Here is a 72,089-nt window from a genome sequence, read left to right as displayed (position 1 = left end):
TGTAACATGTGTATTTAGGGTGGAAATTGTGAATGCTGATGAATGCTGTTGCCTATGGCGCCGTACAAGCTGCAACACATCTCATTATGCAACCACCTGCTTACGACATGAGGCCCCAGGTTCTAACACTAACACACACACACACACACACGTGTCAGTGTTAATATTTTGATTTAGACTTAAGTCTTTTGAATAACACACCATTCAGTCTTAGTCCTATTTAGTCTTCTGAAAAACCTTAGTCAACTTAGTCTTTAGTCTTAGTCAACAAAATTAACAGTGTGTGTGTGTGTGTGTCTCTCTAAGACGTGGTACATTATTCATTGCAACTGTAGGAGGTAAAGCCTTGACGATCATAACAGTGTGACGAGCTCAGATCAGATGACACTGGGCAGGGCAGGGCAGGCAGGGCCATGGTTAATTGGTTATGACACAATTATGATCAATAACAGTAGAGGAAAACACCACTAGAAGTAGAAATATACACCACCATCAACCAGGGCAGTCTGGATCATACCAACTTTTGAATTATTAACACTTTTCCAGAAAATATTCACACCGTGATGATGCTCGATGATCTCCATGATTTGGAGAAGATACAATTATATGGTGGCGGTCACCTCACCACCGGAGCGTTGGTCACCTCACCACCGAAAATCCAGACTATGAATGAGCCTAGAATGTCCCTGCACTATTGGGGGATGATATTAATTCATTCATTTATTTTTACCGCCCGGCGCTGGTGGTCTCTCTAGCACCGCTCCCATTTTGTTGCGCGATTGGCTGCCGCTGCAGGCTTGCCTCTCGCCGCCATGACCATTCTGGCTATATACACAAGAACCTACACAGCCCTGTACGGGCAGTGTAGGGCTGCACGTATTTTTGAGTGGTGCAACCACTCCAAAGAAGAGAGGGGAGTTGCACCACTCAGTTCACATGGGTGTGATTTTTTTTAAATACATTTATCTCTGATTCTTTTCCCAGATTGCGTTTATGGCCAAAACAAGCTAATATTCACGCACGGCCCATAACGTTTCGGGTGAATTCAAATACAATCGCGTACAACTTTACATGAGCCGTTGTTTACGTCCAGTTCACGGCCCGGGAGGGGTATTATGTGTACAACGAGTACAATGACCTCACCTGAAGTAGGAGCTGCAGGTGGCCAGGACCATCTTGTGGCAGGGGAACTCCGAGTCCTCCACCAGCAGGACCACGTCCGTGAGCAGCTTCTGCTCGTAGAAGAACTTGAGCTGCTCCAGCAGAGAGACGGCGTAGTCCGTGTTGACCGGGCGGCGCTCACCTACATCCGACATGCTCGCGTCCCATGAATCCCGCCCCAGGTTGGAACGGAGGTCTCGCCGGCGCCGAGACCGGACTCACACCCCGAGCAGGAAAAAATATAGATTATATGAAGATGTGAGAAAAAGTTGGAAAGGAAAAAAAAGGCAGGGGGGAGGGAGGGGAGAGGGGGGGGGGGGGGAAGGGGGTGGGGGGAGGGAGAGTGACACCAACACCTCCACTGGTGCAGGTGGAGGCGTTTACAGCTTTCACCGGGGGTGGGGTGGGTGGGGAGGGGGGGCGGCGGCTAACCCCTAATGAACCAGCTTCTTTTTTTTTGTAACGATGGAGGTTAAGACAAAGAGGCAGAAAGACTAAGGCTATCTTTCTCTCTTCGTCTTATGATGTTCCTTCCTGGGCTGGGGGTTATGAGGTTGCCCCTCTGCAGCTCAGAGTCCAGGTGGCGCTCAGCACTGAGGTTTGTTGCTCGCCTTGTGCGGTGCACCCCTCACGTCTCTGAGGTTGTTTCTGGCCTTGTGCGGTGCGCCTCTCGCGTCTCTGCGGCGAACAGAGTCCAGGTGGTGCTCAGCACTGAGGTTTGTTGCTCGCCTTGTGCGGTGCGCACCTCACGTCTCTGCGGCGAACGGTTGTCTGAAGTTTCTCTGAAGCGTTGCCGGCAGGCGGCGGGGGTGCTGGAGGTAGAGGGACAGCCACTCCTACTGGTGAGACACGGCTACATCAGTGCATGTCTGGAAAGACAATGGGGACAAAGAAACGATTCAGAACTAAATTTTAACAGGAGGATTTGATTACTTATCCACTTTATTTGTTGACTTTCATTTCCTCCCTGAATTACTTATTTCTTGAAATGAATTCCAAGCACATCTCTGTCAAGCAGTATATTTAATTATATATATAGTGACTCATAGGAATAGACTATGTGACAACCGGGTATAGTCTGGTGACCACCGGAGAGACGGGTGACAGCCGGAATGTAGACGGCACCCGGGTGAGCAGTATGGGCTAGCGCCCCAGCCTGTGTCCTCCGTGAGGAGGAAGCCCAACAAACCTCGGTGAGGCCTGTAGGGGGGCCATTATAATACCACCACTCCTGAATGGAGTGCCTGGTGCAACGCACAGGTGAGAGCAGGAGTGGACCTGGTGAGATGTAGGAGGGTCCCGGACAGGAGTCAACCCACTGAGCCTAGTCCTTCCACGTGCCAGAATTTGGTTCTCTCAGAACCAGGGATGCACCGAATCTTCGGCCACCGAATAGTGGCAAAAATGCATATTCGAGATTCGGTTCGGTTGATTTTACAGCAGAAAATGAATGGTCAAAGAACAAGGGTTACTTTTCGGAACCAACTGTTTCGTTTGCGATGACGTGAACAAAATGTAATCATATCTTGCCATTATCATGTAGCTCTACAACAAAGGTACGGCCATGAGGGCAATCATTGAGCAAATGGTACAAAAACTGGTAAAATAAATAAATGACATAACACTAATCATATTCGGTTTTCACCTGCATAACAGCCCCCCCCCCCCCCCCCCCCACACACACACACACAAAGCTGAACAGAACAGTTTTATTTACCCCCAAACAAATCCTTCTTTCCACATGAGAAAAAAAGCACCGTCAACAATCTTGGTCTCCCCTGACAGGTCACCAGCCCCTCCCTCCCTCACTCCTACACCTATCGCTCCCCCTTCTCATAGCCAGACGATGTAGGGTGAAGCTGCCTTTAGGGAGCGACCTGGAGGCCCGTCAGCATGCCAGGTTGCCCAAACACCACCCTCAAGCACAACTAATCATGAGGCCGTGAGGGTGACGGCCTCATGATTAGTTGTCACCTGGTGGCCTCACCACCGCTCCGGTGGTGAGGTGACCACTGAACTACACCATGGCGTCACTGAGCCGCGGTGAAGAGCAAACCACCGCCACCGCCCTTCTCTGTTTTTACTCACCACCGCTCCACGTTATTACAGCTCCGGTGGTCACCTCGCCACTGGAGCGGTGGTCACCTCACCACCGAAAATCCAGACTATGAATGAGCCTTAATTCTCACACACACACACACAGATGGCAGAGGAAACCATGCAAGGCACCAACCTGCACATTAGGAGCAATTAGGGGTCCAGAGTCTTGCTCAAGGACACTTTGACATCAACTCTGGGGGAGCCCACAGGGATCCAACTTGGAACCTTGCGGTTGCCATCCGGCCACTCTACCGGCCACTCTACCCCTGAGCCACTGCCGCCCAAATAAAATGTATTCATTCATTCAACTTCATCATGGAGACAACCAGAGGGTGCCATGTTGTTACAGTATGTGCACTTTGGTGTCACACACACACTTTCAGCCGTTAATGGGGTACAGAGCAAACCAGAAAAATGTACCGTTTCTATTTCCTCAGACACAAAGAATGACTACAGCTCCTCCGCTCTGATCCCCAGCTCCTCCGCTCCGATCCTTAGTGACCAGCCTGTCTGGCAGGCTGCCACCACATGGAGCCCTGAGGCACTTTTACTATCCATACATCCGTAGACGTAAAGTAAAGTGCTGCGGTTTACAGCAACACCAATAAGGACAATAAAAATACTTGTTTCTACAACGTCAGCTGCATTATCTAAATTACAATTTTCGAGCAGTGTTGACCATCATGTGCTTAATCTCATGTGCTACTATCCATACATCCGTAGATGTAAAGTGCTGCGCTTTACAGCAACACCAATAAGGACAATAAAAACACTTGTTTCTACAATGTCAGCTATTAACTCAAAGCATTATCTAGTTTACAATCAGCAAAAAAACAACAACACTTTATTTTCGAGCAGTGTTGACCATGTGCTTAATCTCTTGAAATGTACTTTCGATTTATAGCATTCGTCTACTCTGCTTAGCTTTGCTCGTTAGCCAGTCAAATGGAACGTTTACCTGCCTTTAGCCAATCACCCAAATTCCCATGATCGTGACACATAGCTTATGTTAAAAATGTCAACATCATCCGTCTCCAATGCATGAATGTCTTTCCACAGACTTCCCCTTGCAAAAGATGTTTGATCTCAATGGCATTTTACCTAAATAAAATAAAATAAATTGTATTTATATAGCACATTTAAAAACAACTCTCATTGTACCAAAGTGCTTCACAAATGCAATACAATACAATATAATACAATACAATACAATACAGTGTGGAAGACGTCAATAATAAAACAACAGGCATATAGGACAGAATAATCTAAAAGGAAATGTGCAGGATCATGTTGGTGGTGGAAAGGCTTGTGAATATAAAAATGTTTTCAGGTGTGATTTAAAAGACTCAACGGAGGGCGCAGACCTAACCGCGAGGGGAATTTTGTTCCACAGAGTGGGGGCTGAGACAGCAAATGCGCGGTCGCCCCTGAGCCTCTTTTTTGAGTGCGGAACCCCTAAGAGTAAGAGACCCCTGTCTGCTGACCTGAGGGTCCTGGTAGAGGGGGGATAGGATAGGAGGTCGGTGATGTAAGAGGGGGCCAGCCCATTGAGGGCTTTGTACACAAACAGGAGGGTTTTAAACTGGATTCTGAACTGGACCGGCAGCCAGTGGAGAGAGGCCAGGACAGGGGTGATGTGGTCTCTCCTTCTCTCATCTCAAAATCATTATAAATTAACAGTAGAGTGGCTTACTGTCTGAGAATGAGGGTGTCCCTCTTCTATGTGACTGCTGAGGTACGGCAGTACAGCACAACACCAAGCATCAGCTCCCACAACTCATTAGGGTTGGGTGACGATACGAATACATCGTCAATCGCGAATATATGAATCCAATCGCCGAATATTTTTATTAGGCGATTTCTCGGGACGATTTAGCCCAATTAACCTGTAAAGTGTGAGCAACATGTGAATCAATTTGGCCCAGCAAAGTAGTATCTGCGGCCGGGTGGAAATCACCTCCTCCCGTTATAATGTATGCTCCCACAGTCTTCGCACTCAGTCGAGCTCGACTCCAATATTAGTCGAAATAAAAATAAAAATCGCTCTGAAAGAATATATATTCAAAGATTTGTGCCGCATTTTTCAAAAATAGCAAACCTACAAGTTCATAGCAATAGCTAAAGTATAACATAATGCTTAGTTGAAATACCAAAAGGGGTTCCCGTCCAGAATGGGTTAAGACCTGTCCTGCACTGTAACTTCTGTTACTGACGTCTGACTATTCCGACTCCTGTATGGAGCACTTGCACATGGACTATATAATACTTAATCATTTGTAGGCTACAATACATTATGATAAATAAGTTCAAAATAAATGCAGATGGCAAGATCAGACTTTAAGTCTGCCTATTATTACTATTATTTATTTACAAATATAAAAAGGTACATATTCAAAAATGTTTGAATCTGCCATGTAATGCAGTGGGCAGTGCAGATAACTTATTCATGTTTATGTGTTCATATTCTTGGGTTTGCGTAACTTTGTACCTCTCCTGCATTTCATTATTCACTGTTGTTGTTGGTGCTGCTAGCTAATATGACACCTCTGAGGATACCAACTGTGTGCCACTTCCCAAAACATGCAAAAGAAAACTACTTTTGCATTGCATTTGCATGTTGCCTGCTTATTTCCCTTTAAAAAATAAAAATAAAAATCACCTTTTAGATTTACGTTGTAGAAACGTACTAGAATTATATTAAATAATTGCCTTATGTGAAGTAAATACCAATCATTTATCCTGCGGTTTTATGCGACCGGCCAGGCCCTCTGCTACACTCATGGGCCATGGCTTGTTTATATACCGGAAGCTCTATGCGTTACCTACGGCTTTATTACCGTAGGTAACACATTTTCACGTGGGAAATCAAGTGTTCACATTTTGTTTATGACCCACTAGCGGATGTATCTATTTAAAAAGGTGTAAAAATGGATGGCGATGGGACGGCCGCGCTAACCGTTAGCTTTACCGTTATGTCCAGTTCCGGTGTCACAAGGAAAGTGGCGAGCTATCGAAATATGTGACTGCACAGCCCTATAGGTCACATCTTACAGAACACCCAATGAAACTAAACAACCACACGACAACCATATTTATATACTGTAGTAATACTAATTCTAAACTGATAAGCCAGACTCAAATATAAATTAAACACATAAAGATGACATCGAGCCACCTATGCCACCATAAGCCACTTTATGCCAACTTTATATATGTCAAGCATTCTGCATTGCCATTGTGTGTTTGAAATGAGTTAATAATTGATAATGATGTTGTTCCTCATACCATGAATTTAACATGAATTCAAGGGTTATCCGAAAGCGATCCCTGGCGTCACAGACTTCGACAGGTCACTAATGTCCGTGTGACACCTGTGTACAACTTCACTTTTCGCTAACGGACTAGCTTACATCTGCTAACACACCAAAATGACGCCACTTTCCTCCTGCCACAAGCCGTTAGCCGTTTAATGAATACAACACAGCATCGAGATCAACGGCGTGGTGACAGTTACACCCGTTCGGTTCAGCAGTTGAAGCGAGGAGGACACTGTTCCAGTACATAATATGTATTATTAGAAACATCATAGCTTTGTGGCTAAAACGTTAGCATTGAACACACATTAAAGGATGCCACGGTGACGTCTGGAGTAGTGTCACGAGGCCATAACATGATCATAATAAGGCATATAATGTACTGATCGTTGACTCAAGTCACTCAACATAACGGACATAGCGTTGTCTAAACTGTCTGAGAAGTGACGTATTTTCCACTACAAAAAAACATTTAAATATATTTAACAATAACAAAAATAAAAAAGGACCATTTTCAACTACTAGACGACATTTTCGATTTCGGGGAAAACACGTCACGTGACACCGACCGAAGCAGCCTCGCGCATCACTTCCCACCAACCGCATAGCCGCTCAGTCGTGACGTCGCCGACGCATCCTCGGGCCCCGTCGTCCTCCTAAACCGTTAGCTAGCTAGCTAACGAGCCCCGTCTGATCAAACACGAGCCTTACCGTCTTTCCCCGGTGAGTGTTCCACGCATGGAGTCGCTGCGGCCGGGCTCGTTGTCAGCGTCACCCACAGAGAGACGGTTCGAGTCGCTCCAGAGATGAATGGACAAGATGAAAACCGTTGGAAAAAGCGTTTGGCTACCAGAGCTGAGCAGCAGGCAACCTTACAGCGCATCGCCAAGAGGCCAAATGAGGATACTGGCTGGGCATGCGCACAACACGGTTCTTGAGAATAGGGTACCTTTCCTTTCCCCCCTCTACTTCGAGAGAGAGGTGTGTGTGTGTGTGTGTGTGTGTGTGTGTGTGTGTGTGTGTGTGTGTGTGTGTGTGTGTGTGTGTGTGTGTGTGTGTGTGTGAGAGAGAGAGAGAGAGAGAGAGAGAGAGAGAGAGAGATTTGATGAATATATTTATTTTGTATGTGTCAGTATATAGTCGAGTGTGCACACTGCAGTCACATTTCATGTGTATTTCGATCTTGGCACAATATTAGTGCCTGCCCTGCAACCAATTGCCTCCTTCCACATTTGTGATAGGAAAATTAGGCATTCAATTAAAATAAAATTAAGCTGAACATTAAAAAACAAACAAAAAGAACAATCATAATAATAAAGCTGTCATAATCTATGTAAAGGACCGTTTAAGAAATTGTAGGAGTCCTATTTTTATGTTAAAATAAAGAGCAGTCTTTGAACACCGAATGGACTGCCCTTAAGGTGTCCCCCCATCTATCCAGCTATTTAGAAAATGCATGCACCCGGCTTTGTCGAATGTCTACAATACAAACACAACTGGCGCCTGTGTTCGGGGTAGATAAGCTGGGCAGGGAGGGTGACCACACCGGCTCACCACACACACTCCTATGGGCTGGGCGGCACATGTCAGCAGGGAGTATTGGGCGGGAGGAGTAGGACAAAGTCTCTACGTCTGCCCAGTGGGGCCTCCATCCTCACTGGAAGCAGTGACAAAACAACATTGGCATAATGACTACATTGAGGAGAAAAGGGGTAAAAAGTAAATTAAAAACACACACATATATTTATATATATATATATATTAGGGGTGTGCATCTCTCCTTTATAAGACGATTCGATACATATCGATATGCATGGGCTACGATGCGATTCAGAGACGATACATTTATACACAGAACGATTCGAATTCGAGTCGATTCGGTGGAATTCGATGCGATTTCGATTTTGTGGAATTTGAGGCGATGCGATTGAATACGATACGGTGCGATCTGACACATTTAACCTTTTATAGATTTTTAATTTGAAGCTAGATCTATAAAGAATAGGGTTGGGACTTCATTAAAAAAAACTTAATTGGAGGATTTGTGATGAATTAATCTCAATTAATCACATTTTAATCGCATATCAATAGGCCTATTTGACCTGATCAGTGAGCTTTTTTTTCAAATGGATTTGGATACGAGTGAATCAATGAATGAATAGTGACTACATAAGCATAGGCAATTTAAAAAGTAGTAGGCCTAATAATAGTGATAATATTATTATTTATATAATGCTTCTTACTTAAAGACGTACTTAAAGACGCTTTTCAAGGGGAACATTAGAAAACTAATAAAAAACAACTTTATAAGAGAAAAACTAAGACTATGGAATAGAATAAATGAAAGTGGAATGAGATAGCTGGGGAAAGACATTCTAGAGGTGGGTTTGAACTTATAGGTGGTGGCATATCTCTGAGTTTTGGGAAGTGCATTGTTTTGACAGGTCTGCCTGCTGTGGAGAGTGAAACCCTGACCATTAAACATGGGCAGACGCAACGATACAGTTATACTGTCGATGCAAACAGACGTGTACAGTAGCTGCTCGGCTTGCTCCAAATTATATTCCCATTCGTCTTTGTGTCTGCCCATGTAAACGCAGCATCGAGTGTGAGGGTTGGGGAACTCCTTGGCTTCTAACAATATTGACCAGAGTTAAACTAATGTTAGCTCCCATGCTAACTAGTTGCTACCGTCAGAAACAACACCACCATCCAGATCGGGTGGAAGCTGCTGATCACTTTGCTTGTGCCCGTGGATGGGAAAGGCAGATTTAAAAGGCTATAGAAGCGTGGATGAAAGGCAAAGCACAGATGTGCAATAAAGTTGTGTCGTGACTCGTATCTGCGTTTGTATTCCGTCTGACGACGAGTGGTTTATGCTGCTAGTGCTCGTCTGTTGTCGCTGGCTGCTGATGCATATAGAGCGTCATCATAAGTGTAACCTGGGCACTAAGGCCCGGAAACAGAACCAGACTACGCCATAATGGGAATTTCACCCAGAGAATATATGTACAAGTACAATACAACTATACAAGTTGCAAGCCCACTGGGCAAAGATAAGAAGGGGAGCAGAGACGTGCAGTTCCAGTTGAAATATATATTGTTTTATTGAATTATGTTTAATACAATAATGCTACTTAAAAGTGACTTTAATCACAGGTCAATATCAAAAGGATCTAAAAAGGCAATAGCCTAATATCTTAAAACTACAAATACCAGTAGCCAAGGGGTGCCAAGGTGTCCTTACTGACAGGAGGAAGGCAGGGAGTGAGGGAGTGAGGGGAAAGAATCACCGCCACCAAGGACGCACACACTTCACATCAAACACTGCAAGAAAAGAGAATACAATTATACACACAGCACTGGTCTCACATTAAACAAATAGCATGCACTATAGCTAAACCCCAAGACAGCCTACACTGCAGGACCACGTGACCCACCACCTGTCGGGACTACAACTACAGCACCCTTAGCTACTGGCACTAATATAAACTGAGGCAGAGCCCAATATTACATTACACGTTGTGTTCAAGCATTATCAAAGGGGCATCAAGTCTGAGATACTATAGGTTTGCACCAAAACAAAGTAAACTTAAACAAAACAAAACGAAATCATAAACAAACTAGAAAAAGTGCCCTTCTGGGCACAGGTCTCCACCAGGATAGGAATGTAGGACATTGCAGCTTGCCTTCATCTGGTGTTTGGATAAAAGGGCAACAAAAGTAAATTATCCACAGATCCGTGCAGTTAGAGGTAAAAACACTTTTCGGCCAGTTATAGCGCCACCTTGAGGCTGAGTTGAAATTGTTCATGTGGCATTTCGTCCTCGGCCTAGTGGGAATGTGGGTGCACAATTTCACGGAAATCACGCGATGTGTTCATGATTTGCAGCATTTTGTTTGAAACTGAGCACTCCTGTGAACTTTGGAAGATATTGGGATATGTTAGTAGACACCCTTCCAAACACATTGGTGAAGAAAATTCTTGATAAGAAATTTATTACCAGATTGTACTTCTTGATTCTGGTGACTAATCGTACATTTTCAAGGATGTGGGATACATTGGTACTATTTAGATTTGTCCTGTGACCATGGTAGACATTTTTCAAAATGGCCGCCAACTTTCTGTTATTTCCCAATAACTCAAGTTCTACACCACCTAGGATCTTGATTCTGGTGACTAATCCTACATTTTCAAGGAGGAGGAATACAGTTGTACTATTTAGATTTATCCTGTGACAATGGCAGCCATTTTCAAAAATGGTGGACCTGCTATTATTTTACCAATTTAGTCAGGGAATATTATCAGAATAATGTCAAATCTGTGAATACATTTCTTACCAAGAATGTTTTCACCAATGTGTTTGTAAAGGTGTCTACTATACATATCCCACGTTTCTATTGAACCACCCTAGGGGCATTTTTGACAGCTGCTGAAAGTTGGGTACCATACCAAGTGGCTATGGCCAAACTAGGGAGTCTATGGCCAAACTAGGGGTCAAACCCCTTGGGCTAAATTCGGCCATATATCCACTTGCCCAAATGTGCTGACCTCATTTTGTGATGACGGCTATGGCCGTTTTCAGCCCAAGGAGTGTTCTTCGTGCATAGCTAATGCTTGGAATGCATTCAGAATCATGAAAACTCCCTAGTTTTGACATGTCACATGCTACTTAAAGCATAATGAACATTTTGCCTTATATAGGTTGTTGATGGTATCCCAACTTTCAGCAGCTGTCAAAAGTTCCCCTAGGGTGGTTGAATATAAAGCAATGTGGGATATGTTAGTAGACACCCTTCCAAACACATTGGTGAAGAAAATTCTTGATAAGGAATTTATTACCAGATTGTATTAATATCCCCTGACTAACTCATCATCTAGACCACCTAGACCCGACTTCACCAACAGAGACCTGATTGACACCTAAACAACAAGTTTGGACAGCCCCACCAATTAGTGTTACGGAAAATAGCAAGTGTCTACCCTAGGCCCAGAGGGAGACACAGAACTTAGATGCGGCTCACATGTTGCACGACTCCTCAACAAGCTGCCACCAGAGATGAGAGCTGAATTCTGCCGCACAATGCTCTGCGGCCCAGGAGCAACCAACATCATGTTGGAGTTCTCTGAGTGGTTGAAGCACGAGTCCTAGCCATATAGCCTGTGCAAAGGCAAACACCTTGAATACCTGCTTGAGGTGAACAGTGAGCAGTGAACAGTGAGCGAAAGACTGAAGACAGAAGATCTGCCTTCAGGACTATCAGGCAGGAAGTGCAGACACTGAAGGCATCAGTGTCGTTCTGTGTCCCCAGCATGTCAACCAAAGCAATGTTACCAAATCAAAGGAGCCTTCACCTCAAGTCACCTGGGGCTGGGTGAGCAATCGTATCCTGTATCTAGCCTTCTATAGCCTAGATACAGACACTTGGCCAGACTGCCGTTTGAAAGGGTCAAACCCTTCATCCTGATTGGGGAAGACCACCCCACCTAATCACACCATCCGAACAAGTGAGGTTGGGGCCTCCAGGTGCATGGGCCAGCAGCCATCTGCACAAGACTGGGCTGGACCCTGCAGGAAAGCAATCTCTAGCCAAGACAATGTAAGTTGACTATAACAGAGCCCCAGAATACAGAGCTCATGAGAAGGATGGAGAAACACTGGCAGGAGGCCACACTGCAGTGGCCAGTGAAGTCAAACTGTGCGACTGTACCTGAAAGGGTGAAAGTAAAAGGCCAAAAAGCCCACCTCCTTTTAATGTCCTGTCAGTAGCATCTCAACCTGCACCTGAAATAATCCCTGACCCCTCCCAGAGAAAGTTCATCCTTGAAAATGTAATGATTAGTCACCAGAATCAAGATCCTTGGTGGTCTAAAACTTGAGTTATTGGTAAAATAAGAGCAGGTTGGTGGTCATTTTGAAAAACAATGGCTGCCATGGTCACAGGACAAATCTAAATAGTACCACTGTATTCCTCATCTTTTAAAATTTATTATTAGTCGCCATAATCAAGATCCTAGGTGGTCTAAAACTTGAGTTATTGTAAAATAACAGCAGGTGGCGGCCATTTTGAAAAACAATGGCTGCCATGGTCACAGGACAAATCTAAATAGTACCAATGTATCCCACATCCTTGAAAATGTATGATTAGTCACCAGAATCAAGATCCTAGATGGTGTAGAACTTGAGTTATTGTAAAATAACAGCAGGTGGCGGCCATTTTGAAAAATGGCTGTCATGGTCACAGGGAAAATCTAAATTGTACCACTGTATCCCTCATCCTTGAAAATGTAGTCTTAGTCACCAGAATCAAGATCCTAGGTGGTGTAGAACTTGAGTTATTGTAAAATAACATCAGGTGGTGGCAATTTTGGAAAATGGCTGCCATGGTCACCACGAGACAAATCTGTGATGGCCCTATAGCCAAAAATGTTCCTTAAGGCATGCTGTAACTGTGTGCCAAATTAGAATACGTCCCATTATTCAAAAACTATCATTTTATTGTTTTATGATCACTTTTGTCAACTCCGTCAGATACAAGTCAACTCCGTCAGACACAAAACCTGACGGAGTTGATGTCTGACGGAGTTGACAAAATGTCATTTGTTTTCATCTTAACCCTCTGTAGTACAATGTAGCCATTTTGTTTTTGCTTCATTTGTTAGCTAAACCTAACCCTAAACTAAAATAATAAACATTATTTTGGAATTCTTAACAAAACGGAGTTGACATGTAAAAGCTGTGACCTCATTGATCTCAATGTTTGTTTAAAATATCAAACAATTGAATGCTTGTCAGACCAGGTGCTCCACTGTTGCAACAAATATAAACGGGACTTGGAAAAGGAGTCTTCAGGCTAAATCTGTCGACAATATTTTCTGATTAATTTAAGACTTTTAAAAAACCTGACGGAGTTGACGGGAGACGTGGGACACACATTTGATATGAGATAGCTAATGGAAAATATAAATAAAAATTAACTGTGTTGTTTGCTATGTTGTTGACAATCTACTTTAATTTAGTATGTATATTTATGTGATTGTGACAGTATTAGACACTTTTTTAGCAGTTTGAAATTGTGACCACTTTCTGGGGACAGGCTAAATACAGGCGTTTTTGGGTACAGTGCCTGCTTTTAACTAATTCAGATGGCATATGAAAACAATTATAATGAAATTAATGGCATAATAATACAAACTGTATTATTCCTTGGCCCCTCTAATCGCTGCTTGATACATTTCTTCACGTGCAAAGTGACAGATGTGTTCCGCATGATCCAAGGCACATGTGTAAACAAGTTCCATGGCTTTTGGCCAAACGATGCATGAGTTATGCCTGTTGCCTGTTGCACTTTGGCCAATTGGAGTAAGACTGGTTTCAGTGCTATTTGGCATGACCCTCTACCATACTGTAAGGTTTCATAACTATGTGACATAAATGATGTTGGTCCAAAGTGTGTGTGTAGAAAGTTTCATTCAAATTGCGCAAAAATCCCAGGAGTAGATTTGATGTAACTGTTTTTCATATAATTCAAAATGGTGGGAGATCTAAAGGTCACAGGTCATATGTGTATTTAAAATGTATTGCTGTTGTATTGCAAATGGTTCATGAGCTATGGCTGTTCAAAGTTTGCATCTTTGACCAATGGTTGTGGGCTTCATGTCTAAGCAGGTTGACAGCCTTCTACCATATTGCCACCTTTCAAAAAAAACGGCCTGGAGCGCCGACAGAATAAATGATTTATAATTGAAAATAGTGGATGTTCTAAAGGTCAGAGTTCAAAAGTCAGAACACAAAAGTTGTTCGGCATGAGGAAACGCATATGTGTATCAAAGTTTTATTGCTGACGGTCAAACAGTTCATGAGCTATGGCTGTTCAAAGTCTGCATTTTCAATTGAGTGATATAGCGCCACCCTTTGGCCAATACTTGTGGGCTTCGCGTCCTCACCATTTTCGGCATTTTGCATAGCCCTCTACTATATAGTTTTTTTTTAAAGCCTGAAAAAAGCCTGTAAAGCCTGAACTGCAATGTTTGGCGGAAGAAGAAGAAAAAAACAATACAATAAGGGACCAAAGTCCCTTATTGTATTGTCAATAGCATGACTGAATTAAAATGAGACACAAGTAGCATGTGCTTATTTGCTTAAATTCATATTTAGAACATGTTTCAGATGTCAAAAATGTCTGAGACATGCAATAGCACATCTACAACCCACAACGCGTTGCATCGTGCCTATAGGGATCCTGGTTCCAGGAAAAGTAAGTCTCGGAGCTCTACAAACTGGTGTGGATGTTCTTCCTCTTCCTTGATGTTTGCCTTGTTGCCTAACATCCAGCACCTGACCTGAATATATAGGCATTGAGATGTGCACACAACCTTCTCTGTGAACGGTTTCAGGATCCCTTCCCTACAGGTTTGCAGACTTAAGGCTCATACATAGTCTGGATTTACGGTGGTGGGGTGACCACCGAACTACAACATGACGTCACGAGCCGCGGTGAAGAGCAAACCACCGCCACCGCTCCAGCCCTTCTCTCTGTTTTTACTCGCCGCTCAACGTTATTTCAGCTCCGGTGGTCAGCTCACCACCGGAGCGGTGGTCACCTCACAACCGAAATTCCAGACTATGAATAGGCCTTTACTACAGGGGGGGCTGCCAGTGCCAAGTCTTTGTGTCAAAGTAACTTTTTGGGCAGTGCCAACCGATCCTTTAAATTAATAAGTGTGTAGGTCTATATGTATGTCCCTATGTCTGAGCATAGACATATAAAGGTAGACGCCTCTTCCGGCTCTGGGGCGTTTGTATCTCAACGGAAGGAACATGGAGGCGATATTATCGGCAATCTTTCCCGAGATTCCTTGCGAAGCATATAGCGGAAGAACGGAAGGGGAAGTTCAGCAGGCCAATCAACGGGTGTGACTCCTTCTTTCCCAGCGGCACTTGCTTTGGCAATGTAAACGGAAGATTCCGGAAAAGACATGATTTGATTGGCCAGTAGTCACTTGAGTAGCAGCGACCGGCAGCGATGCAGCTTTACTTCACAGCTTTACGCTCCAATGAACTGCAGCGACCAATGAGGCATCTACTGTATATATATTTTAAATATCTATGTGTCTGAGTACGATCAAGTTTGCTCTGCATACAGTATACAGTACAGTACAATCAATGTAGTGGGCTGAAAAATGTTGAAGACCCCTGGTTTTACCTATTTTGGGCGGGAACCCCTTTTGGTGTTACCATTATGTTATGCTTTAGCTATTGAAAAATAGCAGATCTACAAGCTCATAGCGCGGCACCGAGTGCCGCCCTACGAGCTTGTAGGTCTGCTGTTTTTTTTTAAATCGAAGAACGACTGACATATAAACATAGCTTTTTCAGAAAACTGTCGCGATGTAGAAGACATTTTTAGAATCTGATCTCAGGTCAAAATGGGTTAATTGGTTACGAGTCCGACATTCCGTCAGACGCCAACACAGTAGGTGTAAGAAACTGCATGGAGACCACCGTACTCCATCCACCCACTCCACCACTCCATCCATCCACCCACCCACTCCACCACTCCAGGGGGATGTGGGCCCAGGGGGGAGTGGGGGCTACTAACAAAAAGTCTGAAAGTCATTTCAGAGGTCTCTCGGTTCATGTGTCCCAATGATGCTTCAGCATTGTGTGTGTGTGTGTGTGTGTGTGTTGAGCAGCACGTGGGTGTGTTTTTGTCTGGCCATGTGCTACCACCAACCACAGTCCCTCCCCAGCCCTTTGTTGGACTGACCTACATTTTAAACACACATCCTCCTCAGTGTTGCCTTGTCTGCTTATTATAAGCAACATAGATAAGTTTGGGCTTCTTTTTCTGTAAAGTTGCTTGTAAATATTGGTAGTTAATATTGCGGGTTGCATTTTTTTGGGGCTTGTTTCTAAAGTGTAGTTGCGTATTTGGGCTCGTTTCCTAATGTTTAAACCATGATTCTCATACATTTTCATGTCAAGATTAATTAATGTATTTGTCCAAAGACCGTACTTCTAAAAATATTTTGTGTCCAGGACCCCGACCCCTCCAAATAATGGTGTTGTTAAAATGTTCAAAATATATTCCACTTTGTCACTTTTTTCAGAGATATTTTTTTAAATAGCAGATCTACAAATTCACAACACATCGCACTGCGACACATTGTGAGCTTGTAGATCAGCTATTTTCAAATTGCCGATGGGTTGTTCATGCCGATGGGCCTATAGTTACTTCTTTTGGGCTTGTTTTCATAGACCTGGCTGCTTATCTCTCTCACACAATCTGGCTGATCCTCCTGACAACAACAAGCTCCCAGTGACACCAATGTGGATGAATACAGAGTCTCAGCACGTTGTTATATAGTTTTTAAATGCATTTTATTTTCTGCAGCAATATTGTGTGATCACTTTCCTCTCAAACGCTTTAAAAGAATCTGTCAAGAAAATATTTATTTTGTGAATTTAAATTCACAATTTTACAAAACATTGTACTGTCTTTTTTTCTTTTTTAAATACACATTTAAAACATTATAATGTCAGTTGACAAAAAAACAAAAAGAAAACATTTTGGAGAAGAAAAAAAAAAAGGAGAAAACTAGCTTGGAACAATCAAAATCCTCATCGTACTTAATGAACCTTTACTTGAGCAACATACAGTCAGTGAGTCAGAAATAGCTGCAGGTCAGCTATTTCTGGTGCGGGACACCGTCATACAACAGAGTATAGATTAGGCCGAAGAAGACAAAGCATGACAATTTAAAGAAAAACGATCACACATGTAAAAAAGAATAATCAAATACAGAATATTGAATATATTTAGAATACCACCAATAATTGGTGACATATAGTATAGGTGGGAACATATTGTTAATGGCGTATTATGTGGTCTGATATGTGCCGATATCATTTATTACATTTTACATAATGCAGAAAAAGATGCTTGGGGTAAAATTGAGAAATTGTTTGTGTTGTATTTTCCTATTAAAAGTTGTTTAATATCATTACATTCCCAGTGTAGTTACAGAGCACTGATGTTAAAGTTTAGTTTTACACTGTGTAAAAATATCCAGCCTCCTGCATTACATATATTTGTGTTTAATAACCAAATTGGATGGATCAGAGCAAAAAAACATTTGTTTATACAGTGTTTTTGATCGGATATATATCAATGATATCTAAGTGTGTTATTAATAATTGTCATCAGGCCCAACAAATAGTAACGTCCGGATTCTAGCTCAAAAGCAAAACAAGAAAGAAAGCCACTGCACCACAGCTGCGGTAACCGTGGTTTAGAGTAGACGGAGCATGCTTTTAGCCTAATTTATGTTCCATCGCACGACGGTGTCGCACGAGGAAAATAACAGACGCACACGCTCAGAAAACATGCCGTGGATGTAACACGTGAGCTTGTCGGGTCTGCCATTTTCCACACGAGACAGACACCGCCAACGTGGCAACGTATGACGGTGACTTTATTCAAAACTTCAAATAGAACTGTAAAAATATTTAAAAAAGGAAGTTGGGGGAAGGAAAGAGTTTCCAGTAAAGCACCTCGACGTGAGAAATTACACGAGATGAGTACAAAGAAATGATACAGCATAATGTAGGTATACGGAGAAAGAGAACGGTGGCTGGTTGGGTTGCTATCTGTGAACACACAAGTGGTCCAACAGAGGACTTGTTCCAGTGTTCCAAGGACTATATATATATATACGAGTTAAAACTATACACAACAAAATAAATAAGTTACCTGATACATAAGCTACCTTCAGCATTTTTCTTTCCTTGTCATTAAATATCTCCCAAAAGGCAATCGTATACAGTAGTATTCTGAGGGATGACTGAGCACCTCGTCCGATATCCATCCATGCTGGAAAAACAGATTGTTCATTTGAAAGAGTGGTCCTCGACAGTGACCAACGAGAAATCCTGTCTATTCCTGCAGTTAAAGTAATCTTTGTCCGCAACTCTGCCAGAACACCTTGCACTGCACTTTTGACTGCCGATCCGATCCATCAATAATTGAGAAAACTTGTATATTATTTATAGCTATAGACATTATGTAGTAATAATTCCTTTCATCAATAATAATTCCTTACCGTTATAAAAGCAGTACATATCAGCATTCAAATGTGTTTTGCAATCCTAACATTTAGTTGTAGGAACACTTAACTTTTGTACTGTGGAACTTGAGTGTGTGCCATAATTTGAGCTTAGACCAGATCTGCCATAAATATTAACTTCTGACGATGATATGGAGCCAAACTCTACCAAACTGGGCACATTCTTTAGGGTACATTTGAAAGGAAAATGTATGCAAAACCATTGCACTTATTTTTGACTTGGTGAAAAATGTAAATCGCAATGCACCTGTCGGTTAAAACTCAAGGGGAAAAAAAATCCCTTTACCTGAAATTTGATCAAACCAAAGACTGCTTAGCTGTTACTAATATGTAATTAATGCAGACTGAAGACGGAAGTATTTAAGCTGATTTAAACTGTCGTACAGCGGTGTCGTGTAAACCTACAATCTCACAACGCGTCATGATTGTGAGTCGCTAAGACTCGCTATGCGTTGCAAGCTTGTAGCTATTTATCGGCGAACAACACTGTTGTATTGGGGGAGAATATGTTTGAGAATTAAAACATTACGGCTGTCGGAATTAATATGACTATATGAACCAAAATGACGTGAGAGCCCCAATGTTACTGCTGACATTTGAGCTAAGTAGGGTGGGGGGGCACACAGTATGATGTCATAATTAGACGGTCTGCCCCATTACAGAGAGGTCACAAGTTCAAGTCCCAGAACACAGCCACACCATGTCTCATCAAAAGTGCCCTTGAACAAGACAATGTTCCTCCTCGCCATCGGCTCTCTCAGGGTGAATCACAGTTGGTCGGAATGGCTAGATGCCTAGTAGAGCTGTGAATGTAGATTGTGAACATAATCCCAGTTCAGTTCAAGTACTCCTAATATCCATCTATAGTACTCCAAGGGCTCAACACCAACACATAGAAAATGCTGGAATTTACAGAATGTTTTGAACACAGCGAGCAGTGCACTACCGAAGTACACAAAAACGAGTCGCGAACTGAGAAGAGAACGACCCCATGGGCAGTACTGATCGTGAGTGATGATCGGAGCACGTCATCCGGCGATATCGCGTTTGAACTGTGAACCAGTGACTGACAGACAGCTGCTCCAGAAGCCTTTCTATGCAGGTCAAAACATCACGGCCGCTTCTCTCTCTCTCTCCACACAGATCTGTGATCAGTGGTGTGACGCGACCATGTGACGACGCATCAGCACTGACCTCCCCAATACAAGGACGGAGGGTTAGGAGGAATCCACTAAAGGTCTTTGATGGAAAACCTTCACCACAGAAGGACCACAGTGGGGTTTGTTTGTTATGTCAACCAGAAGATGTCGCTGATGGTTTTCAACATTTCAAGGGCGGCAGGATATGGAAGTGTTGTTCCTTTTCCGATTTGCGAGAGAATACCGCTTTCAGCCCACGCGTTGTTTGGTTTGGGCCTTTGGGGGGGGGGGGGGGGGGGTCGAGAAGGGGGGATGTGGGGGTCAATCCTTCATATGAACCGTGTTTGGGGTCACCCAACACCAGAACCATCCCAGCATCGTGTCAGGAGCGAAAGGCAGGGGACCGGAGGAGGAAGGGTGGATAATAACACCGGAGGAGGAGAGGGGCCGGTTTGGACGGGTTTCTCAGGGTGGTGGTGGTGGGGGGGGGGGGGGGGGGTGGTCAAGGCTGCGTTTCGGTGTCCAGTTGTTCAGCGGAGGTGGAGCCGGTGACGGCTGGCGGCTGGGCCAGCGTGGTAAACCAGGAGGACATGGCAGACTTGGCGCTGGTCAGAGCCCCGCCCACCGACTGACCTGTGAGCGGTAAGGAGGGAGACGAGACAACGTCTAAAAGAGGTAATGGGAGCACTGAGAAAACATCAGGATTTAAACAGTTCTTCCATTTTGTGAAAGAAAAACTACTAAATAACATCATGTCTATAAACCAAATTACTGGCGAGATCTACAAATAAAGAGGGATTGAGGCCAGTGAAAAAATATCTATAAAGTCACCACATGTCGCATTGCAACGTGTTGTGAGCTTGTAAATCAGCTATTTTCACCATTTCGGTGTGCAAAACCTGCCCGAAACTATGTGCTTAAGACCTCTCATCCACACGCACGGGCCGGGTTTACGGCCAGACAAAAAAAAAAACATTTTCTCTGAAAATGATTGATCACGATGCATGTGCTGGGCTAATTTCTGACTTCGGGATGCATCGCAGTTACAGAGAGATCAGACTTACTAGCGCGATGTAGAAATGAAGATTTTGCTTCCCGGTTTTTGGGGGGGAAAGGAACAGCGGGCGTTTTCAGAATTAAATCTCCCTGATCTGCTTGGCACACTAGCACACAGAAGTGTTAAATTCAGCGATTTCACTTAATTATTTTTTTGTAATCCTCCCTACTATAGTGTGCTGACCATATAAGGAATTCCTCCCTGTCCCCAGTTAACCCCTGGGGGTTTTTGGCTAGGTAGCCCAGCCTTCATCCAACCAGGATAGAGAGGGGCATTCTGCCAATCATGATCGAGCGGGGGCGGGCCTTGGTGTGTGTGCTGTTGGCCTGTCGCGTGTCTCCCCACTGTAGTGCGTGCATGTGCACATCTTGTTACCGGGGCGGACCGGGGGGTTTCCCAAATCACCCAAATCACAGAATACTCCTTTAAACGATGCCTAAGACAGACGCTGTTCGATGCTTACCGACCGCCTTCCCGGTCTGAACCATGCTACGACTGGTGGTCATCATGGCGTTGCCCAGCTTCTTTCCTCGCTCGCTGTTCTGCACAGAGCTTTAAAAAACAAACAAACAAACAAAACAGAATGACGTCACTGCTTCGAGGGACATTATCGCGATTTACAACATTATACTTCCAGGCATTAGCAGTCGTAACCAAAGACTGAAAAATGCCTCCCTGCTTGGCACTCAGCATCAAGGGTTGGATTGGGAGTAATTACTCCCTGTGACATACTAGCGTCATGTCCAGGGGGTGTACTTGTACATCACGCTACAGAAACAGGAGATAGGCTGACTGCCCCTATGGGCCTCATAGCTCGGCAAGGCTACTTACTTTTCTAGATGTCTCTAAGACCACTAGCAGATGTTTGAACAAACCTCAAGGACCACCCCACCACCACCCCACAACAAATACACTCCATTTAGTATAAAAGAAGGTATAGCACAGTCATTCCTTTTTTATGTACTTATTTTTTTATTGTTATTAATGATCTTAAAGTGCATAAAAGTCAATCTTACAACAGTTGAGAGCTTGTTCAACTACTGTAAGTATAAATCAGGACCACACAAACTCTGGCTGCTGGACTGCTGGGACCTTTTATATCCATCCTAGGAAATAGACAATACGTATACTTTTGCTGAAAGGAGCTGCAACAAGTTCTTGTATTTACAGATCAGCTTACAGAACGGAAAGGGTAGCCGCTATAGGGGATTACATTACAGCTTCATACAGCCGAGCTGAGGAGATAATTTATGAGAGTGACAGTAGAGATTATTTACGAGGGACAGTTTGTTCCTCGTAAAGAGCAGGAGGGGAGACACGGAGACGATGCTGATCCTGACTTGATCTCACGCATTAAATCAACTACATCAGCGGACATCAATGTCCTTGTTTATTATCGGGGCTGGATGTGTCAACCCCACCTTCAGTGTCTAAAACATCCTGTCTGTCTAGTGTCTAACGGACGGACGGATATGAGACAGCCAGATGGCACGCACAGAGAGACCTGTCAGTCAGAGCTGCTCTGTTGTTGTTGTTGTGCCCCTGCTGTTGGCAGCGCCGCCACCCTATTTCCACTGACCGCTGCCAACCTGCTCTGGCTTATAATAATGGACCCATGATTGTTCATCTGAAAATAACATTGGATAAAATTGGCCGTAGCCCGGCAGCGCTGAATGGGATTCCTTTATGACTGCGGATCGGAATGTGTTGTTCTGGGTGGGAGGTCGGGTCGGGGCTCTGGGCAATCTGGGCCTCTGTGCAAATGTGTAGGTGGCCATACCTATTTCCAGTGTTCCAGTTCATACATACTTTTTCATGTCAAGGACCCCCAAATTGACACTAATTAGCCACCCGCGGACCCATATGCCAGGGACCCCATAAGAGAAGATTTATTTTTATATCTCGATTTTCAACCAGTTTAATTTCAACAATCCTCAGTTTGACATGCATTCGTCTACGGACCCCTATTTAATAGCATTTCTATCTCTGGGACCACCAATTTATATTGTAAAATCAATGCTAATTTAACTCAATTACAAATGGAACCAAATGGACCCGTTATGGTTCCATTTGTACACTCTGAGTTACAGACCCATAAGGGTCCATTTGTTTCCAAACTATCATTTAGCTGGGTCCCCCCTGGAACCCCCTCAAGTACCCCTGGGGGTACCCGGACCCCACTTTGGGAACCACTGCTATAGACCCTGTACTGCAGGGTTCCCCAATTAGCAGCCCGCGGGGGGGAGTCCCAGATAATGGCATTAAATTGGGGTCAGTAGCCTCTGCATGTCAAACTAGGGGTCCTTTTCAAATGGGGTCTTGCCCTGAACATTAATTTCAGTGCCAACTCGGCCCCCAGCCTGGTACCGTAGTCAAAATATGGCCCTTGAGGAAAATTAATTGGGGAACCCTGCTGTACTGTGTGCTGTTGTTGTGCAAGGGGTTGCATGCATGGCAACCCTCCGGTGTGGTTAGGGCCTTAGAATGCATTTTATGAGAGAACAAAAAAACAACATATTAAATAAAAGAAACCTATGAATTCTTCTTCAACTGCTCCTCAAGGTGCTTTACAACCACGCTTAACCAAACCTCTTAGCTCGAGCCTCTTTAATGTCTCCCCGAGACCCAAAACAGTGAAAATGGCCGATCTACAAGATCACGTGCAACTGTAGATCGCAACTGGGGACAGTCAACAATTCGAAGAACAACATTCAGACCATTCTGTTAACAACACTGTTTTTTGCATCGCTACGCTCCATGTCAATCAACACCAAGACCCGCCCACTCGCCCTCAACAACAACAAGCCCAGTTGGCTGCTCAACTGGTGAAAGTGTTACTCTCCTGCCCTGCTTGCATCTCTCTGATAAACACTATTCACTTGGAATAGAGGTCATATTCAGCCTCATATAAAACAGCCTTCCCATGTATGTGTGTGTGTGTGTGTGTGTGTGTGTGTGTGTGTGTGCGCTGTGTGTGTGTGCATGCATGCGAGAATGGGAGGGAGGATCTTTAACAACGCTCAGTCTGTTTGTTTGTTTACGAAGGTGTTACGATACAGTTCACCAAGGCCGTGTTACAAAATAGCGGAGAGGAAACATGAGATGCTGCAAGTGTCTCCGCGAAGCTTGTCCTACCGCGCGCACGCACGCACGCACACACACACACACACACACACACACACACACACAAACACACACACACACACACATACACACACATAATACATCCATAATACATCCATCCATATATAACACTGTCGTGTTATATATGGATGTGCGAGGATGTATTATTCAGAATTGGTGTAAAAAATATAGTGGGTCAAAATAATTGATCAACAGTTCCACACTGATAACTGAAAAGGGACTGAAATGGGTCTCTCTGGCACATTCCATGGATGCAGCCACTCTAGGAGGGGGTTGCTTATCTGATCCGGCTGTGAGAATGGGGTTTATAACTTCCACAGGCAGGCCGGGTCTCAACTTAATAACAGGACGTTGTAGGAATAGGAATAGTAGGTAGGAAGAAGGAGCCATAATCTGGTTCTTTAATTCCTTTCAATGATAAATGTGTTCTAAGTAACCAATATTATACTGGGTTAGTAAAGCCTAGATAATAAATATAAACAGTAAATCTAGACAGTTTGATCTAGATAAGCAGCAGTTCACATGACAGGAAGTGATGGGAGCTGTTGCAAAGGCTGTCTCAAGTGAGGCAAGCAGGATGGCCATTGGCTAAAGACAGGGGCAGAAATACTGTCCCTGTCGATCTGATTGGTTGCAGAAGCAACCCACTGCTTTAGATAGACTGTTTGGTCCAGAGTTGAATTAGATTCACCAGACCACTGTGACAGAAGCAGCAGATGGCCAGTGGTAATTATAATGATATGATTTGTGCATTATATCATAACTATGTTTTAATGTGTAATATGATAATTAGATTGTAACCAAGTGCTATTGTGTTTCTTTTCTCCAATCAATAATCTTGAATGGTAGATTTAAAACCACATACTTGCCACATACCTGGTTAGTGGGTGGAACACCACACAAACGTGGAACCACACACACACACACACACATTACAAAGTGAGCATAGTGGAACCACACAAAGTGGAATAACATAAATATGTTTCAATATAACTACACTTCTCCAAATGAAAGCAGGGTTAGGTGATAGACTTTAAGGGCGTGCTAAGTCACAAATCCAGGGTAGTATTATCAGTCTGTGTGGGGAAGTTTGAACAAACGTGTGAATGTTGTTATTATGTGTTTTATGTTTAATAATGAATTAATAAAAACCCTATAAAAAGCATGTAATTCGTAAAATAAGGAAATTATTGAAGCAAGAAACAAACCAATGTGCGTGTTAAACCTAGCTAGATCTGCTTGCATTCTGGGGAATTCGGATCCCGGCAAATCTCACCGAAAACCGAACACACACACACACACACACACACACACACACACACACACACACACACACACACTGCCTGAGAGCCAGGCAGGCACCACTGTTAAGAACACAAGCGATGTCCTACCGCGTGCATGCACACACACACACACACACACACACACACACACACACACACACACACACACACACACACACACACACACACACACACACACACACACACACACACACACACACACAGCCGTCTTGAGTGACAGGCTGAGCCTGAGAGCCAGGCAGGCACCACTGTTAAGAACACAAGCGATGCGTTTCTTTTTTATTATATATATTTTTGATCCCACAATTTTGTAACCCATTTTTCACCCCTGTGTCAATTATCTAATGTAATCCTGGGCTCTACACACCCTCCACCAACCGAGTCCCCATACTGTATATGGGGGACATGGGGAGAGCAACGGACTTGAACTCATGCTTCCTTCATGCCTGAGTGTCCAAGTTGCTCCTTTACACCTGACAGGGGGACTTTCCCTGGTTGGACGTAGCGTGTGGAAGGAACACGTTATTCCAACGAGTTCCTTTCCCCTCCATCAGGCGCCCCGGCTGGCCAGGGGGAGGCAGTATAGAGACCAGTTCCTTTCCCCTCCATCAGGCACCCCGGCTGGCCAGGGGGAAGGGAGTTTAGAGACCAGGATTACGGCAACCCCGCCTCGGGTATGGGCACTGATGACGCGGAGGAGGAAACACGCCGCCAGCACCCACTTCGTATTTTAACGTGAGGCCCTCGTATGAATGACATTACACAAACGATCCGTTTTTAACATAACAGTAGAGTTGTTCAGGCATTAATAATGCGAAATAATGGAAACGCCAAAGTGATTTCCTGGTATGAGAAGAAGCATTGGAACTTGGGAAGTGCCATTATTTATTACACAAGCTCGTTCGTATTTTAATGCCATTTAACTCTTGCATTGATTGGACCCCAATGGAACTCTTACACAAACGTTGATCAATAATAACACTCTTGAGAGAGTAAAATGAAACCAAATGATATAATTTATATATAATATTTAATTTATTTAATTTATATAATTTAATTATATTTATAATTTGGTTTCATTTCACGCTCTCAAGAGTTATAGATCTATATAAAGGGTCCATTTGGTTACAAACTCTCCAAACCCTATGAAGTAACATCTCTATTCTGTTGGCTCTCAGCCTGTCACTCAAGACGGCCGTGGGCCTGGCTTTAAGTACAAAGGCCACGCCTCCTTGTTCTTTCGCCGTCAAGCGGGACGGACGGGATCCCCTTTCAGCTGTACTTCCTGGAATGAAACCAGAGGCACCCCCCCCCCCCCCCCCCCACACACACACACACACACACACACACACACACACACACACACACACACACAACACCGAAGAAGACAGCTCTGCTTTTGAGAATGAAGCTCCAAAATTAATGGCTTCCACTGATATGAGACACCTGCCTAGTGCGTACTACACCCCATGCATGCACACTCAAGCGTTTTTTAAATTGCTGTATATACATCGTCAGAACAAAACATTCTGTGGGTCTTGTGAGATTAATAGAAACGCTCCAAAACGCTGGCAAGAGCTGCAATAAACAGGCTGTGTAGAAACTCTGTCTGTGATACTCGGGTGGGAGGATCACTGCCCAGATATCAATAAACAGGCTGTGTAGAAACTCTGACTGTGATACTCGGGAGGATCACTGCCCATATATCAATAAACAGGCTGTGTAGAAATTCTGTCTGTGATACTCGGAGGAGGATCACTGCCCAGATATCAATAAACAGGCTGTGTAGAAACTCTGTCTGTGATACTCGGAGGAGGATCACTGCCCAGATATCAATAAACAGGCTGTGTAGAAACTCTGTCTGTGATACTCGGAGGAGGATCACTGCCCAGATATCAATAAACAGGCTGTGTAGAAACTCTGTCTGTGATACTCGGAGGAGGATCACTGCCCAGATATCAATAAACAGGCTGTGTAGAAACTCTGTCTGTGATACTCGGAGGAGGATCACTGCCCAGATATCAATAAACAGGCTGTGTAGAAACTCTGTCTGTGATACTCGGAGGAGGATCACTGCCCAGATATCAATAAACAGGCTGTGTAGAAACTCTGTCTGTGATACTCGGGTGGGAGGATCACTGCCCAGATATCAATAAACAGGCTGTGTAGAAACTCTGTCTGTGATACTCGGAGGAGGATCACTGCCCAGATATCCGTCAAAACACTTTTCTAATATTGCAATAGGATTTAATTGAATGTATTTTGTAATATGAAAAATGCAGCCTTGTCTTTTTGCTTTTTGTCTTCTTTTTTTTCAGTATAGTCTTTCTTGTCTGTTTTTTCTTCAATAGAAATTAAGTGAAAAAGAAATGTCCACGGGCATGACACCAGGCAAATTCTGATTTAGTTTAGTCATGGTCTATTGAATAAAATGTAATTTCGTTTTTAGTCACATGATTTTAGTAACCTAATACTGTACCCGTTTTGTTGAATTATTACTACGGGTCTGGTCTGTCTGTCAATCTGTCTAAGTAATGTTTTAAATCACCACCAGAGGGCAGCATTGGACTTGTTTTGGTGGGTAACTTCTTTGTCTTTGGGTCATGAGAAGAGATAGTTCTGTAAAGCATTGGTTCCCAACCTTTTTATACTGTAGTACCACCTCAGAAACTATTTGGTTCTCCAAGTACCACCATAATAACTGATGTTAAAATACCCTTTGTTCCATTCCTAGAAGCCAATAATGCTGCTGCTCTGACAAAACTCTGTCTAATCACTAATCAGCACAACTGATATTTCTAATGTGACGGCTAGGTGTGCTGTCGTTCTCATTTCAGCACAGCTGGAGAGCCTATTTGAACAAATTGCTTGGTCAGAAGAACTACCTAATGGGACTTATCGAGGGTAGCTACTGGGACGTAAGTCGGGACTTGATCACTCCCGGCTGGGTCACCTGAGTGAGGGGTATGATGTTGCGAGACCCGAAACCCAGATGACCTTGGGATACATCACTGAGGATACGTCCCAGGTGCATCCATTTATGTATGTATTTTGTTATAGTTCTTCTATTTATAGTGACTCATAGGAATAGACTAAGTGACAACCAGGAATAGTCTGGTGACCACCGGAGAGACGGGTGGCAGCCGGAAATTAGACGGCACCCGGGAGCAGTATGGGTTAGCGCCCCAGCCTGTGTCTTCCGTGAGGAAGGAGCCCAACAAACCCACGGTGAAGCCTTTAGGAGGGCCATGCAAGCCTCAAGCGGAGCCGGCGGCACCACCAAGGGCAAGGTGGAGCCTGCGGAACCGTTGCGGCTTGAGAACCCACCATTCCTGAATAAAGTGCCTGGTGCTGGGAGTCTGGTGCAACGCACAGGGCCTGACCTGGTGAGAGCAGGAGTGGACCTGGTGAGACGTAGGAGGGGCCCAGACAGGTGTCAACCCACAGAGCCTAGTCCTTCCATGTGCCAGAATGGTACCTCCCAGTCCCGGCAGAGTAGTTCAGGAGCAATGGATTGTGTGGCCCTGGTTTTTCCCTAATGGGACTTATCGAGGGTAGCTACTGGGACGTAAGTCGGGACTTGATCACTCCCGGCTGGGTCACCTGAGTGAGGGGTATGATGTTGCGAGACCCTAAACCCCGATGACCTTGGGATACATCACTGAGGATACGTCCCAGGTGCATCCATTTATGTATGTATTTTGTTATATACCTGTAGTAAATATTTCATTCCACTTTTGTCTTCCCCCCCCCCCTTTTTTAGGTGACTCCTCTGAGTACCAAGAGAGGGGGCTCAAGTACCACCAGTGGTTGGGAACCTCTGTGTTAAAGCAGTGGTTCTAAAATGGTTTCATTTCAAGGACCCCCAGATTCGTATCAAACCCTCATAATAACTCTGGGAGTTATTGGGGTCGTACAGACCTCTAAGATTCCATTTGTTTCCTGATTCCTATGAATCCTTTAGCTCGGGAGCTCCTGGAGCCCTCTCAAGGACCCCTGGGGGTCCCCACTTTGTGAAGCACTGCCCTAAAGCAGTGGTTCCATTTGTACACTCTCAGAGTTAAATTAGCAATGATTTTACGATATAAATTGGGGGTCCCAGAGATAGAAATGCTATTAAATGGGGGACCGTAGCCTAATGCATGTCAAACTGTGGGTCCTTGAAATTAAACAGGTTGAAAATCGAGACATACAGATCTTCTCTTATTGGGGGTCCCCAGGCATGTCTTTTCAAATGGGGGTCCGTGGGCTAATTATTGTAAATTTGGGGGTCCTTGACATGAAAAAGTTTGGGAACCACTGCCCTAAAGAACCCATTTTGACTTCTTACCCACTACATTTTGTGTACATGACGTGCATTTCTGTACTCCCAGTGAAGAACATTGAGAATTATATTCTTTGCTTCCGAACCCGAAGAACAAAATCAACAAATAGTTTGAGTTGACTGTTGAAAAATGATACTCACTGTGAGAGTCTTAATTTCACATCAGCAACTCCATACTGGCCCTGGAACGGATGTCTGCAAGAGACCAGATCAAACAATTAATCTATCAAACAGATTCAGCAAATAGTAAAAGGACAAAAAGCTAAAATTGTGAAAATAGCTGACCTACAAGCTCACAAAGTGTCACAATGTGACGTATAGTGAGCTTGAGATCAGCTATCTTTCCACTATACTTGAAATAGGGCTTATTCATATTTCATCAATGCACTTTTTCCCTTCCTGGAAATATAGAGGATTCAAAAGTTCAATATTTGTCTTTGAAATGTAGTGGAGAAGGAAAATATATATATTATTCTGTTTCTATCGGTGGAGCACAATTTACAATTTAGGCATTTAGCAGACGCTCTTAATCCAGAGCGACGTACAATAAGCAACAAAACAAAAAGCATGGCAATACATCACATACATAAAAAGTATCATGAAACATGCGTAAACTAGGGCGTAACAGTGGAATATCTATATAATGAAACTATACATATAAACTATACATGATACTATACATATATACTATAAAGTGCTATGACTACGAAAATTGCAAGTCTGTATAAAATGCTACATAAAGTTCTATCTAAGGGGCTATGGTAAGTGCTACGGGCCATGATGGAGTCTGAAGAGGTGGGTTTTCAGACTACGGCGGAACATTGGGAGTGAGGCACCTACCCTGGTGTGATTGATCTGAACCTACCCTGGTGTGATTGATCTGAACCTACCCTGGTGTGATTGATCTGAACCTACCCTGGGGCCTGTTTCAACTTTCACGAAACTTGGATTAGAGATTAAGCCGAGATTTAACACATATCCTGGCTTAATATATCCTGGATCAGCGATTAACCGGTTTCATGAAAGCTGGTTAATCTTGCCAGATTAATTTAACCAGTTAACCTGGATATGTTGAGGCTTGATTCGGTTTCATGAAAGTGATGCTACATTAGTTACCATGGAAACTAATGCTTTGGACTTAGCCTGCTCCGGACCAGGCTAACAGCCAGGTTTAACCTAATCCTGATGTCTTTACTGTTCATTAAACGCCCAATGCATTCTCAATGGCAATAGCACAAACTTTGGCATGCTACTAGTCCTACTAGTGGAGGGCCAAAAGCCCCAAAAGTTGACTATACCCCTCCCCGAGGTATAACAAAACGGGACATAGTTTTTTCATATCTTTAGGATGTCCCCTTCATGAAATGGATTGTCCCGAGATTTACTTTTACTGCAAAAGGTTTGAAATTGATCCATGAAGTTACTCAGCACATAGGCAATAAAAAACGCCTATCTGAAAGAGATAGTTCCAAGAAAATTCTCTGTCATTTTTTACCTGCTGTTTGTTTTTACATCATACTTGCACAAATTGTCTACAGGTAGTGTGCCTACATCCCAGAACAATCAGAATGCCAATATTTTGTTCTATTGTGAATCAGCAGCCTTTTATATAAGGCCTTAAATAGGCGGAAAAAGCTAAAAGTTAACTTTACTGAGCAACATTCACTTGGAATTTTGGTCCTACTATTTATCAACAAAATGTGACTTTGTTTTTTCATATCTTTAAGATGTCCTCTTCATGAAATGGATGGTCAGACGTTTTACGTTTACCGGTACTGCAAAAGTCATTAAATCCATACATGAAGTGATCCCCACTGCAAAAAACACCTACCCTGAAAGTGGGTCAATTCCAATGACACAGGCCAAGTTATTGTGAAACATACTAGTTGGATATTTCTGAATTGAAATGGCACAAGGGACCCCCACAAAAAGACCACCCCAAAATGGTGCCCTTTTATGGGGTTTGGGCACCTTCCCCCTCAGTGCTCTCTGCCCCTAAAGCAACCAGGATGCCAATATTTGGTTCTATTGTGAATAAGCAACCTTTTATATACTGCCACCCTTAGATCTATATGGAGCTGACCTGTTCTGACATTCTATATGTTGATCTGACCTCATCAGTACATAATTCATTCCATATGTTGATCTTACCCCCCATGCCAAAGCGCCAGCGCTCACCCAGCAGTCACCCAGGTGGATGTGTGCATGCCACCTCGCCCTTTATGACGCGGTCGCTTCTCACCCTCAGGCGTGGAAATAGCTATAGTCTCATGTAATACTGCTCCTACTCTTCTATCAGGGGTACCTCAAAAGTCATGAAATGTATCCAAGAGATTTGCAAATACAAATGCAGAAAAGTCAAGTTAATACTTTGGATTTACATATTTGCACATATTGTCTACAGGTAGGACCCCAAGATATGTAAAAATAGGCTCCAAGGCCCCTTTTACAGTTTTCTTTTCAAGACTTCTAAATGTTCTAATCCTGATCTATTACTGTAAAATGCCTATACAAACTTAATAACAGGAAATATATTTTGATGCCATGTTTTTAGTTTACCCACTTCATGTAGAATCTAAGGATGTTTCTCAGGTAGACCTATGCCTCAAAACAGCTGGAATTACAAAATATTGTTCTATAACTCTTCTATGGTAGCATTGTATAGGGAACTGACTGACTGCGGCCAAATTGGTTTCCATAAACTGCTGATGGATGATTATTCATTAAGAATGGCACAAAGCTGTGAATTCTACAGCATTAAACCATACTGCATTTAGGCTATATGGACATATAGCTATAGAATACAATATCAATAATGTATCATTCTGATGCTTTGAGGTGTAGAGATATTAGGCCTACCTGAGAATAATAGATTCTATCACTGAGGATATGTCCCAGGTGCATCCATGCGATGTATTTTTTGTTATAGTTTTCTATTTACAGTGACTCAGCCATAGGAATAGACTATGTGACAACCAGGTATAGTCTGGTGACCACCGGAGAGACGGGTGACAGCTGGAATGTAGACGGCACCCGGGTGAGCAGTATGGGTTAGCGCCCCAGCCTGTGTCCTCCGTGAGGAGGAAGCCCAACAACCCTCTGTGAGGCCTTTAGGAGGGCCATGCAAGCAGCAAGCGGAGCCGCAGCACCATTTCCCTGCGGAACCATTGCCCACCACTACTGAATGAACTGTCTGGTGCTGGGACTCTGGTGCAACGCACAGGTCCTGGGCCTGGTGAGAGCAGGAGTGGACCTGGTGAGACGTAGGAGGGGCCCGGACAGGAGACAACCCACAGAGCCTAGTCCTTCCATGCACCAGCCCAGCCCTGGCAGAGTAGTTCTGGAGTAGTTCCAACGGATTGAGGGTAGCTACTGGGACGTAAGTCGGGACTTGATCACCCCGGCTGGGTCGCCTGAGTGAGGGGTCAGGGGTATGATGTTGGAAGACCCGAAACCCCGTTGACCTCAGGATACATCACTGAGGATACATCCCAGGTGCATCCATGTGATGTAATTTTAGTTATATGAATATGAAGTGGCTGGGTAAAAAGTAAAAACATATTGTCTCCACCAGGCCGAAAGGCATGGCAGAGACTATGATTTGCACCCTGTCTGTCCGTCCGCTGAGATTGACTTCCAGCCCACAATAACCTGTAATTGGTCTGGTGGAGACATGTACTCTGAGCCTATGATTCTAACCCAGAGAGCCTATGAATCCCTGCTGATTCACAATTCAAGCCTATTTTAACATAATGTTCTGGTTGCTTTGGGGTGTAGGGTAGACGCTACAGTCTACAGACACCTGTAGACACTGGGGACACTGTATGCACTTTTTTTTGGTGCAGAAAGTTAATTGAAGAATTGCATGACTTTTGCAGTCAAATTAAATAGTTGATGGTTGATACTGTATAGTTAGATGCTTTTGGCTATTTCTGCCTCTAATAAGGCCTTATATTAAAGCCCACTGATTCACTATAGAACCAAATATTGGCATTTAGGTTGCTTTAGGATGTACCTGACTAGACCATTGCAAGCATGACATAAAAACAACCATGCAGCAGGTAGAAAATGACAGAGGACTTTCTTGGATCTCCCTCTTTCAGGATAGGCGTTTTTTCATTATGTGGTGAGTCACTTCATGGATTAATTTCATGACTTTTGCAGTAAAAGTAAAACTTGGGACAATCCATTTAATGAAGGGGACATCCTAAAGAAATGAAAAAAATCACACACGTGTGACCTGAGTGGTGCAATTCCCCCCCCCCCCCCCCCCCCTCTCTCTCTCTCACTCTCTCTCATTAGAGACACTACCCCTCTCACTGTTTCTGGCGCCCCCTACTGCTATTATTAGTCAGCTGGTTGTAGGAGTGGTTGCACCACTAAAAAAACGATGTCCCATTTAGTTCTACCCCTGATAAAGAGTAGGACAAGTGAATGTTGCTCAGAAAAGCTATTTCCGCCTATTTAATATCTTATATAAAAGGCTGCTGATTCGCAATAGAACCAAATATTGGCATTCTGATTGTTCTGGGATGTAGGCACACTACCTGTAGATCATCTGTGCAAGTATGATGTAAAATCAATCAGCAGGTAGAAAATGACAGAGGATTAACTTGGAACTCACTCTTTTAGGATAGGCATTTTTTTGTGGTGAGTCACTTCATGGATTAATTTCATGACTTTTGCAGTAAAAGTAAAATCACTGACCATCCATTTCATGAAGAGGACAAGTCAAAATTATGAAAAACACTGTCAGGCTTTGTACTACCCCTTATAGAAGATATCACCAGGATTACAAGGGAGCATTCCTCAGAAATGTAAAAAAAGGATTTTCTTGGAAGTCCATCTTTCAGAGTGTGGTGAGTAACTTCATGGATCAATTTCATGACCTTTGCAGTAAAAGTAAATCTCGGGACAATTCATTTCATGAAGGGGACATCCTAAAGATATGAAAAAACTATGTCCCGTTTTGTTCTACCTCGGGGAGGGGTACCTCGAAAACTAAGCCTCTTTTTGAGGGTTTGGCCCTCCACTGTACATACTTACACCTAGAAACCCCATTCAAAACCTATTGAGGTTCATTTTATGGTGGACATGTTTGCCTGAAAAGGAATCTTTGAAATGTTTCATAGTTTTAGAAATATAGTGCTTTCAAATTTAAGACATTTATAGGCAGATAGTGGCATGTCAAAAAATCACTTTCACCTAGAAACTCCATTCACACTTTGTAAAATTCAGTTTACTGTGGAGACAGATGCTGGAACTTTTTACTTTGAAATGTTTTGTAGTTTCTGAGTTATTTAACTTAAGCAGTCAAACTGATCACAAACCAATGATGTTTTCCAGACTTATTCAATTATTATGGGTTTATGTTGCATTAAAGGACTAATTTAAGCACTATATAAAATCAAATAACCAAAATATATAGGCTGCACAACATCATGACAGCTTGTGAGCTTGTAGATCAGCTGCTTTTGGTGAATGTTCCCCAGAATAGGTTTGATGTCGTGCAAGTGCACGGTTAAGAAGAATTATTATATTATATTATATTATATATATTTTTTGTAAAAGTGAAAACCACTAAATATTACCATTACTCATTGTTTTACAACATATTATTATTACCATTGTAACGTTTCACCCACTATTGAACCCATGACCCACAGTTCACCAGTCTGGCCCCTGTCTGGACAACAACCCCCTTCCCCAAAGGTAACTCCCTCAGAGGAGGGAGTTATGGCCAAATATCACAATGCGACAATATCATTATGCTTACAATATTAAGAATTCTGTTTTAAGTTAATAGTAGTGGTAAAATGTAAACTATATTTTTGGGGTAGTTAATCATTCAGTCTATCCACTATTGAGAGTATGTTCTCTCTTTAATTACAGCAGCAGTATTTATTTTAGAAGCTTAAGTCCTTGTATCAGTAGGTCTTGAATAGATTAGTAAAGATACTGAGATATACAAAAGGGGGCAGTAATGCAACTATTAAGGATGCAAACTGCCATAATACCGCATGAAGAAGAAGAATCAGTAAATCTGTGTTCTACAGAATGGGTCTAGAGACAAAAAGTCAGGCTATCTATTCAGCCAGGCTTGCTGATCCCGGCTCGCCAAATCCGCCAATTCTGAGCCTCGCTTGGCTTTAGTGGAACGGAATAAACCAGGCTGTAAAGACCAGGATTGAAAAAGCCTGGTTTTGGCCTAAATCCTGGATTAGTTAATCCAAGTTTCGTGAAACAGGCCCCTGGTGTGATTGATCTGAACCTACCCTGGTGTGATTGATCTGAACCTACCCTGGTGTGATTTCCGCCAGCGCGGGGTGCTTGTTGCTGAACCACACGCGGTAGTTGTGAGAAATCTTCCACGCGGTGACAAACGGAACGCCGTAATCAGCCAGCAGCCTCTCGTTATCTGGAACAGGAGATGCATGGAAGGAAGCAGAGGGTCAAGCCACGGTTATTGATTACCACGCAGTGGAACTCACTACGATCTTAGTTGATCACGTGTGTGTCTGTGTGTGTGTATGTGTGTGTGTGTGTGTGTGTGTGTGTGTGTGTGTGTGCGTGTGTGTGCGTGTGTGTAACGTGTCGTTTGTAGCTTTTTAGTTTTAGTTTTAGTTTATTCGCACAATAAAAACAGTACAAAAAGGTAACATCAATAAAAGAGAAGTGTGTGCAGGTGAGAAAAGAAACCCAGGGAGGGCTTATATGTGGTTCTCACCAAAGTTAATATACAATTTAACAAATAGTAATATACAAATAGTAAGACAAAGTAATCAAACATAGGTATGGAAAATAACAAAAACAACAAGAAATACATTATTTACACTTGTGGAGTGTGTGTGTTTGTGTGTGTGTGTGTGTGTGCATCTGTATGTGAGTCCGAGTACCGGTATATTCAAAGATTTGGGCCACATTTTCACGATTATTCAAAAATAGCAGACCTACAAGCTCGTAGCTATGAGCTTGTAGGTCTGCTATTTTTCAACAGCTAAAGTACAACATAATGCTTAAAACACCAAAAGGGGTTCCCGCCCAGAATGGGTTAAAGCAAGTAATGCATACAGTACCTTCTTGCAGGGCAGAGGACAGCAGCGTCTGCAGGTAGAGCGTGAACTGCGCTCTGATCCACTCGTCTCCGCCCTCCCAGCCCGTGCCGTCTAGAAACACGTCCTCACGGTTCTCTGTGACGTGCTTGACCAGGTAGTCGGCGAAGCGCAGGTCAGCCGTGGTCAGAGCGAGGAGCCTGCGCAGCTCAGGGTCCTGGATCTGGATGCGACCTTCCTCCACCTGCAGGGGAGAAAAAGGTAAATGGTGCATTTATATAGCGCCTTTATCCAAGGCGCTTTACATAGATTGTGCATTACATTCACCCATTCACACACACATTCACACACCGATGGCGGTGGAAACCATGCAAGGCACCAACCAGCACATCAGGAGCAATTAGGGGTTCAGTGTCTTGCTCAAGGACACTTCGACACTAACTCTGGGTGAGCCCAGGTTCGAACTGGCAACCTTGCGGTTACCATCCAGCCACACTACCTGAGCCACCGCCGCCCACACAGGAAAACGCATGCACACACACACACACACACACACACACACACACACAAGTTTGAGAACCACTCATATAGAAACATAAGCTTTTCTGACAACTGTTAGAAGATATGTGTAGAATCGGCCTCAGGTCTTAATGGGCTAAGAGACAATCTAATCATCTACAAACACACTTTGCACTTAATTTACACATACTGTACGTACAGTACAACACAATCTCATATTGTTTGCATGAATGTGTTGAGGAGACACAGATGCATTTACAAGCAATTTGCGACCAAATTCGTAGGGCTCATATTTGATACAGCAAATCAGGCCCATTGTATGAAGAGCATATAGTCAGTGTGCTCGCTGCGGTGCACACACACACACACACACAGACACACACACACACACACACACAGGAGTCTTACGTCAACAATGGCGTCGCTCAGATGCCTCTGTTGCCGGAAGAGGATATTGGTGGCCCCAGCGACAAAGCCGCGCACCGCCACATCGGACAGCAGGTGGTGCTGTTGCAGCGCCATGTAGGGTAGGCACAGATAACCCTGGAGGAACAAGAGGGCAAAGGTCACCTTCCTTCCATCAGAAGTGTATTTACTAAAGACGTGCTGCACTTGAGCTTTAGGCACTTTTACTTTACTTGAGCATTTCTAGTTTTAAATATACCCCTACTTTACTACATGTTGAATCAAATGTAGTACTTTTACTTTGGTACATTTTCATGTAAATGTGTATTCAAATTTTGAATACAGGACTTTTACTAAATAAACAGAGTATGTTTATATTATGGAATAAGAATAATATCTAAAATGTATATAGAGCTTTTCTAAGTACCCAAAGAAGCAAGTACAATTTTGAGGTAATTGTACTTTACTTGAGGAAACCATGCAAGGCACCAACCAGCACATCAGGAGCAATTAGGGGTTCAGTGTCTTGCTCAAGGACACTTCGACACTAGCTCTGGGGGAGCCCGGGTTCAAACTGGCAACCTTGCAGTTACCATCCAGCCACTCTACCCCTGAGCCACCGCCGCCCCAAACTGTAAAACATCATTGGCTTTTTTTTATTATCAACGCGAATGTAGAATAAACGAAAACACGTCGTACACCAGATTTAGACTTTGTTGCGCACGGTCGGGAATACAGCCGACCTACAAGCTCACACAACACGCTGCAGAGTGACACGTTGTGAGCTTGTAGATCAGCGCCGTAGATAACTCTGGCTGGTAAAGGAGAGAACGGACAGATTACAGTTACTGTTTGCTTTGGAGATGTTTGCCTTGTCATATTAGCTATGTGTACATTATTATAAAGTCTTAACAATATCCAAAACAAATGTGTCAATAATGGAAGAGGATGAGGATCTAGAGGGAAATGAAAGCAGAGGATTATATTAATCTGAGGGAGGTTTGGGTTATTGTTGTTGTAGTTGCCTTGACTGTGTGCAATGTACTGTACAGATTGTGAACATATATTAAAACTGGCATCCCTATTTTGGTCATGAACTTTCCAAAATTGTTCAATTTCAGAATTAAAATAAAATACTGGCTCAAACAAGATCTAGTATAAAATGTGGCGCATTGCAATGCCCTTTGAGCTTGTTGTAGATCACATCACCCTGACGGGTACAGGCTGGAGGTTAGACATACTATTGGTCCGACTGTCATTAGACAAGACGACCTACCTCAAACCCTAACCGCAAGGTAAATGGTAAATGATGCATTTATATAGTGCCTTTATCCAAGGCGCTTTACATAGATTGTGCATTACATTCACACATTCACACACACATTCATACACTGATGGTGGTGGAAACCATGCAAGGCACCAACCAGCACATCAGGAGCAATTAGGGGTTCAGTGTCTTGCTCAAGGACACTTCGACACCAACTCTGGGGAGCCCGGGTTCAAACTGGCGACCTTGCGGTTACTATCCAGCCCCTGAGCCACCGCCGCCCCAAGCACGGGAGCAGCGCATGTTCGACTGCATGTACGGCCGTTGTTTCCGCTTGTCGGTCCGTTGGTGCGTCTAATCTGCGTGTGCATCCCACCACCCTGAGCTGCTCTCCCCTGGGGAGCATTACCTTGGTGAAGATGGCGAGGGGCAGGCCATACTTGTCCTCCTCCAACCCTGACACCAGACCCTGGGCGAGCCCGCCCGCCGACTGGGGCTGCACCGTGATGGGGACGCTCTGCTCGCCGCCGTCAAACGGGTCCGGGTGCTCGACACCCTCCTCCCTCCTCTCGGGCGACTCTTTGGCCCCGGGGGCCTCCGAGTCCAGGACGCTGGGGTCCAGCGTCTCCCAGTCGCTCTCCGAGGACTCCGGGGAGCCACGGGACGGGGGCTTGAGGTGGTGGCTGTTGTTCTCCCCCATGGTGGGTGCTGTGAGTGAGGCAGAGGTTATTGGAGTTAACTAAAACAAACTAACTACAATTGAGAAATGTTTTAGGTGACTAATGAGTGGTATTGTGTAGAGAAAATGTATTCCTTTTTGACATAATACCCTTTTCTGACATTTGAATCTCGCCTTTGACAAATACCACTCAAAACTCATACTAAAACCAATATAAACTACCGTAAACTAAAGTATCAAACCGAATTCAAAAGCCAACTAAAACTTCTAAACTATAGAGCAGATCAGAATGTTTGTAAACTGTGTAATATTTGTGGTATTTGTGGTTAAAACGTCTATGGATGCTCAATATAAAACCCTCAACCTAGGCGGTATATTCAGAACAAAGCAAAATATTTTCAATATCCTGTTCAATACCCTTCCAGAAATAATGTCTAATAGTGCCCCAACCTTGCTTTGTGGTGGTCCCGGATGAGGTGGAGGTCGTCTCCTCCACGCCCTCTGCTGGCGATCCTCGGAGAGTCTCCTCCCCCACCAGCTCCACCAGGGCGCCGTCGATGTCTGTGACGGAGACGGAGATGAACTCCTCGGCCCCCGTGGTGCTGTCGGCCCCCGTGGTGCTGTCGGCCAGGCTCACGCTCACCTAGGATTGTTCACAATTATTACATATTCGTCTAAATCGTCTAAATTATTTGAGATAATCGCAATTGTTTCGTCATAATCGTCATAAGTTTTAAAACGGGTGGGTTGCGCACACACATCCAGTCCCTGGCTGGTGCTGGACAACAAGTAGATACAATGTAAAAGAGAGAAAGGCACACAGCTCTGCACCACAGAACAGAGCTTCATTTATTTTAAAAACACTGGCATTCATTGCGTTTTTTAAATAATTAAGCACTGTGGAGCAGAGCTGTGTACGGACTTCTCTCTTTTGTCCATGTCCATGTTGAAAGAAATTCATACATAAAAAAGCTGATCTACAATGCTTGTAGATCAGCTATTTCCACTATTTTTTAAAGTATACATTTTCAATTCATAAAAATACTGGTAATTTCTTGGTATATTTCAGTTATTTGTCATATCTGCCCTGTGCACTTTTTTTTAAAAGGCGAGCAGAAATGTAATTTCTATTCATATTAAATATTCCAATTTCCGACGCCAAAAACCAGCGCCGTGACAGTCCTGTGCTCACCTCCTCTGACACGCTGCCCCGCGGCCGGTAGTGGGAGGAGTCTGACACTCACCTCCTCTGACACGCTGCCCCGCGGCCGGTAGTGGGAGGAGTCTGAGACACTCACCTCCTCTGACACGCTGCCCCGCGGCCGGTAGTGGGAGGAGTCTGAGACACTCACCTCCTCTGACACGCTGCCCCGCGGCCGGTAGTGGGAGGAGCCTGAGACACTCACCTCCTCTGACACGCTGCCCCGCGGCCGGTAGTGGGAGGAGCCTGACACACTCACCTCCTCTGACACGCTGCCCCGCGGCCGGTAGTGGGAGGAGTCTGAGACACTCACCTCCTCTGACACGCTGCCCCGCGGCCGGTAGTGGGAGGAGTCTGAGACACTCACCTCCTCTGACACGCTGCCCCGCGGCCGGTAGTGGGAGGAGTCTGAGACACTCACCTCCTCTGACACGCTGCCCCGCGGCCGGTAGTGGGAGGAGTCTGAGACACTCACCTCCTCTGACACGCTGCCCCGCGGCCGGTAGTGGGAGGAGTCTGACACACTCACCTCCTCTGATACGCTGCCCCGCGGCCGGTAGTGGGAGGAGTCTGACACACTCACCTCCTCTGACACGCTGCCCCGCGGCCGGTAGTGGGAGGAGTCTGACACACTCACCTCCTCTGATACGCTGCCCCGCGGCCTGTAGTGGGAGGAGTCTGAGACACTCACCTCCTCTGACACGCTGCCCCGCGGCCGGTAGTGGGAGGAGTCTGAGACACTCACCTCCTCTGACACGCTGCCCCGCGGCCGGTAGTGGGAGGAGTCTGAGACACTCACCTCCTCTGACACGCTGCCCCGCGGCCGGTAGTGGGAGGAGTCTGAGACACTCACCTCCTCTGACACGCTGCCCCGCGGCCGGTAGTGGGAGGAGTCTGACACACTCACCTCCTCTGACACGCTGCCCCGCGGCCGGTAGTGGGAGGAGTCTGACACTCACCTCCTCTGACACGCTGCCCCGCGGCCGGTAGTGGGAGGAGTCTGACACACTCACCTCCTCTGACACGCTGCCCCGCGGCCGGTAGTGGGAGGAGTCTGACACTCACCTCCTCTGACACGCTGCCCCGCGGCCGGTAGTGGGAGGAGTCTGACACACTCACCTCCTCTGACACGCTGCCCCGCGGCCGGTAGTGGGAGGAGTCTGAGACACTCACCTCCTCTGACACGCTGCCCCGCGGCCGGTAGTGGGAGGAGTCTGACACACTCACCTCCTCTGACACGCTGCCCCGCGGCCGGTAGTGGGAGGAGTCTGACACACTCACCTCCTCTGACACGCTGCCCCGCGGCCGGTAGTGGGAGGAGTCTGACACTCACCTCCTCTGACACGCTGCCCCGCGGCCGGTAGTGGGAGGAGTCTGACACACTCACCTCCTCTGACACGCTGCCCCGCGGCCGGTAGTGGGAGGAGTCTGAGACACTCACCTCCTCTGACACGCTGCCCCGCGGCCGGTAGTGGGAGGAGTCTGACACACTCACCTCCTCTGACACGCTGCCCCGCGGCCGGTAGTGGGAGGAGTCTGACACACTCACCTCCTCTGACACGCTGCCCCGCGGCCGGTAGTGGGAGGAGTCTGCCAGGCCGTGTTCGATCATACCTGGAGGGAGAAAGACACAGAGAACCACGCTGTGTGTGTAACTTACAGGGTTGTTGTTTTTGTCACTTATGGAAACTAAAGAGAAACGAAATAAAAACTAAGATATGATGACTAAAACTATAAGACTAAACTAGATAAAGTGCCCCTTGGGGGCACAGGTCTCCACCAGGGCAGGGCAGGTTGTGGCCTCCTGGTGGCGCTATAATAGGCAAATGTGAAAGGGGTGGCATTTCTTCTTGCCTTGGATGGTAATTGGAGGCATTTTGATCCAAAAATGTGTTTTTCAAAAATCCACCTGTTGGTGGCGCTATAACAGGCAAATGTGAAAAGTGTGGGATATATTCCTCAGCCTAGTAGGAAAGTCTGTGAAAGATTTCACGTAAGATCCGTCTTGAACACATGACTATAGAGATACTGTGTAACGATTTGTGGGATTTCTGTACAGAATCTGGAGGAGTAATATAAAAAATGGATGGATGGATGGATGGATGCTATAATAATTATATAATAATTACTATTGCTGCAATAGTAAACTGTCTTACTATATTACAACTTACTGTATTATACTGCAGTAATACTACACCGCAAAGGTCTGTGAGTGAATTCCTTTTGACAATGTTGAGACGGAAAGTCAAAGAAGATCTTTGCCAGCAGGACTGCGATCGATTGATACACAGATCATATTGGATGGATGGTTGCACTTGTATTTGCACTTTGCATTAGCAAAGACATTATCTGTGTCTCAGTACAGACAGACAGACACATCACCAGAGAGGAATGGATTTTTGTGAAGGCTCTACTGACCTGGGAACAGTGATAAGACGGTCATGAGAGCTCCCACTAGTCTGTTGACTGGAGACACATAAAACAAGACCTGGGGGGGATGCAAATGAAACACACTTCAGCTCAGTTCTCACTTTTCCCCCGCACAAACAATCAATCAATAAATCACACACACACACACACACACACACACACACACACACACACACACACACACACACACACACACACACACACACACACACACACACACACACACACACACACACACACACACACACACACACACACACACACACACACACACACACACACACACACACACACACACACACACACACACACACACACCTTCTTCTCCAGCAGGATGAGTTTGAAGAGGATGAGGATCTAGAGGGAAATGAAAGCAGAGGATTATATTAATCTGACAAGACTTGACAAATACGGACGGACACTGCTACTTATCCTAAAAACATAACTCATTGCTCTCGTTACTGTAACTGCATAATAGCATTTTGATGTATTTGCACTTTTGTGTTCCTTAATTAAAGTTGAATTTCTACTAGTCAACATACAACTGGAATGCTTTCAACATAATAAAACGGATGATGAGAAATTTCTACCTTGTGTCGAAATTGCAGTATTAAATCTCTGGGTGACAGTCCTGGGGAGAGACATGGGACAGATAAATGGTAAATGGTGCATTTATATAGCAAGGCGCTGTACATAGATTGTGCATTACATTCACCCATTCACACACACATTCACACACCGATTGCGGCGGAAGCCATGCAAGGTACCAACCAGCACATCGGGAGCAATTTGGGGTTCAGTGTCTTGCCCAAAGACACTTCGACATGTAGACAGGAGGAGCCGGGATTCGAACCGCCGACCCATGGATCATTGGACGACCTGCTCTACCTCTTGAGCCACAGTCGCCCCAGATCAAACATACAGGCCAGGGCAACAACAACAGTCACACTCAGTGTGGTGTAGACCAGGGGTTCTCAACCTTTTTGTCTGGGGAACCCCAGAAGTGCTTTGGCCGTGTTTCGATCATTAAAATAAGCAACACGAACGTTTTCAGGGGACCAATCGACCATTAGGGTCGATGGAGAAAAGGTCATAAACCGCCTTCGCCTTGGGTGTGTAGAATAGAAAGACAGATCAAAATGGCCTCCATGTTCACATACCTAGGTACAGCTGTGATCCCTCCAGGGTCAGGCCCCGCAGGGAGCCGTTCATGTGGTCGTACAGTTCCTACGGAGACAGAGGACGAAGTCAGACCAGAGAGGAGGAAAAAGATAAATAAGAAACATGCCGTTATCTGGGCCAACGACGTGAGAGAGAGGTTCAGTCTTCTGTTCTCACCTTTAAAATGGAGATCTGAGAGAAGTCTTTCTCCTCAAAGTAGGCGTGTGTGATGAGCTGGAGTTTAGCTTGAAGGAGGCCGTATAGAGGCTGCAAATGAACACCAACACAGTCATTACGTGTGTGTGTGTGTGTGTGTGTGTGTGTGTGTGTGTGTGTGTGTGTGTGTGTGTGTGTGTGTATGTGTGTGTGTGTGTGTGTGTGTGTGTGTGTGTGTGTGTGTGCATTTTTATGTTTGCTTCATGGCTTAAACTTTGCCATCCTGGGTTGTTCAGTGTGTGTCACAAGATTCAGAATCCCACATGCCAGTGATGCCACCAGCCTGACTGTCAACAGACTGACTCTTTATTTCACCGGTTGCACAATAAACGCAACCACGTGGATGAAGTAGTAACAAGACAAAATACTGGAATACTGAATACTGGACAACTCACCCCGGTGATAATAATTTAGTATTATTTAGTTTATGTAAGGTTTTGCCCACTCAAATGGTACCTCGTCAGATAATCCCCACATATCCTACAACAACTTCTGTGAACAGACTTCATTGTAGTAGCTTTTCATAAATTATATTTGTATTTAGGCTGTCTGCTGTCATGAAAGTTTATAGTTCCCACCCCTCACTGGGGAAAATTCTGGGAGGAAAACAGAAACGGGGTGAGTTGTCTTGTTACGGTAGACACAAAGCAGCAAGCTAGTAGTGTGCAGAGAAATGTTTTAAGTGTTGCTTGGCCAGTCCGACAACTATTTGTGTTGGCTGGCAGGCAGAACCAAACGCTCAAATAAACAAACAAATCATAATTCCCCGCCCGGCAGGCAATGTCATTATGTGTTAAATAGGCGGTGCTTGTTACAGAACTGTCGTACAGTATACAAGCAATATCACACTGGAGGAGGTCGTGCAGTGGCTGAGCATAACCACAGCCATCATGATATATATATTCAGTACAACACACACCCCACCGTGTGTGTTGACACTACTGTCGTTGCTTAATCTTCAAAATCTCTCGCAACTGTTGTGAAATTCTCCACTTGGACGTGAGCTTGAACTAATAGCACTGGTGGAAGGAAGAAGTATTGAGATGTTTTACTTTGTTATTTAAGTAAAAGTTTAAATTACACAATGTGGAAATACTACTCTGTTACGACTTACAAGTAAATGCCTGGTAATGAAATGCACTTGAGTAAAAGTACAAAAGTATTGGCATCAAAACATACTTGAAGTACAAAAGGTAAAAGCACTCATTATGCAGCATGTCCCATTACAGCACTTCTACAGTAGATCTACTAGTAGTAGATCTACAAGCTCACAACGTTGTGAGCTTGTAGATCGGCTATTCTCATATAGCCGAAGTAGATATAGCTTTTAAGTGGTGAATGCATGCATTATAATACTCTCAATCTACAAAGTAACTAATTAGTTATAACTCAAGTTTTCAAATAATTAAAAAAACTAAAATATTTGCCTCTAATGTAGTGGAATGAATGAATGCATTTTAATTTTTGTGTCCCATACGGGATTATAATACACGAAAATGGTATGGTATGGTAGTATTGAAATTTGGAAATACTCAAAATTGTACTTAACCCATTCTGGACGGGAACCCCATGTTTTTTTGCGGCTTTCGCCTTTATTTTATATTATTCATGGAGGGACAGACAGTAGGCTGACAGGAAATGGGGAGAGAGATGGGGGGGGGGAAGACATGCAGTAAAGGCCGTCAGGATCGGGAGTCGAACCTGCGGCACACTGCCAGACTGGATTACCAGCCAAGGTGCCTGGACCGCTGAGCCACGGCCTATAGGCCCCCTTTTGGTGTTTTAACTAAGCATTATGTTATACTTTAGCTATTGAAAAATAGCAGATCTACAAGCTCATAGCGCGCCACCGAGTGGCGCGCTACGAGCTTGTAGGTCTGCTATTTTTGAAAAATCGTAAAAATGCGGCACAAATCTTTGAATATATATTCTTTCAGAGCGAACGTTTTTCTTATTTCGACGTCAGGCCTAAATGGATTAAATACACATTATTTTTCCACCAGTGACTAATAGTCAGTGTAAAACACGCCAACATGGTCATCTTCTCCTTGACCCCTCCCCCTCGCCATGACTCACCAATCGACTGAGGACCTTGACCCCTCCCCCTCGCCATGACTCACCAATCGACTGAGGACGCACTCCTTGACCCCTCCCCCTCGCCATGACTCACCAATCGACTGAGGACACACACGCTCTTCTGCACCGTCTCCCGGGTAACGTCGGCCAGCCGCACCTTCAGGCTCTGAGGAAGAAGAGAGACGATAAAAAGACCATCACGACAAGGACCACGTGTGACTCACGCAGTATTTGAACATTCAAGGCAAGGTCATTTTGTGACAAAATGCACATTATAATATTATTATCTGCTTTTTCCAATGTGTGTGATTGTATACGTGTGATATGAATACATGCGAAACCCTGTGATATATGCACTTCCAATTCATGTGGGAGGTAATGGGCCTGATTAGCATGACAGTGATTGCTGCCACACGCCACTTGACAAATAGAGGGTGTGATGCAGGAAGAAGGGGGACCTGTGTACTAGTGTGAACGGGTGTGAGGAGGAGATCTCAGAGGCGCCAGGGTCTGTGTTTAGTGTTGAAGTTAAAGGGACACTTCACCCTTTTTGCAAACATATATATGTTAATGACGCTTAGAAGCTTTAGAACACTTTCCTGGGGGTCTTTATGTGTGTAATATGTGGTTTTAGATATTTTAGATTGTAGCAGTGAGCACAGTGTCTCTGATGTCATGGACACTGGTCTCACTACATTCCTAGACTACAATTCCCATAAGTCTTTGGTGCATTGCTCCTCCTTGTCTTACTGAGACAACATGTAGTCCAGGAAGGAAGTGAGCCCAGTGTCCATGACATCAGAGACACTGTGCTCCCTGCTACAATCTAAAATATCTAAAACCACATTTACACACATAAAGACACCTAGGAAAGTGTTCTAAAGCTTGTAAACGTCATTAACATATATTTTCTTGCAAAAAGGGTGAAGTGTCCCTTTAAAGTAACTAACTACTAGCAACCTGCAGCCTAAACAAACAAACTGTCGAGCTCAGCCGAGCACGGAGTAAGCGGCCGTGTTGGGACGCTGGGGAGACTGCGTCATCGGAGCTGGATCCATGCATGAACTGCCGGTCAACGAGGAGCATCGCGGGTGAGAGAAATCCGTGTTCTGCTGGATATCAATGGATTAACGTGCGCTTCATGTGGATCTGTGGAACTATACTGTGGGAGCGTACGGAGAGGAGGACGGTCGCGGGACCGTTCGTGATTCAGAGCGCCTGCCTCGCGTGACAAACTTGTTGTGTTTGTTGTTTACAACTGACGTTGGGACTTTGTTGGGTTGAAAGGGGATTGGGGAATTGAGTGTTGATTTGTTCTGTGTGTTTATTATTTTGGTATAGGGTCAGAAGCAAGTGTGTTGTATTGCCCGATTGATTGATTTAGTTAATAAATACGTGAGTTTCATTGAGCTAAAAACCTGCCAATCCCGTCTTTTTCCTTTAGTTAATGGTTTTCCTTTCTAAACAAAAGGCCGATTGTTACAATTTTGTTCGTAAAAGCGCACGCTTGAACAACAACAACAACAACAACGCAATTCAATGTACGTTACACAAAACATCAAGCAAGGGAAACACATTTATAAAATGACATTAGGATGCAATAAACACAATAATCCTGGTCACTAAACTGCCTCCCCCTGGCCAGCCGGGGCGCCTGATGGAGGGTAAAGGAACTGGTTGGAATAACGTGTTCCTTTCCACGTGCTACGTCCAACCAGGGAAACTCCCCCCTGTCAGGTGTAAAGGAGCAACTTGGACACTCAGGCATGAAGGAAGCATGAGTTCAAGTCCGTTGCTCTCCCCTTGTCCCCCATATATGGGGTCTAGGTTGGCGGAGGGTGTGTAGAGCCCAGGATCACATTAGATGATTGACACAGGGGTGAAAAATGGGTTACAAAATCGTGGGATAAAAAATATATATATATAAAAAATAAAAGGATGCAATAAACAAAAGTAAAAAACAACAACACATACAATTACAGATCAGAAGAGAAAGAAAAAGAAAAATAGTGGTAGCAGTCCAGCAATTTTCTGGGAGTTTGTTCCAGATAATGTGGTGCATTAAAAACTAAATGCTGCTTCCCCGCGTTCATTTATGTTTATTGTGATGGTTCAACAATATCGCACAAGATCAGAAATGCATTTTGATCCTAAACAATTCAAAGCTTTATAGACAGTAGTATTTTGTAATCAATGATTTGGCCCACCCACAGGGAGCGAGTGGAAGGATTTTAAGGACTGGAGTGATATGATATGCTCCAATGTGGTACGTATGATATTAAAAAGCAATAACGTGACACGCAAGACGAGGAGAACATGGGTTTGGGTTTGTGTACCGACCTTGGCTTCTATCTGTCTGTAGCAGGACACTCCATACACACACTTCATGTCTTCAATCAGAGGAGGCAGGTGGAAATACACAGTGTCTGCAGAACAAACATTAACACGTTGAACAAGCCATTATGGTCTGATGCTCCTCAAACAGAAACACAATCTTTAATATGAAAGATGCATCCGAGATCATCCTCAGATCTCCTATCGTCTGTCTCTCGTCTCCTACACTGTCTCCCTCACAGCTTTCCTACTGTCTGTCTCTCCTACACTGTCTCCCTCACAGCTTTGCTACTGTCTGTCTCTCCTACACTGTCTCCCTCACAGCTTTGCTACTGTCTGTCTCTCCTACACTGTCTCCCTCACAGCTTTCCTACTGTCTGTCTCTCCTACACTGTCTCCCTCACAGCTTTCCTACTGTCTGTCTCTACTACACTGTCGCCCTCTCAGATTTTGCAGTCACTCCTACAGTGTTTCCCTCCTTAGTGTCCTACTGCCTCTCCTACACAGTCTCCCTCACAGCTTTCCTACTGTCTGTCTGTCTCTCCTACACAGTCTCCCTCACAGTTTTCCTACTGTCTGTCTCCCCCACAGCTTTCCTACTGTCTGTCTGTCTCTCCTACACTGTCTCCCCCACAGCTTTCCTACTGTCTGTCTCCCCCACACTGTCTCCCTCTCAGATGTCCTACTCAATCAATGAATTACAATGCAATTATTGCAAACAGGATAATGCAAACATCTAATCAGACACTCTCATAATGCCGAAAGAGCTGCTGTGAATTTGAGCATGGTTAAACACAGAGCCACAACAAACTATACTTGGACTGTTATTGGATTATTGAATGTGGAAAAGAAGGAGGACTATTAAAGACCGGAATATGCACGCACGCAGCCACGCAGCCCCGCGCACACACACACGCACGCACGCCAAGGCCCATTAAAGACAGGAACGGGCCGACAGACACAGACTCATTACTACCAGCCTGTAGAACGGAAATGGTACAGACAGACCCATCGGGTTGAGGCTGGCATTGGCAAGAAGAGTGGTTTTTAACGTGGTTGCAGTCTATTATGGATGATCTCCAGTGATCCACATGCAGCTACACACATTTTGCAATACAGCAAATGTGTTCATTTAAAGCCAAGATCTACGCGGCAGATGAAGTCAGATGTACACAAGCTTGTAGATCTGCTATTTTGCCATACGACAAATGATATGTTAGAATTATACCATCATTATAATAATATATTAATTATATGGGGCTTAAATAGTTAAGAGTTAACTGAATCTGTGTGACTACTACTAGTAGTAAAAACCAGTAAGCAGTGCCTTTGTTGCAAATACTGCTAATTAAAGATCAAAACAGGCTATACTGCCGTCTCTCTCTCTCTCTCGTGTAATTAGTTGAAGCACTTTATACCATCCTGTAGCTCAAACAGACACACACGCTGGCTGCACACAGAGTCAGATGCAGAAGTGGCTAGCCTATAGCAGCGCTTAACCCATTTTGGACTGTCTTCTAAATCCTAACCTTTTTCTGAAAAACCCATGTTTCTATGACAGTGGTGCTCAACCTTTTTCATGTCAAGGACCCCCAGAATTATCTCTATTGGGCCACGGACCCCCATCTCAGAATATGTAGTTCCAGGGACCCCCCAGAAGCCAATATTTTAGTTGGCTTCTGTTCTGGCTCTGAAATATATATTCAAAGATTTGTGCCACATTTTCATGATTTTTCAAAAATAGCAGATCTACAAACTCGTAGCGCGCCACTCGGTGGCACGCTATGAGCTTGTAGATCTGCTATTTTTCAATAGCTAAAGCATTACATAATGCGACACCAAAAGGGGTTCCCGCCCAGAATGGGTTAATAAATACAGCAAGAAGTACAGTGTCTCGTACAGCTCCCTGCAGCTCTCTCTAGCAGACATGCTACTTGTTCCTGTCACTGTGCTGCGGTCTCCGACAACAACACTGTAGCACTGCAGAGGGAGGGAGGGACCTGTTGTTGCTTGTATGAGTCAGACTGTCAGATCATGGTAAAGTCGTATGACTGCAGGGATGGGAAGGAACACGTTACCAGTCAGTGTCTCCAGGGACACTGGGGTACTTGTGTAATCCCTGTGTGTGATAGACGTCGTCATGCTGCAGTGGCTTTGAACACGATTTTTAAACATTATCTTTCTAATAAGGCTTTTAGCAGCCATAAAGCTGAGCAGTCTAAGGTCTTCTAAGGCCCTTTGACTCATCTAACTATTGGGTAACCCATTTAGGCCTGACGTCGAAATTTAAAAAATGTCTTAAAGAAAAAGAAGAAAAAAAAAGAAATCTGAAAAACATCATGTTTCAGTGGTTCTCAATATTTCAAAATAAGTTGTTCCAGGGACACCCCAGAAGCAAAGATTTGAGTTAAAATGTTCATATAATAATATATATTCAAAGATTTGAGGCACATTTTCAAGATTTTCCAAAAATAGCAGACCTACAAGTTCATAGCGCGGCACCGAGTGCTTGTAGATCTGCTATTTTTCAATAGCTAAAGTATAACATTCAACTGTAACCGATCATAGCGTTGCAGTTATGGTGATTCATTGAGACCACTGTAATGGGAATTTTAGAATGCCAAATACAGTGCCAGATATATGCATTATTGTGTATTTATCTTCCTTCCAATAAGTCTCTTTGCTCACCAATGTGCTCAGTCTAATTCATGCAGCTGTCAATCTAACAGCTGACTTGACTCCTCCACGCTGTCAGCAAAGGTATACTTATTTGTGTGTCGCCCTTATGTTTAGCGCAGATCCGTATATGGACATTACATGACTATAAGGACTGTCTGAGAATGGGGTTGGAGGGCTGTGGGAATAGGCAAGGAGGCCTGTTCCTGACTCTCTGTATGTTGTTTCTCTTCTGAATCTTCTGAATAAAGTCTCAACACTTCACTTCGTCATTCCTTCATATTTGGAAGATTATTTAATCAACAACAACACCCCAGCCGGTAGTGATCTTCCTCAAGACAGTTACCTTCTTGGTAGTTGTGGGCTCCGTCAGGAAGGCACAGGAAAGGCAGGTACTTCCACTCCTCTGGAACGGAGTTACTGTCATGACCCTCGTCTGGAAGGAGAGGCGGGTAAGAGTACTCCACCTGGGGAAGGAAAAACACAACCGCCGTTTAAAAAAAGTTTACAAAAGTCAAATGTAGGCCACACACACACACACAGCTTGAAGAGAGGAGAAGCAAGCACTCAGTTGAGTAGTTCACAACATAAGAATATCAGGTGCACGGTTCTGCTAAGAATGGTCTATCTATACCAAAAGGAAGACCAGCACTCACTTCTTATCCATTTAGGAAGTCTTTGTTTATTATAGGTTCACCCTCAGCAGCAGCAACGAGAGGACGTTTCGGCCCGTAGGCCTTCCTCAGCATATATTAAAAACACAATCATGTACGCAATACGCATGAACAAACCTCTTATTTTACATTAGCCTGATGACATAATGATAAGAGAAGTTGCCTGTAAGCATTAGTAAAGGAAGTAGAGAAGATGTCTGTATTAAGCATTAGTAAAGGAAGTAGAGAAGATGTCGGTAAGCCTTTAGTAAAGGAAGTAACAGTGAAGCATTTAGACCACAGACTAAACACATAGAGCTCCATTTCTCCCCCGGGAGTTGTTGAGAACTTCTCGTTTTTCCAGTATATCCAAAGAAAGCAGCCTTTGCCGTTTGTGACTGTTTTAGAGATGGTGGACCTCTACAGGGGCCGACAGACAGGTACCCAGAACTGACTGAGTGTGTCAGACAGACAGGTACCCAGAACTGACTGAGTGTGTCAGACAGACAGGTACCTAGAACTGACTGAGTGTGTCAGACAGACAGGTACCCAGAACTGACTGAGTGTGTCAGACAGACAGGTACCCAGAACTGGGTGGGTGTGGGTGGGCACTGTGTGTCAGACAGACAGGTACCCAGAAGTGGGTGGGTGTGGGTGGGCACTGTGTGTCAGACAGACAGACAGGCACCCAGAACTGACTGGGTGTGGGTGGGCACTGTGTCAGACAGACAGGTACCCAGAACTGGGTGGGTGTGGGTGGGCACTGTGTGTCAGAGAGACAGGTACCCAGAACTGGGTGGGTGTGGGTGGGCGGGCACTGTGTGTCAGACAGACAGGTACCCAGAACTGGGTGGGTGTGGGTGGGCACTGTGTCAGACAGACAGGTACCCAGAACTGACTGGGTGTGGGTGGGCACTGTGTCAGACAGACAGGTACCCAGCTAGAAGAGGAAGGGGATGCAACACCTCCGTGACTGCAAATGACAGCCGAGTTTAATAGCAAAACTGCAGAGCTCCAGATCCTGATGCTGGATAGGAATTAGTGACTCAACTCAACACTGCAACAATCATGCAACTACTTGCAATTTATCCCCCAATGGCATTTGCAAGGAGTTGCTTTGGTGTGGACTGGCACTAAAACGGTTTTGTTGCAAGGACTTGCGACTAGTTGCATTATTGGTGTGGTATGCAGGAGTCCCGAGTTTGTTTGGTTTTATTCACTGGGATGTTTTTGTGGACGCTTTAATGAAACACTTAACTTTGATATCATATTGTGAATGTCAGTTGGAAATCTTCGTATTTGTCATAAACGGTTTCAAGATTTCATAAGCATTACGACCACAGACTAAACCACAGAGAGCTCAATTTCTCCCTCAGGAGTTGTTTCGAGACAGCTTCTCGTTTTTCCAGTATATCCAAAGAATCCATCTGTCTCGCCTGCACAGCTTGCCGTTTCTTCATCATGTCACTTTGTATACTATTGATACAATGTAACTATTTATACATTTTATTTCAGGAATTGTGTCCCTTATTATAGACATATGGACATAAGAGGACGGAGGGTGGATGAGGGTGACATGTACACACAGGTAGAGCCGGAATCTACAGTACATGGATTCCATTCTAAACACGTTCAAACTAAACCTGGGTCTAATTCTATTATTCAAACTAAACCTGGGTCTAATTCTATTATTCAAACTAAACCTGGGTCTAATTATATTATTCAACCTAAACCTGGGTCTAATTCTATTATTCAAACTAAACCTGGGTCTAATTATATTATTCAAACTAAACCTGGGTCTAATTATATTATTCAAACTAAACCTGGGTCTAATTATATTATTCAAACTAAACCTGGGTCTAATTCTATTATTACAAACTACAAACGTACTAAATGTACCTTAGTCTACAGATACATTAATGAAATGAAAGTTTTTAGTTTAACATGGGCCTACCCTCTTCTTTTTTCTCTTCTTCTTTTAATGTCTTTGTGTTTTCTTGTGTTGAAATAGGTGAAGGGATGTAGTTCATCCCTTCACAGGGATGTAGTAGTAAAGAAATGGGTCAAAGTCAGCTAACAACAGTGACATGAAAGATGTGAGAAACAAATGTGAAAAGAAAAAGTATGTGATTGACTCAATAAAGTAAAATCTATTATTCAACCTAAACCTGGGTCTAATGCTCTGATTCAAACTAAACCTAGGTCTATGGCTACTCTTATCGAGGGGAAGAACCCCATAGCTTACAATATAGGTCTCACTTACGTTACTTACGTATGTCTTTTTTCCCCCACAACAAAAAGAAGAAAATAAAATAAATACTGAGCTCAATGCAGATGTAATTGTATTATGTATGACATTGGTTGTCTAGCCTACCATGCTGTGTGTGTGTGTGTGTCTAATATGATATTAGCCTACTTAGACAAGTCATGGTGGGTTTGAATACATTAATCCATTTTGAGCGGGAATAACATTGTTATAATTTAGGCATTTAGCTATTGAAAAAAACCAGATCTACAAGCTCATAGCGTGCCACTCGGTGGCGCGCTATGAGCTTGTAGATCTGCTATTTTTGAAAAAAATGTGAAAATATTTATTTCAGAAAACTGGAGGATTTAGAAAATGTCTTTTTTAATTTCGAGGTCAGGCCTAAATGGGGTAATTAGAATAATGGATAGATAGGAATAAGCGTCTTTCTTCCATGGATTCAGCACACTTTGCTGGAGGAACTGATGACACTGCCCGGCCGGCACCCATATGGTCAACAAATCACCTCAACACAGACTCTCTGTCTTAACAGAGAGAATAATCTCTGAAATAATGGGGTTTTTTACGGTATTACAAATCATACCTTTGGAAGTTCTAAATACCGTAATAATATAATACACCGTAATAGAGCCGCGTCGCAGTCCCGCCCCCTACCAGGCCCAGGAAATTATTCCCATGCATTTTCCCCAGAGACATTTCAAAAAGTATTTATTTAAAGACGGTTACGCCACGGACAAAGCCAACTCGATTATGACAAATCATGACAATTAACACAATATTTTGGACAAAAAAAAAAATTACAAAGAAGAAAAACAACAACAAAAAGTGTTGTAACCTGCCGTTTTTTTCTTCTTTCTAATTCTTTGTTCGGCCCCAAGAAATTGTGTTTGTTGTCATGATTTGTCACGAAGAGTTGGCTTTGTACGCTTGAAAAGTCTATGAGGAAAATGAACGGAGAATCATTTCCTGTGCCCTGGTAGGGGGCGGGACTGCGACGCTCTATACCGCCGAAGCCCAGAGTTGCAGAGTGAGAATACAGTGAAAGCGGGTGAGACGGTCCGCTGTTACACAGGCCCTCAAAGCGGGTGAGACGGTCCGCTGTTACACAGGCCCTCAAAGCGGGGGAGACGGTCCGCTGTTACACAGGCCCTCAAAGCGGGTGAGACGGTCCGCTGTTACACAGGCCCTCAAAGCGGGGGAGACGGTCCGCTGTTACACAGGCCCTCAAAGCGGGTGAGACGGTCCGCTGTTACACAGGCCCTCAAAGCGGGTGAGACGGTCCGCTGTTACACAGGCCCTCAAAGCGGGTGAGACGGTCCGCTGTTACACAGGCCCTCAAAGCGGGTGAGACGGTCCGCTGTTACACAGGCCCTCAAAGCGGGTGAGACGGTCCGCTGTTACACAGGCCCTCAAAGCGGGTGAGACGGTCCGCTGTTACACAGGCCCTCAAAGCGGGTGAGACGGTCCGCTGGTTAAACAGGCCCTCAGACGCCACAGCTCTCTGCCCCGCCCCCTACTGACCATGTGACTCCGAGACCTGGACTCAAGGAAACCATAGCCAGGCTCATGCTTAATTTACGCTTTAGGTCGGTTGGTTGTACGATGGTGTCGTCGTGCAGCGAAAACAGCAGATTGACAAGCTCACAACATGCAGTGATGTAAATAGGTTTTCAATGTAATGAGTCCCAGGATGCAGGGATGGTCTTTTAGATGAGTCCCAGTCCCAGGGACATTTTATAAGTCCCACTTCAACGACGTTAGGAGTCATATTTTGCCATTTTTACAAATTGCAGCATTTAACTACCATTTCATTTTATATGCTTATAATGTGGTTATATTCATGTAGAAAACATGAAGAAGAAATTATTATTATAACTAAAGCTAGTAAAATAAACTAGAATAAAAAACAGTACAGTAGTGCATCCCGTGGATGCAGAGGTCGTTGTTTTACTGCGTCCCTTAATTATAAACTGCGTTTTGGGATGCAAAACGCACCCTATTTTAATCTCTGAACGCGTCACTGATGATGAGACTCTACGTGAGCTTGTAGATCGGATACTTTCAGACACACACCACCGCCATACAACAAATAAATAAATATAAATTGTGCTTAATGTTCTCAACAGTCCCGACTAGCACGTATACTGTATCGTGCCTAAAATAATAAGGATTCCATAAAAGGATATATAAGGGTCCATTTGGTTACCAACTCTCCGTCATTTAGCTGGGGACCACCTGGAAGCCCCTCAAGCACCACTGATGGTCCCCGTCCCGGTTGAGAACCACTGGACTAATCGGTGCGTTCTGGCCTCAACCCATTTAGACCCGAGATCAGATTCTATAAATGTCTTCTAAATCCTGACAGTTTTCTGAAAAAGCTATGTTTCTATGTCAGTCGTCAGTCATTTTTCAAAAATAGCAGACCTACTTGTAGATCTGCTATTTTTCAATAGCTAAAGCATAACGCTAACACCAAAAGGAGTTCCCGCCCGGGCTATGCAGGGGTTCCGAGTTGTTGTGGGCTTTTTCATACACTGCAACACTGGTATGAAAAACTCAGCTCCACTGGTTTATTTGATTCAACGTTTCGATCCCTTAGGAATTAGGATCTTCTTCAGGAATCATTCCTGAAGAAGATCCTAAGGGATCGAAAGATGCAGACTCTATTTTTTCTCTTGTACTGCCTTTTGTCTAGCACCTGGGCTAGAGTGGAGGTGCATGCTCTATTTCCTTTGCTTTTTCATACACTCACATCGTATTATATCGTTCAGAGATTGTTTCATAATTATAGGCTCAGCTAAATAAGAGCTCTTTGTGAACTAGATTTGTTTAATTTGCTTTATTCACTTGGATCTTTGTGGATGCTTAATCATGGGACACTTAACTTTGATATGATACAAAATCTTGTATTTCAGTTACATTTCAGGAAATGGGAAAAATAAATAACCTGTGTTCCAATGGATCATGGATGCATTGTAGTTATTATTTAGTCACAAGTTCTTGTTAATAATTTACACTGGTTCAATATTTATAAAACCCACACAGAATACCCTATCTAGTCTACTATGAATCACCCCATTCAATGGAAAGGAATTGCACAAAAGACACACTTAACCGCTTTCACGAATAACACCTTTTCTAAATAAGCTAAAACAACGTGTGTGCTTTGTACAGTGGCAATTTGTGCTACTTTTGTGTGAGACTGTAGAGATAGTATGAAGTAGCAAAGTAGAGCATTAGTTTACGAAAGAAAACAAAAAGTTGAAATATAGAGATACAAGTTTTCTCTATAGAGAGCCAAGTTCCCAAAGGAACTTTTCTTTTAATGATCTTTCGTATATGGGAGTCTGTCGTGTTATAGAATATATGGTCTACAATATTATTGAGGAAATATATTAACTGTGAATGCTGAAATATGATTTAACAGGCTTTGTACTAGAATGACTGCAAAAGTGCAAATAATGTGCAATTTACGCCAAACAAGCTCATAGCACGCCACCGAGTGCCGCGCTACGAGCTTGTATAGGTCTGCTATTTTTTTTAAATCGTGAAAATGTGGCACAAATGTTTGAATATATATACTGTATATATATATATATATATATATATATATATATATATATTCATTATGTTTGAATGTTTTTAACTCAAATCTTGGCTCAGGCCTAAATGCGTTAACCATCCATCCAGCCTTTACTGTCATATTATATCACACATATATATGCTGTATGTACTGTTGTTATATAAGGTCATATATAAGACTCTCCCTGGGGGGTCTGTGGAGGATAGACAGCAGGGACAGAGAGAGAGAGAGAGACAGACAGACCGACAGAAAGAGAGATTTCATTGCCACTTGCCAGCCCAGGAACCCAATCTTGCGATACCTCACAGGAGGCCGTTGGAACCTACAGTATATCAGATAACGTCCGTCACCGGCGGAGGGGAACCAGACAGACCATTACCTGAGCCTAAGAGCCTTAACGATAGCCACTCCACCACAGAAAACCGCTCCACTGGTCATATTCGAGACAGGGGGGTCCTCATATTATAAAATACTATACGTCTTCACCGAAGATGAGGGTTTTTCCACTTTATCCCATTTTGGGGCGGGAACCCCTTTCGGTGTTAGCATCATGTCGTGCTTTAGCTATTGAAAAATAGCAGATCTACAAGCTCATAGCGTGCCACCGAGTGGCGCGCTACGAGCTTGTAGGTCTGCTATTTTTTTTAAATGACTGACGACTGACATAGAAACATAGCTTTTTCATAAAACTGTCAAGACATTTTTAGAATCTGATCTCAGGTCAAAATGGGTTATTTACAGTGGAAAGAGGAGCATATGTGTGTGTAGGTCACCAGCAGCCTCACTACCTGTTGGGGCTGCTATTAGGCCAGTGAGGTGAGGCCACAAGTAGGCACTCCAAAGGTAATGGCACTTTTATCTTGGACAAAGAACAACAGCTGTGTTCCAAGAAGCATTGAAGCCACTGAAACACAGTCTCTTCCACCTGTTACCGACACAGACAGGTGGAGCACTGCAACAAAGGAGGACAGTGTCTTTTGTCTTGCTTTGGGGACAAAGAGATAAAAGATAAAAGTGACCTGACGATATCCTACATGATTCAGTAACAAATAGTTCATACCCAAAGCACGTTAACGTGGCATTTCTATTTTGGGCACGTCACTATAGCTATACTACTAGTATATACTATAGCTGAAAATGTTCATATAAGATCTAATAATGAGTCCGACTCACGTCACGTGGCGATGTGTTGTGAGATTGTAGACAGCTACTTTTGCTACTAGATGGGATGTGAAGGTATCAGCCTTATGTTCCCTTTCATTCAGGGCTGGCAATTAACCAAAAATATATAAAAAACTATATTTAGAGCCAATAACCCACTTAATATTGCTCATGTAGGTTAACCGAATAATCAAATGGTGTTATACATTTCTTATACAACAAATCAACAGAATTTTGTCTTTTCTTTTAGAATTGACTAAATCAATACGCCTGATCCACCATGTAACTGTGTATTATACTTCATTGTGCAATGGTGGTATGTAAAGATAGTGAAACTAGTCGATTTACAAGCTCACATGTGCGATGTGTTACTTGTGAGCTTGCAGATCTGCTATTTTCACAATTTTTCTTTGCTTTTTAATAATTGTTAATTAATCGTAAATGGAGAGAAAAGTTTGAACACGATGTTGATTTTAAGTCACATTGTCCAGTTCCCTGGCTGAGGGAACATAGGATTGATGGAACACAACACAGACACACACTCCCGGACCGATATAAACACATGCAATAAACATACACACACACTTTCCCTAATAATTACCAGGGGTGAACTGAACACACTGCCAGTCTGCCACTGTCTGTGTCATTATATCTGTTCGGTTCCGCTTCACTTGACAGGGACACACTTTAGAGTTAAACTATAAGCCTTGGGAAGCAGGAAGCTTTGCAGCCACAATTTCACAGTAAACCTAAATTTTTAAGTGGTCTAACCACTTCATTAAGTAGCTCTGTGTGTGCCTGGGTGCCTGGCTGGCTGGCTACCTGTCTGAGCACGAAAATAGCATTTGGTTGGTTTGCAAAACCAAGTGTCACTGTTGTGCAGCCTAACACACACACATACATATTAACTGTATTTATGATGATTTCAGGTGTATCAGTACAGTACAGTACAGTAGAGGGACCCCCACATGGTAACTGTCATTTATCAACCGTTTCAGACGCGGGGCGGCCCGCCGGAACCGGCCCGCCCCCCTGGGCACGTTCCTGGGGGTTCCTGGAAGTTCCGGGGACCCCCACACAGAGTTGCAGTGTTGCACCACTTACTTCACACAGGTGTGATTTTGTTGTTTCAATGCCCGGCTGTATAATAATTAAGGCCACATACATTAGGCCAGTGACACAAACAACAACTGATGACTGATTTTTGCAGCTAATACAATGTTTCTGAAACTTTGTTTCCATTTCAAAGGCCCCCATAACTCTGAGTCAGTGTTTTTCATGTGACCACTATTTTAGAACCCCCTCAGGTGGTCCTCCCTGGACCTCACTTTGAGAACCACTGGATTCAGATTCCAGACCGTGTTGATTGCTTGGTTCATATGGGTAACAGGTACGGTCGCCCCAATTCCATCTCGCCCCAGCTTTCATATGGGTAACAGGTACGGTCGCCCCAATTCCATCTCGCCCCAGCTTTCATATGGGTAACAGGTACGGTCGCCCCAATTCCATCTCGCCCCAGCTTTCATATGGGTAACAGGTACAGTCGCCACAACCTCTTCCTACATACATACATAACTGTGTGTGTGTGTGTGTGTGTGTGTGTGTGTGTGTGTGTGTGTGTGTGTGTGTGTGTGTGTGTGTGTGTGTGTGTTGTTCAGTGCATAGCTGTGTGGCAGAGTGTGCACAAAACATGCACAGTGATCCACAACAATGTCTCCTCTCTCTGTGCACTCTTCTCTTCTTTGGTGTCATCATGAGAGCAAATAATTAATGAACAGTGATTAATGATTGTGTTCATCTCACATTTGCCTTGGGTCCAAGACTGTCATATAGATTAATTTGTATTAATTCTTTCTGACATAGGCAGACATGTCCGAATCGATCAAATATAAGTCTATGGCAGTCTTGATCCAGGGCTAATAATATTATTCTCACTTATGTCTCTCAGTGAGAGACGATATGATCCTGAATTTGAGCTTAATCATAAATAGCTACCCTCCTCCTCTTCCTCGGTTGTGTTGTGAGACATGATGAAAGAAAGATAGTATACCCGCATGTTTTATTTACAGCTCGTCTGCAATATATATGGCCGATCACAGACAACCACAAACAACAAAGTAGCAAGTTAATGCTGTGTAGATCAAAGTCTTATATTAGTTTCATAGACATGTGTTTTGAAAATGGGCGCAGAGTAGAGACACACTGACACTGGTAGACCAACCGTTGCATTCATAGATCTCCACCTACCTGACAGCCTTTCTTATGGTGGAATCCGACCACGACAATGTGCAGCACGGGACCCCTGCACGGCTCTTCTTCTTTACCATGAGACTCCATGGCAGAGAGAGATGGCTGGGGGGGTGATTTGTAGATCGGATATGTTTGTCTTATGTCTAGGTGTGTGTTTTTTTAGATCAGATGTGTGTGTGTTGTTGTGAATTCGCAGGAGGAACACAATCAAACGCAACTGGACGTCTCTTCCGCCTCGGCCGCCTTCCATTGCACGGGGTATATTTTTTGCCGTTAACACAATTAAGGCACACCGTTTAGACTTTAGTTTAGACTGAAGCTGTGCGTTGTCCGTGTTGGAGGTTGAAAAGTGGCAGCTTTAAACTTTTTCCAAGTACCCTGGCGTTCCTAACTTTGCTATGTCATTATTATAGAATTTATTTCCACAAAACCCTAACATAATATAAATATACAAATAAAATATCAAAAATAGAGATACAAGCTTTAATAGAAATTGTGAATGAAGATATACTGGTCTGGACTGAGTCGAGTTCTTGAACGCGGATGTCAATAGTATGAGAAACTTATTTAACATAATGTTTAGCCAATTTTCTAATAGTTTTCATTCACAATTGTAAATAATGGATGTTTCCTTGCAAATATTAAGGCAATAAAGTACCCTACGCGCATATGCTTGAAGTTGACATGTAATATTACTTAATCGAGACATTTTTGTCTTACATTTTGTTTAAAAAAAAAAAGTCAATTCACACTATTTACTCTCCATGTAGGCCTATAGTAGTAGCATAGAGGGATTGATTGGGTAGAACATCTTCATATTGAAATGGTTAAGTCAGGTGACAAATCATCTGACTGTAGCCTAAGCACTTCATTATGAAAACGGTTAGCCCCTTTCGGGACCCTACGTAAAACTTTTTTGATATTTTGTTTAGTTTTACGTTGGGTCCCTGCTCGCTACTGTATTTTCGTATGGAAATTCCTAAATGCGGATGTGGAGATTCTCTCTAAAATAGGCCCCGCGGCATGTGACGCCATTATTTTCCTTGAGTTATTCTGAATTCGGTCACTTTAAGTAGCTATACATCCCGGTGCGAATATCTCCTGTGGCGCGGAAGCCGTTAAGTATTTTTAATCTTTGTTTGACCGATTTGGTCGCTTTATTTCTTCTTGTTTGTTTACCGTTTATTGTACCGCCTCCCGGTGTGCGGTTGGCTTGTGAGGCTACGTCCCTGCCTCTGATCTGCTGTGTCATAGCTATAGCGCCACTAGCTAGCCAGATAGGCGGTACAATGAGGTGTCAATAAACAAGAAGAATCCAAGCTTCCAAATCGGGCAAACATATATTAAAAATACTTAACGGCTTCCGCGCCACAGGAGATATTCGCAAAGGTATGTATGTGTACTTATACTTTACATATTCAGAAAGCCTCATACTGAAGAATATCGTCAAACAGCGCGGGGAGGCGTTTTAAAATGTAAACATGAGCCAGTAAATGTTTTAATCAGGTGGCATGGACGACGAGGAACAGGACCCAATGCACTGGGTCGAACAAATGTCAGAAACTTCAGTAGCATTTGGGTTCTGCTTGGAGGGCTAGAAAACGGTATGTCCTTGTCTCATAGAGTATACTCTAAGGTCCTACTCCTACCAATCAATCCCTGTCCTTTTAAAGAAAACATTCTAAAACAAAGGTTGACTTAAGTTATGTGATGGAAATGAAACAAAAATAACGGAATAACAGCTGATAACAATAACTGCAAGTTAAGTCCCTTAATGCCTTTACAAAGTATTTGAGTATTCAGTGAAGCTTGATTCATCGAAAACTAACTTGACCTAAAGTGTTAGCAGACTTACTGAATTACTTAGCTTGTGAATCTACTCAAAAAGATAGGCCTATTACAGTAACAAGATGAAGACACACAAGTTATTACTGTAGTTACTTTCCAATGGAATCTTTTATAAACTGTCTTGATATATTAATAGAGTTCTGTGAATATTATGTCTCTATTGTAACGCAATGAAGAATACATATTGATATTAAACGATGTAAGAGATGGGCAAAATACATTGAAAATGTATTTTGATACAAAATAAAAAATACTGGGTCAAAAAATGTATCTAAATACAAAATACATCTTCCATCCCCATCGAAATACAAATTACAAAATACAAAAAAGTATTTCAAATACATACTGCCCATCTCATGTAACTATGAATATGATTATGATAGGAGAGCTGTGTATGACTGGAGTGGTTCTGACGACACTGCTGCCATCTGCTGGTCATTTAATTTCTACATCTACTGTTCAGTTCAGTATAAGATGTATTAATGTATTTATGGGGGGGGTTCTTTTTTTTATCAGCAATGGTCCTTCAGTTTCACATTTGATATGTATTGTGAAATTGTGTGAGATTAGCTTTACAAAACCCACAGGGGTTTTAAATTTCATCTGCACTTTTTTTTAAAAACTTTTCTTGGCCATGTTTTGTCAATTATGACAAAAAATATTATTCCTATTGTTGTGTCCAGTTGTGCATGATATCCCTGACCCTGCCCTGAAAATATTTACCACAAACCAACTTATTTTTTGCCATTTAGCGTATTTAAATTTATAACATGTCTAGATGCTATATTATGTAAGCAAGCCAATTAAATAACTGTTATGTTTGGACAAAGCCAGATTCTTTAAATGTCAATAGTTCTCCCTTTAGAAAACACTCCTGCTTTCAACAGGCCTAAATTAAAAACGAAAAGGTAATTTTATACACTTTGTATATGATGGGGAGGGGGACTTAAAAAACTAGCGGCACCAGCTGTTTCCAACATGTTTTTATTCTGCATTACTTTTCAACAACAAAAATCCCTGTAAACATTACAAAAAGTCAGCACCTTTGTGATCAGAGGAGAATGATAATGGTCCTGGTTCAATGTTGGGGTGATTGACGACAACAGAGGGTGGGTTGGAACAACACCAACATTCACTTGTCAGGCGAGGAACTGGTGTTGGATCGAGACGAGACAGACGTCATACAGTATTACATGTCTTGTATCGAGGCTAGTGAAGAATACGCAGGGATATTCGATCGTGGTCCTCTGACCTGGTGGTAATGCTGGTTTAACCTGCTGTTTAATCAGTCAACCACATGCCCTTAGCGTCCCTATTGCAGGCATGTCATAACTCACAAGACGAAAAGTCATCAAGAATAGGCGAAACAAACGTTGGGACAAAAAACTGCCGGAAATGGAAAGAGGACCTACGTACAAGCTCACAATGCGTTGTGATGCTTGTGAAATTTTACATATTCAATTGGATGTTGAGCATCGCTGGTGCAGAGGACTGGAGACCAAGAGAGGAACACAACCTCAGCATAGAAGAGGGGAGAGAGAGATGGAAGTACAGTTCTACTTAAAGGACAACTTTAGTTTTTTTCAACCAAGGTTCATGTTTTAGGTTATTATTAGAGAAAGTAAAAGATGAGTGTTAATTCTTTTTCATTTGCTGCTTTCTTTCGTTTTAGGGATTTTAGCCGTTTTTGACAGGGGGGGCGGGGGCATTCGAGCATGGGGCTAAATATGTATTGTTTTACAAAATATTATGACGATTTCATTTATTATTTACTATAGTCCTACTAGACCCCAATAAATTACATCTGGCCACAAAATATCACGAGATCTACTGAATGTGTCAAACTGCATATTGAGCCTATGACACAGTGTGGCTTCCCCCCCAGTACGCTACCTTCACATTCAGTAGATCCTGTGATCTTCTGTGGCCAGATGTAATTTCCTGGGGTCTAGTAGGACTATACTAAATAATAAAAAAAGAAATCGCCATAATATTCTGTAAAAAAATACATATTTAGCCCCATGCTTGAATGCCCCCCTGTCAAAAAGAGCTAAAATCCCTAAAACGAAAGAAAGCAGCAAATGAAAAAAAAAATTAACTCATCTTTTACTTTCTCTAATAACAACCTAAAACATGAACCTTGGTTGAAAAAAACTAAAGTTGTCCTTTAATGAAAAGGCTGGTAATTATTGCTTCAAGTCAGGCAGATAGGTGTCTACTCCGAATCTGACATTTTCTGCAAGCACCAGGGTTAACAACAAAACAGCATGACAGTTTGATTGTTGTTGTTACATCTGTCGTTTAAAAAAAAGAGGCCTATTTGACAAGAAAGACAAACGGAATGCTCAGAAACTATTAAAGACAGATAATCATAATTTGATTGGACATCACGTGGAACAGGCAGTACAGTAAAAAAAAAAAAAACATCTCTTGTTCCTACATATAATCACCATTCACCACCCCATGCTCTGAGCATCGTTTTACTAGTCTACAAACAGAAGCACCCAGCAGGCCTGCACACAAATTAAATAAAGAGATAAACACCTCCTCCTCCACCAACAGTCTTCAGAGCACCTCAACAGACAGAACGGAGGATGACAACGCTTTTCAAATGGATTCAGGAATACCCGAAACGCAGCAAAAAATGCCGCTCCACTGCTAATAATTACAGTGCAGAGACCGTCGAAGGAGGTCTCCCTTGTGGAGTTGGCTGATTCTTTTGCCAAAAAAAAGAGGAAACAAAAGCAGAATACTTGGTCATGCAGACATTGATGAAGAGGTTTAAAACACAGTCATCTTTAATTGGACACTCGGGCGGGAGGGCTTCTACAATTAGACTTTTCAGTGTTCTGTCAAGGACTGAAGGCACAGCAGGAAGTATGACAGTCCAGGATACCGTCACTGTGATTACAGACGTTTTCTCACAGTCCACCAGTACGGCGTTGTGCCCATACTGGCCTTACTGGGCAGGTCCACTCCAGGCCCGACTAATATACTAATGAGTCGATTTAGCAATGGAATACTGAGCATTTGTGATGATGTTGACTTTGCGATTGACAAGGGCATTATTCTCCCAGCAGGCCTTTTGAGAGCAAATAGGTCCCAGATATTGGATATTTGGGGTGCTTCTTATGAAAGCATGCCTCCAAAAAAGCACTTGAACTGACCCGAGAACCCGGAAACAACTACCGTACCAGTAAAAGTACAGCACGGTATCATTTAGTGAGATAAACTAGACAGATAAACAAGACAACAGTGACATACACACCAGACATTCAGTGGAAAAGCTCAAACAGGTATAGTTGTGATTTTGGTTGGTTGTGGTAAGGCTGGGCGATATGTACGAAATCAATTATCACAATAACATTGACCGAATACCTCAATGTCGATATTGTGACCATACATACATTTGAAAGCATAACTAGTAGATCTAGCAATGATGCATGTGAGCTTGTACATTAGCCATTTATGAAAATGTTGTAGTATAAAAAAACCTCAATAATTAAAACAAGGGAAGATTTATGCCTTATCACAATAATACAATATCCAAAATCTCAGACCTCTAGTTTTACATCGCAATATCTTTCTAATATCGATATATGGCCCGGCCCTACTTGCCTCCTCACTGAGTTGTAGTATTTGTCAGGGCAGGAAACTAACTCTGGTCCATTGGCGTGGGGGTCACACAACATATCTAACTAATGTGTTGTGGAAGACAGAAAGGAATCAAAATATGCACTTTCGACCTGACATTTTGTGCATGTCATTGTAGGGCAAGATTTACCAAATATTCCAAAATAGCAGATCTATAAGCTCCATCACATTCACACCACGGTGCATTGTGTGAGCCTAAAATAAACAGTTGTCCGGCTAGGTAGCCATAGCCTGGCCTTGGTCATTAAAGGACCATCTTTTTACATTATGTAATATAATATGGTAACTAGTCTCTTGTGGGAGGACCCAACGTAGGTACAGGTACCAGTCCATGACACAAAAACACACGTTCTAAATCAGGGATGCATTCTTTAATTAATGTTTAAAAAAAGAGGCTTCTCATGCAATGTTTTTGAGGAAGGTTAATTAAAGACTGCCATGTTGGAGTAAAAACGTTACGCGGCTAGAGGTGAACCGATTCCACTAGTATGTAGTACTTGTATTCTTTGATACAAAGTAAAAAACTATATAGCATTATTAAATGCTTTTTCTTAACCATCTCAGCTTAGATTTAGAATGAGCAGGATTTGCCCCGTGAAATAGCATTCATTTGTATTAAAAGTATACTACACTTACGGCCTAACATACACTGCCCAGACAGCCCAGTCAGTGGTTGTTTGACAACAGTAGCCATTTACAAAGTGACTATCCCTCTGGGATATGGGATATAACAGCCGATGGGTCCCTCAGGGAATTTTTTTTGCCATCCCTCCAGGTTATGGGAATTGAGAACACGGCCAAAATGGCAGAATACTTCAGGCATTAGTTCTGATGCCAAACGTACGTATCGTATTCAAGTAACGATCCAACCGGTATTACTGTAATACAGGCAGTATCTTCCTCCCTGATAAACTATTACATCATGATGTGAATTAACAACCTGCACAGTAATGAGTGTTTTTGGTCTATTCCAACATGGCGTTCTAGCTACAACTCGTTTGGCAGTTTTTAACTTCAAGCACTTCCTCACTACAAGGACTGGAGTCCTCACCTTTCTGTCAGCTAAAACCTGACCAATGAAAGCTCATGAAAAACTAGACGACCTGTTCTAGCCCTAGTCATACTGACCTGATTGGCCAGTGAATGGGACACCAAGCAACGGCAAAGCTGCCCTCTGGCCAATGGGAAGGGGAGAGGCAAATATCAGACAGAGAAGCACACACTCGCACACACGGGGTGACGGGGAAGGAAGCAAGGCGCAGGGGGGGGAACACAACGGAGACAGCAGCGCACGCAGACAACGGTTGTGACACACAAACACACACGTTACTAAAATAATAATCATACTAATATGGGGAGGGAGGAGGGGGTGGACACAAAGGAGACAGCACTTCTTTGGGCTGATTCATACTCCTATTTTAGAGCCGAATAAAAGTCGGTTCGGCTCTGTAGAGCCTACAATGTGACATCGTTTGAGGTTCGGGGGGTGGGTACCGTCCTAAAGTCGGCTCTTCGGTGCTACTGAAAATGTCTGACGAGCCGAAATCATTTCGGCACTACAGCGCCGAAACAGCGGTAAAATAGGCCCTTTCACCTGACAAATATCACTATGTGATCATTTCTTGTTTCTATCTCAGCAGCACTCGGTTCACGTCTATTCTTTCAACTCTAGCACTTGGTCCCTCTTTTAACTCAAATACCGTCACTGTCGAGAGCAGAAACCTTGTATGTCCATCCATAATAGTTACTTTTCAGGAAAAGAAATGTATCCAGTGTAGCTACTTTTCATTCATAAAAACCCCCACACACACTTAACCACTTTCAAAATGTTTCAAAAATAGCAGATCTGTTCGCAACGTGTGACACTATAGTATTATATGAAGTAGGACATTCAGGGTAAATAAACCATGAAAAGTAATATGGAGATTTGAGGTTTCTGCCCGACAGCAGAGATTTATCTTGATTTGCGACCCCCATCAGAACATATTATCATGGCCCGGTTTTGGGTCCTGCCACACAACAGTTGAAAACAGCCCACTAAAGAATCAAGGCCAGGCCTCCGTTTTTACAATTCGATTGGTCGATCCTGCTCTGTGGCCCTGTCGCTCATTGGAGAGTGACCTGGAACTCTGCAGAGCCGCACGCGGTATATGTAAAGCACACAGTTTGTACAGGGGCTGCGTTGCACACTGGAGTACAAACACAGATAGTGTGTGTGTGGGTGTGTGTGCGTGCACGTGTTTTCAATAAAAAGAGCTGGTGAAATATGCTGGTCCCTGGAACGTCCAGATACCCCAAAAACCTGTTTTGTATAGTTTAGTTTAGTCGCCAGTCGACACATACAGAAAAATAGCATCAAAAAGTTGAGTTTGCACAGACAGTACAGTACAGTTGTACAGTACAGTAGACAGTACAGTTGTAAACACCAAGGACAGGCTTTATAACCGTAGAAAAACAGAGTGTGTTTGGTAGAAAAAGCACAAACTGGAAGAGAAAAGAGAGATTCCTGAAGGTCCACTTGACGAGTCAACGGGTTATTCCTGAACTGATGTGAAGTGTGTGTGTGTATGTGTGTGTGTGTGTGTGTGTGTGTGTGTGTGCATGTGTAAGGCCTTTGAGTAGTTGCTCCACAGAAGGTAGTAAAGTAAGAATCAGGCCATCTCCAGCTCGCGTTCAATCCCTACGTACTTCAGAGCGTCCGCCTGACTGTACCTGTTGGGAAGCAAGAGCACGACATTGATTTGATATGGATTGTGTGTAACCAGGGTGAATGTCATACATGTTAATAGAGCCTGGCCGATGCCAATAGGCTTATCTCACAGCCCTTCCCCGCCCCCTTTCCAGACCTAGTGGTGTTGACGTGACGTCACTCCATAGACATTACATGTTAAAAGACCTACATTCAGAAGCCATAAACAACACTTTTTCTGAAGGTTAACTTTATTCTATTTGTTTTAGCTGTCTTACCATCTTGTTTTCTTCATAATAATATTGGTCTTTTACATTTTAACATTTGGAAACAGCCTTAAATGGTGCAGAGAAAGCAGGTAGGGATGTAGCTCGGATGTAGCTCTGGTCCATGAGTAAGGCTATGGACCAGAGTTACATCCCTACCTGCTTTCTCTGCACAAGATGTGGAGACATCTTTAGCAAAAAGCTGTAGAAGTCTACACAATTAGAGAATGTAGAATAATTGTCATTCTGATCAACGTTTGCCATAGTACTACCAACACCAATACAGCATGGAATTGTGGACAAAACTTTATCCTACGATAAAGCAAAAACATATTCTTTGGTTTTGGGTCTGAGTGAGAGGCTAAATCTCATCAAATGGTGGTCCGTAGTAGCCTGGTGAAACCACTCCCCCTGCTGGACAACATTTAGGTCCGTAGCTAATGGGCCTAATTTGAAAAAGGTTGAAAACCACTGGTGTAGTGTGTAGTGTGCAGAGTCATACTGACCTGTAGTCAAAGAAGAGTTCCTCCCCAGTCTGGATCGCTCTCTTAGCAAAGATCCCTATTCTGTGATCTCCATTCACCATCATCACTACACAGCAGAGTCAATCAACACATTGTCAACTTATTAACACCATTCATTATTAGCAGTAACACATTTATGTAGTCAGGAATGTAGCTGACCATTTTGGTTGCCCTACTTACTCGTAGGATGTTTTTGCTGCCCCCCCCCCTCCCAACGAGAGCACTGTGTTTCCTCATGCATATCGGCTATTTTTGCCATTTGCGAGGACACACACACTACACGAGGACACACACACTACACGGGCGCTCGCAGGGGAAATTGTTATTATGAGGGTCGGCTTGTCACTTTTTGTTGCCTCCCTCGGCGTGTTGCCCTACACGCAGTGCGTATTGCGCGTATACGTAGCGATGTATGTATGCACTGTATGTAGTAGCCTATATGCTATAGATACAAATACGAGTGTTTTTACACCCTTACAAATAACCAATTGTTCCCTTTTCCAGTCACGTTGTGATGAATTCGTTAGTGTTAGTGGAAGGTCAACAGTGTTAGTTAGTTAGTGTTAGTGGAAGGTCAACACTGTTAGTTAGTGTTAGTTAGTTAGTGTTAGTGGAAGGTCAACAGTGTTAGTTAGTTAGTGTTAGTGGAAGGTCAACAGTGTTAGTTAGTGTTAGTTAGTTAGTGTTAGTGGAAGGTCAACACTGCTGGATTTACTCCAGAAGCTGCAATGATTAAATCTGTCCTATCTTTCATTCATCATTCAATCATTCAATAATTTTATTCATTGTTATTATCCGATGATTTCCTTTGCCCTTTACGGTGGTAAGCGGCTGGCTGTTGTGTGAACAGGATCTACCTCTGGCTTCAAGTGTCCACCTAAGAACTTCATCATCCTACAAGCTCTCTGCGAGCAGCTTGTTGCTCGCCTAGTTTAGCAGATTTTGGCCAAAAGGATTCTTGTCTGTTTAATTATCATGATGGTTTTTTTTGTCTTTACGATAGATGACTAATTGATAACACTTTTTTTCTTTTTTTTGTCTTTACGATAGATGACTAATTGATAACACATTTATTTTGTAAACAAAGATTCTGGTTGGTTGTTTCTTGCCTCCATAACAGCCAACTTGTCTTTATGTCCGGAATGCTCACCTTTTGCATAGCAGTTGGGGTTCACAGAATGGTTGGCGAAGCGAATCTTGTTGCCTTTTCTTGTGGCGTCTACGACAAAGTCTGAGGAGAGGAGGAGATCAGCAGCACGTAAACATCACCTCTGAACAACTCTGTGGATTTACCTGGCGCTATAGATTCCATGGCCAAGAGGCAGAAATAAAATTACACTTCAATACCACATCGTCAATGTTACATTTTGGACCAGCAAATACAACATCCATAATACACCTTAAAGTACCTATGCATAAATACAACAAGTCACCTGTCCTACTTTTTAGTAGCAGGGCAAAATACACAAACAACACGATCTGAACCGACATAATAAATATATAGGC

At 43.5% G+C, this 72,089-nt stretch overlaps 3 protein-coding genes across 4 annotated transcripts in view; all 3 read right to left on the bottom strand.

Moving 5' to 3' along the window:
* Positions 1-1,394, bottom strand: part of kbtbd2 (kelch repeat and BTB (POZ) domain containing 2) — a 9,918-nt gene extending 8,524 nt beyond the window's left edge. The window contains exon 1 of the mRNA XM_083778741.1: positions 1,144-1,394. Coding sequence (XP_083634867.1) covers positions 1,144-1,316 — 173 coding nt within the window. The 5' untranslated portion in view covers positions 1,317-1,394. The remainder of the gene's footprint in view (positions 1-1,143) is intronic.
* Positions 1,395-20,166: 18,772 nt separating this feature from the next.
* On the bottom strand, positions 20,167-61,828 carry avl9 (AVL9 homolog (S. cerevisiase)). Of its 2 annotated transcripts, XM_083778194.1 has the most exons (19): positions 61,600-61,828; positions 52,036-52,156; positions 49,020-49,105; positions 46,795-46,845; positions 46,724-46,744; positions 44,565-44,654; positions 44,387-44,453; positions 43,817-43,857; positions 43,545-43,583; positions 43,215-43,284; positions 42,346-42,410; positions 40,046-40,238; positions 39,326-39,624; positions 37,653-37,787; positions 36,750-36,969; positions 35,974-36,091; positions 29,815-29,868; positions 21,365-21,453; positions 20,167-20,477 (listed from the first exon to the last, which is right to left on the bottom strand). In XM_083778194.1, exons 1-19 carry the CDS (start codon positions 61,687-61,689, stop codon positions 20,347-20,349), a joined length of 1,980 nt encoding a protein of 659 aa, XP_083634320.1. In that variant the 5' UTR covers positions 61,690-61,828; the 3' UTR covers positions 20,167-20,346. The 2 variants fall into 2 exon arrangements, with proteins under 2 accessions (XP_083634320.1, XP_083634319.1); XM_083778193.1 differs by lacking the exon at positions 46,724-46,744 and having other exon boundaries at positions 46,774-46,845.
* Positions 61,829-68,949: 7,121 nt separating this feature from the next.
* The window catches only part of ezh2 (enhancer of zeste 2 polycomb repressive complex 2 subunit), a 28,516-nt gene continuing 25,376 nt past the window's right edge, over positions 68,950-72,089 (bottom strand). The window contains exons 17-19 of the mRNA XM_083777934.1: positions 71,734-71,814; positions 70,566-70,650; positions 68,950-69,816 (exon numbers count right to left, since the gene is read on the bottom strand). Coding sequence (XP_083634060.1) covers positions 69,756-69,816; positions 70,566-70,650; positions 71,734-71,814 — 227 coding nt within the window. The 3' untranslated portion in view covers positions 68,950-69,755. The remainder of the gene's footprint in view (positions 69,817-70,565; positions 70,651-71,733; positions 71,815-72,089) is intronic.

The sequence above is a fragment of the Protomyctophum parallelum genome (assembly GCF_964188405.1).
Source record: "Protomyctophum parallelum genome assembly, chromosome: 12".
Lineage (NCBI taxonomy): Eukaryota > Metazoa > Chordata > Actinopteri > Myctophiformes > Myctophidae > Protomyctophum > Protomyctophum parallelum.
Note: the sequence above shows the minus strand (reverse complement) of the source record. Positions and strands in the feature narration are given on the sequence as shown.

What these genes read in the sequence shown, in the direction of transcription:
- avl9 (XM_083778193.1), bottom strand. Translation starts at nt 61,689, where the DNA reads ATGGAGTCTCATGGTAAAGAAGAAGAGCCGTGCAGGGGTCCCGTGCTG. An exon ending in CTGGCGGAAATCACACCAGG is followed by an intron (nt 29,869 to 35,973) that starts GTAGGTTCAGAT and finishes GGTCTCTTGCAG; the next exon opens with ACATCCGTTCCAGGGCCAGT. An exon ending in TCAGACCGGGAAGGCGGTCG is followed by an intron (nt 20,478 to 21,364) that starts GTAAGCATCGAA and finishes TACCGCTCACAG; the next exon opens with GTCAGTCGGTGGGCGGGGCT.